At 41.9% G+C, this 71,523-nt stretch overlaps 4 protein-coding genes across 11 annotated transcripts in view; 1 reads left to right on the forward strand and 3 right to left on the reverse strand.

The window, feature by feature from the left end:
* Positions 1-3,460: 3,460 nt before the first annotated feature.
* On the reverse strand, positions 3,461-25,633 carry LOC120057155 (ras-related protein Rab-6A-like). 5 transcript variants are annotated; one of them, XM_039005623.1, is made up of 8 exons: positions 25,184-25,633; positions 11,803-11,861; positions 11,422-11,475; positions 10,448-10,553; positions 8,342-8,453; positions 6,999-7,092; positions 5,475-5,541; positions 3,461-5,264 (listed from the first exon to the last, which is right to left on the reverse strand). In XM_039005623.1, exons 1-8 carry the CDS (start codon positions 25,251-25,253, stop codon positions 5,200-5,202), a joined length of 627 nt encoding a protein of 208 aa, XP_038861551.1. In that variant the 5' UTR covers positions 25,254-25,633; the 3' UTR covers positions 3,461-5,199. The 5 variants fall into 5 exon arrangements, 4 of the variants coding, with proteins under 4 accessions (XP_038861551.1, XP_038861550.1, XP_038861549.1 ...); XM_039005622.1 differs by lacking the exon at positions 10,448-10,553 and adding an exon at positions 10,180-10,285 and having other exon boundaries at positions 25,184-25,630; XM_039005621.1 differs by lacking the exon at positions 6,999-7,092 and adding an exon at positions 6,433-6,526 and having other exon boundaries at positions 25,184-25,627.
* Positions 25,634-26,480: 847 nt separating this feature from the next.
* On the forward strand, positions 26,481-28,689 carry LOC120056552 (39S ribosomal protein L48, mitochondrial-like). The gene is made up of 8 exons (XM_039004734.1): positions 26,481-26,821; positions 26,965-27,017; positions 27,154-27,185; positions 27,351-27,439; positions 27,548-27,717; positions 27,908-28,010; positions 28,120-28,209; positions 28,344-28,689. Exons 1-8 carry the CDS (start codon positions 26,801-26,803, stop codon positions 28,416-28,418), a joined length of 633 nt encoding a protein of 210 aa, XP_038860662.1. The 5' UTR covers positions 26,481-26,800; the 3' UTR covers positions 28,419-28,689.
* Positions 28,690-53,592: 24,903 nt separating this feature from the next.
* LOC120057156 (mitochondrial uncoupling protein 2) lies at positions 53,593-58,017 on the reverse strand. 2 transcript variants are annotated; one of them, XM_039005625.1, is made up of 8 exons: positions 57,908-58,017; positions 57,495-57,648; positions 56,480-56,678; positions 55,671-55,884; positions 55,367-55,564; positions 55,174-55,275; positions 54,886-55,066; positions 53,593-53,897 (listed from the first exon to the last, which is right to left on the reverse strand). In XM_039005625.1, exons 3-8 carry the CDS (start codon positions 56,603-56,605, stop codon positions 53,804-53,806), a joined length of 915 nt encoding a protein of 304 aa, XP_038861553.1. In that variant the 5' UTR covers positions 56,606-56,678; positions 57,495-57,648; positions 57,908-58,017; the 3' UTR covers positions 53,593-53,803. The 2 variants fall into 2 exon arrangements, with proteins under 2 accessions (XP_038861553.1, XP_038861552.1); XM_039005624.1 differs by having other exon boundaries at positions 57,827-57,959.
* A 12,319-nt stretch (positions 58,018-70,336) lies between these two features.
* Positions 70,337-71,523, reverse strand: part of LOC120056553 (mitochondrial uncoupling protein 2-like) — a 1,785-nt gene continuing 598 nt past the window's right edge. Inside the window, exons 3-6 of one of the 3 annotated variants that reach the window (XM_039004736.1) lie at positions 71,320-71,517; positions 71,115-71,216; positions 70,836-71,016; positions 70,337-70,651 (exon numbers count right to left, since the gene is read on the reverse strand). In XM_039004736.1, the coding sequence (XP_038860664.1) occupies positions 70,537-70,651; positions 70,836-71,016; positions 71,115-71,216; positions 71,320-71,517 (596 nt within the window). In that variant the 3' untranslated portion in view covers positions 70,337-70,536. The remainder of the gene's footprint in view (positions 70,652-70,835; positions 71,017-71,114; positions 71,217-71,319; positions 71,518-71,523) is intronic. The other 2 variants (XM_039004738.1, XM_039004737.1) reach the window with 2 other exon arrangements.

The raw sequence follows: 71,523 nt of genomic DNA on the forward strand, positions 1-71,523 counted from the left end.
GCTGTGACATAGAAAGCTGAACTCATTAGATTAATATAATGGCGGTGTGATACTGTACATAGGCTACCCCCACCTGCCCCCACACACACACTTGCTCTGCCACATTGGTACAGTAGCCACTGTGAGTCACACGCCAACAGTAACAGCATCAAGGGGAAGAATATCCAATGTTTCTTGTCTGAACAAGGATAATACACATCTAGCTGTTTTTTCTATGCATCGGCAGGACAGAACGACAGTGTAAGGTAAGCTCAAGGGGGTTGTTTGTGTCACTTTGTTAACAACAGCTGGTGTGCAATCTCTAATATTAAGGAAGTCTCGAGGTTCTGCTTGCCTGAGTTAGTATACCTCATGATAAGCTGCAGACCATACTATTCACCAAGAGTGTTATCATCTGTATTTTTTGTAGCTGTCTATTTACTGCACTCAACGAGCTGTATAGTGCCATAAGTAAACAAGAAAATGCTCATCCAGAGGCTGCGCTCCTACTGGCCGGTGATTTTAATGCAGGACAACTGAAATCCCTCTTACCTAATTTCTACCAGCATTTTACCTGTACAACTAGATGTCCTTTACTCATACAGAGATCAAAAGAAACACCTAAGTCAGAATACTGTTCAATGTCTACAGCTCAGCGTTCAACACCTGCGCCCTCCATGCTCATCACTAAGCTAAGGACCCAGGGACTGAACACCTCCCTCTGCAACTGGATCACACCCCCAGGATGGTTAGTGTAGGAAACAACACATCCGCCACTCTGACTCTCAACACAGGGGCCCCTCAGGGGTGCGTGCTCAGCCCCATCCTGTACTCGCGGTTCACCCACAACTGCATGGCAGCGCACAACTCCAACACCGTCATTAAGTTTGCCGACGACACGATGGGAATAGGCATGATCACCAAGACGATGAGACAGCATATAGGGAGGAGGTCCAAGACCTGGCAGTGTGGTGCCAGGACAACAACCTGTCCCTCAATGTCAGCAAGACAAAGGAGCTGATAGTGTACTACAGGAAACGGAGGAACGAACATGCATCCATTAACATCGACGGGGCTGTAGATGAGCGGGTTGAGAGCTTCAAGTTCCTCGGTGTCCACATCACTAAGGAACTACCATGGTCCACACACACCAACACAGTCGAGAAGAGGGCAGGACAATGTCTCTTCCCCCTCAGGAGGTTGATAAGATTTGGTATGGGCCCTCAGATCCTCAAAAAGTTATATAGCTGCACCATTGAAAGCATCTTGACTGGCTGCATCACCACTTGGTATGGTAACTGCTTGGCATCTGATCTCAAGGCACTACAGAAGTTAGTGCGTATGGCCCAGTACATCACTGGGGCCGAGCTCCCTGCCATTCAGGACCTCTATACCATGCGGTGTCAGAGGAAGGTGCAAAAAATTGTCAAAGACTCCAGCCACCCAAGTCATACTGTTCTCTCTTCTACCGCATGGCAAACGGTACCAATGCATCAAGTCTGGAACCAACAGGACCCCGAACAGCGTCTACCCCCAAGCCATAAGACTGCTAAATAGTTAGTTAAATAGTTTACGAAGCATGTGATCAATAAAATGTTATTTGAAGAAAGGACAGACCGAGAGATAGAGTTTTAGAGCATTAGGAGAAATAGAGGGAGGTAAGAGGCAGGGAGAGTGGGGGGGGGGGGTGGGCTTCAGGTTGCATGCAGGCTTGAGAGGTGAGTAGGAAACGTGCCCCTGTGATGCCATGGTAACAGTGCATGCAGTGATATTGCATACCCTCATACAAAACCAGCCACGGATTCAGCAGGCGATCAGGCTAGAGGGAGCAAGTTCACAACCACAGACCTTACACAGCAACCACTGCAGTGAATCAATGTATCTAGCTCTGTGTGTGTGTGTGAGAGAGATAGAGAGAGCAGATAGGGACGGAGAGGGAACATTGTGTGTGTTCAGCATCTTGGGCGAGGGGGCTTAGGGTCTCATCCTCATCAAGGACACATGGTGTATCAGTCCTGAGGCAGTGGAATGTGTTTGGGCCTGGGTTAGTGACATAGAGATGCTGTGGAGAGCTGTCGTCAGCTGGCTGGGGCTGAATGAATTCAGACCTCTATGGAACAAGAGAGTGAGACACAGGTGTGTCATCAGTGACCTAGAACAGCTAGCTCAGACACACACAAGCAAACACACATGCTTTTTTTTAACACCACAATGAAATAAAAACACACGTGCACGCACACAAAAAATATTACTCTTACATCAATGACCTTGGATGGAGGGAAACACCAAATTGCATTAATGAATTAACAGGAAATATTAATCTTAGATTAATGGATATTCCAAAAAGATAAATTTGACAATTTTCTTGTCACAAAGATGCTGATCATTAATAACAGATGTTGCTATTCCCTTGTCATAATCCTGTATTGATACTCCATATTTAGGGCTTCATGCTTGAAGCTTCAGTATGAATCAAATGGGGTGAACAGACATCTGACATATTGTAATCCAAATAGTGTAAAGTCAGGGGAAATGATCCAGCTAGCGCTGTAGTAGACTAGAGAACACTGTTCACTACCTCATAGTAAGCTGTTTAGAATCTGTCACGAATAGAATAGTATAGGGGTCACTTAACCAAAAGATGAATGATAGTGTATGGTATGATAGCTGACACAATAACTATGTAGATAAGGTAGTGGGTGATAGAACGTTAGATGATGCATATCTACGTAGGTCAACATGTCTATGAAGGGAGGGGGGAAGCAGCGATTGGTGTATGTGTGTGTGTAGAGCTCAGGTGTGTGTGTTGGTAATGTTCATCAGGGAGCCAACAGTAACTGTTCAGAGGATCTCATGTGGAATTTTCTCTGCTCATGGTCCCTGGGCCAGTCGTTGGAGAGGCTGCCACCCAGTGGCCGTACCAGCTCTCAGCAGGCCAGTAAAGGGATGGGCTCCAGTCAGAGGCATAGTTGATTTATGCATCAGATCAGTACCAACTGTTACCGGTTCCACTTAGGTGACCCAAAACAAACCCACTGAAAAAATGTCCAGTAATGCACTGTGGCAGCTGGGAGGCTGTAATCACTAACTGATATGTTCGCTGACAATTGGTCTTGTAGCTTACTGGTAAGCTGTTTCAGAGAGGTTGTCAGAAAGTAGATGAAGTGCTGCTGGTGAGTGCAGACAGGCATGATTACAGAGTACACATTCTTTGACCTTTCCCAAGACCTTCCCCTTGAAACAGGATGGAGCCTGCCCTGACATCAGGCCAATACGTTGTCCTTCACCTTGTCTTCACTTTCAGTACAATACCAGAAAACATTCAGTCTGAGGACAATAGCAGGTTTTGGCCATGTGTCATATACAGCCAAAACGTTGCCCACTATGACCCAATTATGTTTTGGGGAAATTATTTAGACTTGAAATATTTTCAACACTGACATGAAGTTGACAGGAAATAAGACTAGTCACGCTTTTCAGCTTACCTTATCTAGCTTATCTATTTATTCAACCATGAAAAACGGACATTTCAGTTAAACGCAGACCTTTCTTGGGGATGATGATAAGACACTGATGAATTCTAGCAGTGCAAATGATGAGCTTGTGGCAGCACAGACAGCCTCCAACCTTTAAAACCATTCCAAAGATAAAAGGTTACGGACCAAGACGCTCCTGGTCTTTCCTCCAGAAACATAGTGCAATGGTTTTTTCTTCTTCAGTTTGATCAAATCAGTATTTTGGGGTGGAGTGGGGGTAGTGACATCACCAGAAGAGCTGGAGGACATGTTTGAAAAAAAAAATCAGGTGGTTGACAAAATACTCTCGTCATTTAGGGATAATCCCAACAATGATCGTATTAACAGTAATAAACAAAGAAACATGATCCAGTAGAAATAAATATCACAAGTCCTTGTGGATTGAATGAACATGTAAGATAATTCTCAATAACAAAAGATCAAAAAAATAACTAAAGTGTCGATATAACATTAAACCAAACAAAGCTAGGAAATCCCAAAACCATGGAAGCCCTCTACAATTAACACTTAAAAAGGCATGTCTGCATATCTAACGAAGTTGGGTTTGCGTTGAATATGATACTTCTCAATATACAAAAATCATTTCGCAAACACTACCGTTCTCCAAAGCAATATTGTTTCATCTATGATAATAATTTTACTTTTAGAAAAAAGTATAGATCTAACCAAGAGATATAATAGAAAATGGCAGCCAAGGTGAAGATACCTTTTAATTTGTGAGGACAACGTGACATTAAGGACGGTCGTGTTGTGGTAGTGAAACTGCCCTTGTGTTTTATTGTTACTTTGCGTCACGTTGTGGTGGGAATTGTGTCATCATGCTGTGTGTGTGTTCTTGTGGTTCCCCTACATTGTGTTGTCATACCATGCTTCTGTGGAGTGACACTGTGTAGCTGCTATGTGGTGGGACCGGCATAACAAAGGTAAGGTTGGTGTGCTCAACGTTCACCGAGTGAGTGATATTCTTGGGGGCTGCTAAGCCCACTTACGGCAGAAAAATTCCACTCGGTATCCATTACTCTGAAGTCTCAGTTTCTCACATGCTGCAATCATTTTTGACTACTGTGCAACCAACCATTTCCACAGAGTATACCCATGCAAGTGACGCAGGAAGTAGGCTTGTCGTTTTTGCACTTTTCTAGGCTTTTTAAATAGTCTTCAATCGTCAAAAATGCCATAAAAGGCATCTGGCAGAAGTAGTTCCATCCACAAAGCGTAATATATAACTGGGTTTCAATTAATTTGATGATATCTGTTGGCCCATGTAAAAGACCAGGGACATGAACACGGAAGTAGGACGTAAGAACGAGTCACTTGCATGGCGTATTACAGAAAAACAGGATGCAGTGCTTGAAAAATGTAACAATAAATGATTTCCTTTTTCATTGCCAAAGTAGAGTTAAAGTTCAACGGAAATAAAACAGCATTCACATCCACATTTTGCTTGTTAAGCTTAAGGTAATCTCAGTGAGACAGTGGGTTTCCACGACGACAAGGATGACAGACAGGTAGTGTTCTCTTTCAGGCTGTGGTGAAGGAGTCAGGAATCAAGGGGTTCAGAGGGAGAGCAGTGAAGCAGAGAGGATAGGTACAGTATAGAGGCCCATAAGCCAGGGTGAGAAAGAACAAGAACAAAGCGCAGGAGAGAGAAACAGTGATGGAGAGTGATAAACGGAGGCTGGAGTTAGCAGGAGCAGCCTCCTTCGCTGACGGGCTGTTCTGGGGTCTTCTCCAACTTTATGTCAATCACTGGAGAAGGAGGGGTTAAGGACCAACTCGGAGGTCAGACAGGAACACATGAAGTCCTTTCAAGCACTTCCCATCTTCTCAATAGGTTTACAAGCTAGCCAATAGGTGTCTAAATGTTTGAGTACAATCTGTAAGCATTTATATCTACTATTGCCACTGAAAAACATTTGTAGTTATACACACAAGTGTGTCTGCGTAGAGTAAGGATACTGTCTTCTCTGCTCTTGTCCTGTGTGCTCTCCATGCCAGGGAGGGCAGCAGCCACGCGTCGGAACAGCTGCAGGAAAGAGAGAACAGACGTCATCTGTCAGTCAGACCAGTCCAGCCATCCTACCCTGACATCCACAGAGGCGCCAGGGCAGCTCTTTGGGATTCCGGTCTTCTTAAAACATCGTCATTGGAAGCATTAAAACAGGCAAACTGTAAGGTTCACCTGTCCAGAGGCTGACGCCATAAGAAATGAGACCCCATAGAATCTGTACACCTTGAATTTGAGTGTGTTTGATAGGTCAATCATCTGATTCTAATCAGCAAATCAGAGCTCATTCTTTTAACTTACAGTTGGTTTGAACAGGGGAAACGGCTCGCTTTATTCATGTTTACTTGCCTGAGGGTTTGAATAAAGGCCTCTTTCATAAATTATCTGTGCCTTCCACACAAACCTACTGTAGAGCTCACAAAGCTCAATGCTCACGATACAATCCAGACTGATTGAAGCTTTGTTCATTCATTGGTTTAAGGTCAGACAGCGGTAATCATATACAGTTCCTCCTAAAAGGAGGTCAAATACCATCCAATAACTGACCCTGCTGGATAGATCATGCAGATAATGCATTAAATAGAATAATTTGATAGTGGTCAGAGAAACCACCTCAAATAAAACCTGGGGTGTGGATCACAAGTCTAAACTCTGTCCCACCCACCAGACCAACTCTGAGCCCACACCTCTACAGGGCAGTGGATGTCTGTCCCAGGGTGCAAAGAACCCTCTGGTCTTTGGTTATTATGACTGACATGAGATTGGTGGGAAAGAGTTCTGAGACAAATCCAATGACCCCATTTAGTGTAAATTCAAGCCAGCGTTCAACACACAGTGATATGCACACACACGTGTGAGAGAAGCTGTCAGAAGAAAGCGTGAGCACGTCACACACATGCTGCGCTCTACCTGTTTGACATTGTAGCCAGTCTTTGCACTTGTTTCAATAAAAAGAACATTCAGCTCTTTGGCTCTCTGTTCCCCTTCCTCTGTGGTTATCTGTCTGTGATGACACACGACAATGGACAAACACGCACCACACGTACACAAACACATGAACGAGAAAGAGATGAACATCATGAAGTGAAGGATGAACATGCCGTGTCTCCTGCTCCTCCTCCTGCAACCTCTGCTCTGTCGAGTGCCCACACAGCTCCTACTTCATCTCAACACCTCAGAGTACCACCTCAGCTCCTGGTTCAATACACCATATAGGATTCAAATGAAAAGCACTTAAATCTAAAATGGTCAATCAATGGGTATTATAGAATGGTGTGCCTGTGCAAGTCACTTCAGAAATTCTAAATGACCTTACATATAAGGATTGGGCTAAACTAAACCTACCCATGCAGCATTACTGTAGCATTTGACCCTTAACCCCTGAACTTTGAACATGATGTGTGACCTTTCGAGGATGAGCCGAGGCAGCAGCAGTAGAAGCATGGACGGAGAGCACGACTCAGTCACAAACTCACCTGCTTGACGTTGTAACCTGCTTTAGCACTAGTCTCAATAAACATTACATTTAGCTCTTTGGCCTTCCTCTCACCCTCTTCAATAGCAACTTGCCTGTGGTAGGTAGATAAGAGGGTTAAACATGAACAGCATACAGTCAGCTCATTTAGAATCTAAAACCAATAATACAAAACAGCAGGACAGCAGTCAATACAGTAAACATGGGAATAGAAATTCAAAGCAGTTGTTTTAAGGCAAAAGCATTGGGGGTTATAGTGGCAAACCATGTGTTAAAATAAAAAGGAGCGGTTTGCCTGTCACAATTGTTTGAACACACAAATGGATAAGACTTGCTATGATCGGTTGAATCTATGAATAATTCTCATACATCTAGGTCATGCTAAACTGGAAAGAGTCTCTGTGTGGTCTATTCAACTCCAGACAGATCCGTCTCTAGATGGCCTGTATCAAGGGAAGAGGTTTGACCCCTTGTTGTGGCCAACAAGTCCCTGGTCAGCTGTACCTAGAGGACAGTGTTTCCCACTCAACACAGCAGGGCCTAAAGGTCTGTCTTAAAAATAAAAAAACGCTCTACAGTTAGTCAGTGGATACAGTAGTATGCTCTAATGTAGAGAGCCCTCCAGGACCTGGGGCCTCATCTAGAAAATGTTGCACATGTACAAAATATGCCCTAAAATACACATGCGCCAGATCTCACGCAAAAGATGGCATTTATAAAAACTGAACGTGAGAATGTGCTTATCCTCCTGCAAACTTTACACCATGAGTACACAGTTTCTACTGGTTGAAGTAATGCATTGCAAGAAGGAGCAGGAATATATGATATATAATATATGATGACACATTAATAACAAAACAGGTGGCTGAATATACTGTAATAAGAAGAGCCTAAATCCATTTATTTTAGCTTTGCATTCTAAAATAATTACAGGTCCACAACTTGCAATTGCTTTCGTCTTTCAGAAACGGTCAGACTATAGCAAATGTCACGACAAAATAAAACATTCTATCAACATCTCCAAAGACACTTGAACAAGTTGGCCATTGCTATTTCCTTTAGAGGCCATCTTGGCCTAATTCCTATACTTCCACAGTGTACAGCAAATAAGGGCGTTATCGTCACCATAGAAGGTGAATGAAGTGCGTTTTTTGTCTGATTTATAATGGGAAACATGCGCATGCATGTACAGCACGCGTCTAGTTTAGAAATCTCTACATTTTCGTGCGCAAAGATATTTAGTGTAAAATTGACTCAACTGTTATGAGGCCCCTGGTCTGAAGAGCTCTACAGGCTTACTGACACTACACTGACTTTAGCCTTCAGTTATTATGTCACTCACACCTTTTGTCTGCAAGGTCCGTCTTGTTTCCCACCAGCATGATGATGACATCACTTCCTCTCTCCGTTCTGACATCATCAATCCATTTTGTGGTTTGCTGGAAAGAGTTGACATCTGATACAGGAGGGAGAGAGGGAGGAGAGAATAAATGTTAATCTCCATTCAGGTTGTGACAAGTACGGACTTGTGGTGATGAGCAGAACGACAGACAGTAACAAATATACAGAGAATGTGACAAGCTCATTACACAAAGTAAATCCAGCTCCCATTTCCTATCCAGATGTAAGAGCCAAATAGGTTAAATTGTACATCTTTGTTTCAAATTCATAATGAATCTGTTGTGTGTTTGCTATTAATCCCGTCAAGTGTGTGTAGCCCCCTCTACAGGCTGATGGAGAATACAGTTAAAAGCTACAGACTCCAAGGCCTACTGGTAGAGACTGGAATGGCAGCTCAGTGTTTTGACAATACCAGACAATCCTTACTGTGCCATTTGTTTTTTTTAGTTTGAATTATTAGAATTTGTGTTGTTAGTTCTCTTTATATTTTGTAACCAGAAGAAAAATGTATTATTTTTCAACTTGAAATCAAACTCTGGACATTGGATTTGCATGAGTCAATACTAACATTTCACCACTCAATTGTGGCGAAAGGATTAGGATGATAATTGTTTTGGGACAATTAAATTGGATAATTGAGCCACTACACCCTCCATCCATCTAGGCTACTATGTTATTTATCCATATCCTTGTATTCTGCCTGTGTTTATCCCATAGACCAGGGGTACTCAACTCATTCCCTACGGCGGTCCTGAGCCTGCTGTTTTTCTGTTCTACCTGATAATTAATTGCACCCACCTGGTGTCCCAGGGCTAAATCAGTCCCTGATTACAGGGGAACAATTAAAACAAGCAGTGGAGCTGGCTTCAAAGTCCAGAGTTGAGTTTGAGGGCCATAGACTGTATATATGTATTTAACTGTCTATCCTCTATCCAGCTGGAAGTGGTGTCTGTTTTTCTATAGTGACAGTCAGACTTCCTCCCCGGAGAACCAGTTAAATAGATGTCTATTGATTTTCCTCTAGCCCTGCTGCAGCTCCATGTCTGCTTTTATCTCCCCCTAATGGCCAATCATCTAACAGACACATTGTAGGAGAGAGACGTTAAAATTGAGTGAAAACTGAACATTGTTATTTCATGTCGGGCAAAATAGGCCACTGAAGCAACCTCAACGCTGCCGATACCAATTATTTCTAACAAAACGAATAAGACACTTCATTGTTTTGTATATGGGTGACAAACATAAGTCATGGTTGCCATGGCCAAAAAAAAGAAGAGTCCAGAAAAATAAAGATAGGGAAGGATTGAAAAGAAATGTGATTGCTCTGTTGGAAAAAAACAAGAAATCACCAAGGAAACTACTAAACTATTGACAAATTTAACTGCTTTTTACTATAAACAGATTTCACCAACTAATTTTTACTACTGGAAGCTATTTTGTCTGTAGCCTAATATTTTAATTGGGTTGTATGTATGCTACCGAATGCTTTGTCATTCTGGTATCAATGAACAAACTAATACTTGTCGATTTAATACTGAAACATTCACAGACTACAATCACGCAAAAAGCAGACCAAATAAAGAAGAAGTGGACACATACAAAAAAAGAGGGGGAGGAAAACATCACAAACATGAAGGGGACAAAAGGCATCAGGTACAGGGAAAAAAGGAGAATGGAAAAAACAGAAAAGGGACTTGAGCCAGCAGCAAAAAATGAGGTCATCTTTTTTGTTTTGATTGGTATCCTTCCATCACTTTTCCATCAGAAGGGACCGCACTCACTTGTGATGTCATAGACTACCACGGCCACGGTGGAGTCTCGTATGTAGCTAGGGATCAGACTCCGGAAGCGCTCCTGGCCGGCTGTGTCCCAAAGCTGCAGCCTCACCTGAGCAGCACGTTAGCACCAGCACACAGGGAGAGAAGGAGAAGGAGAGAGGGGCAAGAGGAAGAGGTGGTGGTAAGAGAGGGGAGAACTGGATGAGGGTTGAGGGGGGGGGCGGGGCACGCACGCACGTCGAGTGGGCGGGGCGCGGAGGGGAGTACCTACTTGTGATGTCGTATACTACGACAGCGGCGGCGGAGTCTCGGATATAACTGGGGATGAGGCTACGGAAACGCTCCTGCCCAGCCGTATCCCACAGCTGCAACCTGATCTGTGGCGGATGGGAGGAAAAATAAAATAAAATGGAAAAGGAAAGGATGAAAAGTAGATGAGAAAAGGAAAACATGAGGTAAAAGAAACCAAAAATAAAGAAATAAAACAAATCAACTTCTGAAGGAGAGAAAAGGAGAGAGAGTAAGAGAGAACGAGAGAGAGAGAAAGAGGGCTGCATGCATGGAGTGTGTGACCATAGGAGGAGTGGTGAGGGCCAAGGGAATCATGGGTACTAGGCCTCATTTCTGAAAGGTTCTTCTCTCGTTCACGCTAGATATTGAATTTCAGCACGAGAATGAACCGAATATGAACAGATGGGAAAAAGGGAAGAAAATAATGATAGAGTTTGTCTGGAGGAGAGAAAGCTAGCAGGAAGGAAGAGGCAGGATCCAATCCCAGCCCAGGACAGGGCGGCTCTCCGGCTTCTTTAAGGCGCTAGTGTGTGTGCTGTGTGTGTGTGTGTGTGTGTGTGTGTGTGTGTGTGTGTGTGTGTGTGTGTGTGTGTGTGTGTGTATGAACCTGGGCCAGGACAAAACACAGTTAGAGCAGGCAGTCAGGTCACAGGATACCCAGCATCCCCAAAGTCCCAGAAACCACTATTGGCAAAAATGCAGTAAAGACTCAGACCTGTGTGATTGAGTGGGGGTGCGTACATACCAGTGAATGGGTAAATCTTTACATTTCAAAAAGAGACATTTTCTAAATCACTATAACATTACTCAGCAAAAGTAACACCAGAGTCATGACTAACACACTCACTTAAATATTCTCTCATTCAGCATAACATCCCAATCAGCACATTACCACTTTATGGACTATGACAATTTCAACAGAGATTGATTTAAAAAGGAGAAAGTAAAACTTACTGTTCGGTCTTCGAGGTACATGGTTTTTGACAGGAAATCTATTCCTATTGTGGCCTGGAAACGAGAAAGAATGAAAAGAATGAGAACATTTCTGACAATGATGGTAGATTGATAAGGCTTCAGTACTGTAGTTAGACTAAACTGAAATGAAGGAACAAACAGATTGTCTAGTCGAGACCAGCACTAACAGACCTAATTCAATTGGCTAATCATAAAGACAGACTAGCTGAATCAAGTGTGTTAGTGTTGGTCTGGAGCAAAAGTCTGCCCACCCTGTTGTAGGACCAGGACTAGGGTTAGGCATTGAGATCAACAGCGTAGTAAACCTAGCCCTGACTACCATAATCCAGACTCAATGGTGTCTGTGTGGTCTAGCCTCACCTGGTAGGTGTTGTCGAAGCTGTCGTACATGAACCTGGTAATCAATGAGGTCTTCCCCACTGAAAAACACAAGACACGTGTTAGGACCAACATGGCTACATAAGGACACAGAAGTCCGGATCGCTGTAATTTTCCCCAATTTGATGTATTTTTAGAACTGTCGGTTTCTCAACTTACTGTTGAGTTAGAATACACAAGGTACAATTTTGAAAATTGGTTGTGCATCTGCAGTTTTCCTCTTGATATAAGTCACTTAATGACTAAAATAACATGTGCACGGTATTTGGGATAGTGCCTCATCTCTCACTTCAGGTCTTATTCGGGATAAGCCGTTTACATGCACCTTTGATATCCCGCCTCATGAGTATCCCTGACCATGAATTAACAGAATATTCCTCCTTTAAGTATATTGGTTAAAGGAATAGTAACTGAAATATAAACACTGATGGTAGGCCTATAACTACTCACATGTAGAGTAATACAATATAAACTCACAGAATTATGCATTTCTTGCAGTGAAATTATACAACGAATATTAGCAGAGAACAAACAGGAGTGGAGAAATATAATTTCTTTCAGCATCTCTTGAGAAAACACATTACACACTCGCGTGATCTTTGACACTTATGCAAGCAGACTGTATTTTAACCACAAAATATGCACCCAGGACTAACTGAAGTCTTAACAGAAATAGGTTGTGTCATTTTCTCAACTTTTCATTTCCTTAAAACCAGTCAAACTGATGGCATTTGGACATTTTGCACAGGACCAATCTTTCCAATGTTATTGTGTTTTTTCCCAGGGCCCTAAATGAAACAGACAACTTTACCGGTGTTAACAAGATTAATAATGCATTCATTCTGTTTTACATAAATATTCTGCTGATCACTACTGTATTTAGTCTTCTGGGCAACAAGTTATGACAGAAGAGAAACTACATGCATCAAACTATAGTTGACAAACAAATGTCAGAAATTATAATATGGCCTACCAAATGTCAGAAATTATAAGCAGAAACTTGTGTAAATTAGGGTGAAAGCAGCAAGTAGTAAATTACAGTAGTCTAAATTATGGAATTATTATGGTGGAGCGAAATGGGCAGGTAGCCTACTTTATGAAGTGATTTGTTTGACAAGCAGATGAAAACATCACAACACCCATGAAATGCTTCACTGAGCCTGCGTAGACCGCAACAGTAAAGGGGATAAGATGTTAACATGCCACAGTATCCCGTCTTAGATCAGCCTTTCTCATAACCGGGATACAAGCTTCTTCAGGGTTATTGTAAACGGGATATGATGTTTATGTGCATCAACTCAAAAACAGAGTACTTAAGTATCCCGAATAATAACAGGATATTGGTGTGCATGTAAATGTGGTCACTGACAGTCACTCAATTAGTCTAGCCAGCCATAGTAACTTTTAGTATTCATGGCCGAATAACCGACCAGGCACATGAAGGGGCCCTGACCTCCAGTGGGCCTCATTTATTTTGTTAATCACTTTTCTCAGATATCATATTAACATGGCATATGTTAAAGGGAAAATGTGGAGAATTGCAGGAAATTAGCTGCACCACTGCACCAAAAAAAAAGCTCTGTAAAGCAAACATATTTGTTTACCTTTTGTTTATAAAATACTTTTTCTGCTAACAGATCCCTCTAGGTATGAAATGATAGTGCTGAGTTAATGCGAGTTAACGTGTAGCAGCTAATTGTTTCGCTAATAGGCTATGGGTCTGAATTAAGCGACAACAGCAAAGATAAGGGCTGGGGCCATTTTTACTTGTTTCTGCTGTTCTCTGAATAGCATTTGAGAGTTTTTAAAATTGTATAGAAATGCAGTAAATGACCCACTCAGGACAAAACTAAAACTCAGTCCCTGGCTATGGCCCTGATTAGTCTTGAAGAGTAAGTAACACCAGTAGTGCTGGCAGAACAGACACAGTACTACACACCTCACCAGATCAGCGTTTAGTGAGTCATTTCACATAGCTAACATAAGACATGTTCTAGCCTGATTTGGTCCTGCAATTCTCCAAACTCAGCAACTCCTCAGACAACTTGCTGAGGTACACCATCTGTTTTCTGGCCAAAGCCCACAGCTCACCACTACCTTATGACTTGACTCCACCAACCAAGAGGCCTGGAGTAAGAGTCCATGAGGAGCCGTCTGCCGAGTCTACACTTTAAGGGAGAGATCAGTAAAAAATGCCATACAAAATCCTGAAGGGTTTTTGAATTGACTTAAGAAAAAGAACTCCAAGGAATGCTGGGAGATTCTCAGTGCCGACCCAGACAACGTCCTGGCATTTAAAACATACTTGATTTTCAAAATGTTGCATACTATTAAACATTCTATTTTTGCATACTGAGAATGCATTGTGTGGGAATGCATTGTTTCCCGCCATTTGTTGATTTTGGTAGCGCATCCCCATATCTAACTGATCAGCTGTTGTCAAAGCCGAAATGAGTATGACATCCGGGCATTTAAAAGTATAAAAAAATATTTTTGCATACTCAAAAACAGCCAAGTACAGTGTGTACAAAAAAATAATAATTAGGAACACCTGCCCTTTCCATGACAGTTTTCACCTGGTCAGTCTATTGATGTCAATTAACCTGGATCTCTGCCACCAACACTCCCTCTCACTGTTTCTCCCTCGCCCTGCACTGGCATGTGACAACACCTCAAGGGAAATTAGGGCGGGATTAAAACGGAGAAAAAAAATAAAAAAGTAATTTTGTTTCATTGCTCCAGTCTACCACATGCACAAGTATTAATTTCCAATACAACCTTCCCCTCCCTGTACGTCTCACCCAACCCCTCTATCATACTACCACTGTTGCTCATGGCTGGTCAGGCCTCAACTCATGGATCCTGAGCAGAGCTCTCCATAACACAGCAGTGTTCAGAAAGACAGTGCACACAGGTCTCTAAGCAATCTGTACCATCGATCAATAGAGGTATCTACACACACACGAATGTGTGCCAGATTTGGGGTCAGAGGGAGCGATCTAGAGGCCTTATGCCATCTTCTCTCACTCCATTCTCTTCATCTCAATGTAATTGGCATGACATTGTCTTACATTACTTCTCTTTGTGACGAGCCAAATACCAAACTCTTTTCAATAATCCATTCCTCAGTCAATATGCCTAATCTCGTTCTGCCTGATTCTCTTCCTGATAGCAAACAGCCAATCAAAATGGGCATCAATGGAAGTTAAATACAGACAGACTTGAAGAGGTGACCTCTTAAAATATGACAATGAGTGGTCCCATGGCTGCTTTTTTCTGTGGGCAGAGCAATGAAACTGAAAACTACTCCTTGAATGCAAGAGAATGGAGCGGCTCTCACGCCATTGAGTGTACATAGATGAAAAGCAGGACATGTGACACCAATCCCCAGCATTGGTTAAGTATGTAAGGGAAGATAAGAGTGACATTCTTGTGACAGGAATGCCAGATGGCAAAGGTTCCCAATTACAGTAAATCATTCTGTGGAGCCACTAACGCTGACCAGTGTATGAAAATGCCATGATTTGACAGAATACCTTGCAGCTGCCAAAGGGAGAAATGGAGGGAGAGAGGCAGAGAAAACAAAATGGCTGGATTCCTAATCTAGCTTTGTTTTTTTTTTTGTTTTTTTTTACAGCTTTCCCCATAGCCCATATTAAAACAAATTGGTCGCATACACATATTTAGATGTTTCACAGGTGTAGCGAAATGTTTGTTCCTAGCTAGTAATACATGTCAATAAAAACACGCAAATCTCCCCCTCAAAGGAAGGAATTAATAAATGTTAGAACGAGCAATGTCAGAGTCCGGGATATAAATATATATGTAGGTGTGTATAAACATTATGGGCAGTATATGAATAGTAAAGGTGTGTACAGCAGTAGTTCTATAGAATAGGCCTTGACTAGAATACAGTAGATACACAGAGTAGAAAACATTAAGAACACCTGCTCTTTTCATGACCGACTGAGGTGAAAGCTATGATCCCTTATTGGTGTCACCTGTTAAATTCACTTCAAATCAGGGTAGAAGGATTTTTAAGCCTTGAGACATGATTGTATGTGTGCCATTCAGAGGGTGAATGGGCAAGACAATATTTAAGTGCCTTTGATCGGGGTATGGTAGTATGTGCCAGGCGCACCAGTTTCTGTCAAGAACTGCTGAGTTTCACACTCAACAGTTTCCTGTTTGTATCAAGAATGGTCCACCACCCAAAGGACATCCAGCCAACTTGACAACTGCGGGAAGTATTAGAGTCCACGTTGGCCAGCATCCCTGTGGAACGCTATCGACACCTTGTAGAGTCCATGCCCCGACGAATTGAGGCTGTTCTGAGGGCAAAAGCAACTCAATAATGGGAAGGTGTTCTTAATGTTTGGTACATAGTGTACGATGCACGTATGGGCATTCAGCTAAGCCGGTTGACTAAAGTTCAGGGCAGGGAACTGGCCAGAGGCCGGCTAGCAGTGACTGTAACAGTCTGATGGCCTGGAGTTGCTGTACCAGGCGATGATACAGCTCAACGGGATGCTCTCAATGGTGTATTTGTAGAAGTCCATGAAGGTTTTAGGGACCAAGCCGAATTTCTTCAGCCTCCTTGTGCCTTCCTCACCATCTGTGGTACTCCCTAAAATTAGAAGGTAGGACTTGACCCATTCCATGCCCCACATCTACCATTCCTGAGAGAAAAACCATAACCTAGTTTGAGTTCAGGACTGCCCCCTTCCCCATTTTTCTGGGCGGAGGGGTCAGTGCTGCTTGGGAGGAGGGTATGCACTACGCAGGGCAGATCAGCTGGTATTGAGAGAGAGCCCACCCAAAGACTGAGAGGACTAGACAGCTGACAGAAGCAGGAAAACATGTCTACTTTAGGAGTCAATATGAATACGATCTACATGTTAGAAGATACTGCTGCAGACAATGACAAGTGACGACATCCACTGTACGCATGCGTGTGCCCTGACTGCCCTGAGGACTTGTTCTACTCAAGCTCAAAGTGTGGTCAGACAAAGCGTGCTTTGGCCAATGTGTATTGTAGTCACGCAAGTCAGTAATGTACATATTTATGTCAATTGAAATTTTGGCCTGATATCTCCACTTCAGGTCTCTTCAATGAGAATAGACTAAGGCGTTATGCAGTTGGGAAAGTTAAAAAGAATGTTCAATTTAGAGGCCCATCACTTCCTAAGAAAAATAGTATTTGGTCTTTCCTTTAATAAATAGAGGCATGCTTGCATGTCTGCTAGCAAGAGAGCTGTTTGTTTTTAGCATTCTTTTTACTTACCAGGTAAGTTGTCTAAGAGGTGAGAACACTATCAACAACCTAGGAAAGAGTTTCCAGGGAGATGAGTAGTTCAACAAGCCAATTGGATGCTGGGGATGATTAGGTGGCCAGGGTAATACAATGGCCAGGTTGGAAATTGGGAACCAGTCAATAATCTCATAATTATAGGGAAGGTTAGGCCTAACTTGGGAGGATCTGGGTTTAGGACCAGGCCATCCTTTCAAACATGCAAGAAGTAATTACACTGATGAGATCTAATGGCGAAAACACCTGAGAAGTAGTCACTTAAATCTAGACCCATTTTCATACGAGTCTGTGGACACAGTAGTACATGTCAGTCAAAAACATATGAGTGTGAAGTCTGTCGTTTGTGTTCTTCCCAGCAGTGAGGGACTTATACTGACTAGACCTAATGTGTGCACACTCTGATCCAGTGTTCACCTCTCACACCAGTGCAGAAATCCCTGCTTACATAAATAGCTGCGAGGGGTCAGAGGTCAAGCTTCATTCCTCTGGGGCAGAATGCAAAATAAATCACAGCAGTATATTATCCACATTACTCCTCCCTTCCCCCAGTCTCAACAGAAACACATCACACGTTTGTCAGCAGCACAAACAAACACATAAACCTCATTGAAATGTAGCATGGGTTCTGGTTAGAGGGGGATGTTTGTTGCTGACAGTGGTATATAGGATATACTATTTTATAGCCTTGACTACATTGAAAGGAACTGATTGACTTCCAGCCCACCTCCATACCATCCCACCCCCTCAGCAGTGCTGAGATCAGGCCGGTCACCCAGGCATCATTCCAGTCCTTGGCTGTTTCTCAATGCAGTAATGTTATATGATATATCCATCATACCACTGTATTTGCATCCTAAACCCCACTCTTTCCAGTTCAATTGGATCTTTCTCTTTGTGTCTCAACGAAGAACTGTGATTGAAACAGTGATCCCATCCAATAACTAGAGGTCAGAGAAATCAACTAAAGTTGGACAGAGAAGGAAAAACCACAGGCCTCAAATCAGGGTGGTTCTGTCTGCAATCTATGTTGTAGGACAGTTGGGTTACAGGTATCGCTGATCCATCCAGCACAATAGCTCAACTGGTTGTCAGAATCAGAGAGACAGATGGTTTCATAAGAACTTCTTGTTTTTTTAAGAGAAACAGAATTGCAGGAACATAAATCTGTTGAACTGTACAATATGAAGTCCCCACGAGAGAAGACAGTGCTGGCTGGCACGCATGAGTTTATAAATCAACCTTATAACGTTAGCAAAAAGACATTAATAAAGATTGGCAAAGCTTCCACGCATTGATACTGATGCTATGGTTTGACGTACAATGCAACATATTTCTTGACACAGAGGCTATCTTTGGCCAGAGTAACATTAGCACCGAAAACTTGACAACTGCTCTGAACTACACCAAAGACAAATCTGAAATCTCTGACTGTTCAATCAACACCGACCCTAGTTGATCGTGAATCAGATACATCAAACCATAGTATGCCATAGTTATACCAACCTACCATTACGGGTAATATTCCCAGTATACATCTTTTTCTTTGCATATCTTTTTTATATTTTTTCCTAAACGTTAACTTCAAAATACTCTCCTGCAACCCGCCTCACCCAATGTGGTGTGGATCTGCTTTTTTTCTAAAGTATTTTTCTTTACTTCTGAACCGGAATCCCCCAACAGAAGCTAGCCAGCTAACTAGCTACTAGTCAGCTATCCACTGCCAGCAGTAATCAGCTAAACTATAGCTCGGAAAACTAGCCAGAGCATACCGGACCTATTTTCTCTCCTCATCCCCGGATTCCTATCGCAAGCTCTGAACCTTTTCACCCGGATCATCGCAGCGAGCTAGCTGCAATCCGAGTGGCTACTCCTGGCTAACATCTAGCCCATGCTAGGCCCTCTCCCGGGTAGCTGAAGAGGTCCATCAGCCGCTCCGGGGCTACAATACCTATTTTCCCCGGATTCCTTTTACTGCCGGTAGGGAGCTCCTTCACGACTGGACTACCGACGTAATCTGCCCTAGGGGGTTATTCAACTGGCTCCTACCTCGCGACGTCCCCTGAATGCCCATCTGCTAGCCTGCTAGCTGTCTCGAGCATATTGGACTGTTAGCTGATGAGATCCATCTGCCAATTTTTTGGGCCACTATACCCATTTTGCCAATTGGACTGGACCTCTTTGATACACGGAACCCTACTAATCCATCACGACTGGTCTACCGCGTAACCGCACGAGGAGGCTATAACAGACTTCCTCCGTCGCGACATCCCTAAAAGACCCTTCTGCTAACTTGCTAGCCCCGGCCTGCTAGCTGTCTGAATCGCCGTATGTCCAGCCAGCCTAACTACTCACTGGACCCCTATGATCACTCGGCTACGCATGCCCCTCCCTAATGTCAATATGCCTTGTCCATTGCTGTTCTGGTTAGTGATTGTGTTATTGCACTGTAGAGCCTCTAGCCCTGTTCAATATGCCTTAGCCAACCCTTTAGTTCCATCTGCCACACATGCGGTGACATCAGCTTGTTTAAATGTTTCTAGAGACAATATCTCTCTCATCAGCACTCAATGCCTAGGTTTACCTCCAATGTATTCACATCCTACCATACCATTTTCCTACAAGATAGAACTGCAATCTACTGCAGAGATAGCCTGCAGAGTTCTGTCTTACTATCCAGGTCTGTACTAGAGGTTGACCGATTAATCGGAATGGCCGATTAATTAGGGCCGATTTCAAGTTTTCATAACAATCGGTAATCGGCATTTTTGGACACCGATCATGGCCGATTACATTGCACTCCACGAGGAGACTGCATGGCAGGCTGACTACCTGTTATGCGAGTGCAGCAAGGAGCTAAGGTAAGGTGCTAGTTAGCATTAAACGTATCTTATAAAAAACAATCAATCTTAACATAATCACTAGTTAACTACACATGGTTGATGATATTACTAGTTTATCTAGCTTGTCCTGCGTTGCATATAATCGATGCACTGCCTGTTAATTTATCATTGAATCATAGCCTACTTCACCAAACGGGTGATTTAACAAGTGCATTCGCAAAAAAGCACTGTCGTTGCACCAATGTGTACCTAACCATAAACATCAACGCCTTTCTTAAAATCAATACACAAGTATATATTTTTAAACCTGCATATTTAGTTAATATTGCCTGCTAACATGAATTTCTTTTAACTAGGGAAATTGTGTCACTTCTCCTGAGTTCTACGCAACAGAGTCAGGGTATATGCAGCAGTTTGGGCCGCCTGGCTCGAAGCGAAATGTGAAGACTATTTCATTCCTAACAAAGACAGCCAACTTCGCCGAACGAAGGATGATTTAACAAAAGCGCACTTGCGAAAAAAGCATAATCGTTGCACGAATGTACCTAACCATAATAATCAATGCCTTTCTTAAAATCAATACACAGAAGTATATTTTTTTTAACCCTGCATATTTGGTAAAAAAATAAATAATTGTTAGCAGGCAATATTAAACTAGGGAAATTGTGTCACTTCTCTTGCGTTCATTGCACGCAGACTCAGGGTGTAAGCAACAGTTTGGGCCGCCTGGCTTGCTGCGAACTAATTTGCCAGAATTTTACGTAATTATGACATAACATTGAAGGTTGTGCAATGTAACAGCAATATCTAGACTTATCGATGCCACCCGTGAGATAAAATACGGAACGTTTCCGTATTTCACTGAAAGAATAAACGTTTTAATTTTTGAAATTATAGTTTCCGGATTTGACCATATTAATGACCTAAGGCTCGTATTTCTGTGTGTTATTATGTTATAATTAAGTCTATGATTTGATAGAGCAGTCTGACTGAGCGGTGGTAGGCAGCAGCAGGCTCGTAAGCATTCATTCAAACACTTTCGTGCGTTTGCCAGCAGCTCTTCGCAATGCGTCAAGCATTTCGCTGTTTATGACTTCAAGCCTATCAACTCCTGAGATTAGGCTGGTGTAACCGATGTGAAATGGCTAGCTAGTTAGCGGGGTGCACGCTAATAGCGTTTCAAACGTCACTCGCTCTGAGCCTTGAAGTAGTTGTTCCCCTTGCTCTGCAAAGGCCGCGGCTTTTGTGGAGCGATGGGTAACGATGCTTCGAGGGTGGCTGTTGTGGATGTGTTCCTGGTTCGAGCCCAGTTGGGGCGAGGAGAGGGACGGAAGCTATACTGTTACACTGGCAATACTAAAGTGCCTATAAGAACAACCAATAGTCAAAGTTATATGAAATACAAATGGTATAGAGAAATAGTCCTATAATTCCTATAATAACTACAACCTAAAACTTCTTACCTGGGAATATTGAAGACTCATGTTAAAAGGAACCACCAGCTTTCATATGTTCTCATGTTCTGAGCAAGGAACTTAAACGTTAGCATTCTTACATGGCACATATTGCACTTTTACTTTCTTCTCCAACACTTTGTTTTTGCATTATTTAAACCAATTTGAACATGTTTCATAATTTTTTTGAGGCTAAATTGATTTGATTGATGTATTATATTAAGTTAAAATAAGTGTTCATTCAGTATTGTTGTAATTGTCATTATTACAAATAAATATTTTATTTATTTATTATTTATTTTTAAAAATCGGGCCGATTAATCGGTATCGGCGTTGAAAAATCACACTCTGTCGACCTCTAGTCTGTACCCAAAAAATTCGAGCTTCCACTTTTAAAAATCCACCTTTCCAGAAACAAGTCTCTCACCATTGCCGCTTGCTATAGACCACACTCTGCCCCCAGCTGTGCCCTGGACACCATATGTGAATTGATTGCCCCCCATCTATCTTCAGAGCTCATGCTGCTAGGTGACCTAAACTGGGACATGCTTAACACCCCAGCAATCTAAGCTTGATGCCCTCAATCTCACACAAATGATCAATGAACCTACCAGGTACAACCCCAAATCTGTAAACACGGGCACCCTCATAGATATCATCCTAACCAACTTGCCCTCCAAATACAGCTCTGCTGTTTTCAACCAAGATCTCAGCGATCACTGCCGATCACCCATTGCCGTAATGTGTCTGCGGTCAAACGACCACCCCTCATTACTGTCAAACGCTCCCTAAAACACTTCAGCGAGCAGGCCTTTCTAATCGACCTGGCCCGGGTATCCTGGAAGGATATTGACCTCATCCCGTCAGTAGAGGATGCCTGGTTATGCTTTAAAAGTGCCTTCCTCACCATCTTAAATAAGCATGCCCCATTCAAAAAAAATGTAGAACCAGGAACAGATATAGCCCTTGGTTCACTCCAGACCTGACTGCCCTTGACCAACACAAAAACATCCTGTGGCGTACTGCATTAGCATCAAATAGCCCCCGTGATATGCAACTTTCGGGGAAGTTAGGAAAGAACAGGCAGTTAGGAAAGCTAAAACTAGCTTTTCAAACAGAAATTTGCATCCTGTAGCACAAACTCCTAAAAGTTCTGGGACACTGTAAAGTCCATGGAGAATAAGAGCACCTCCTCCCAGCTGCCCACTGCATTGTGGCTACGAAACCCTGTCACCACCGATAAATCCACTATAATTGATCATTTCAATAAGCATTTCTCTACGACTCGCCATGCTTTCCACCTGGCTACCCCAACCCCAGTCAACTACCCTGCACCCCCCACAGCAACTCACCCAAGCCTCCCCCATTTCTCCTTCACCCAAATCCAGATAACTGATGTTCTGAAAGAGCTGCAAAATCTGGACCCCCACAAATCAGCCGGGCTAGACAATCTGGACCCTCTCTTTCTAAAATTATCTCCCGAAATTGTTGCAACCCCTATTACTAGCCTGTTCAACCTCTTTCGTATCGTCTGAGATTCCCAAAGATTGGAAAGCTGCCGCGATCATCCCCCTCTTCAAAGGGGGAGACACTCTAGACCCAAACTGCTACAGACCTATATCTATCCTACCCTGCCTTTCTAAGGTCTTCGAAATCCAAGTTAACAAACAGATTACCGACTATTTCGAATCCCACCGTACCGTCTCTGCTATGTAATCTGGTTTCAGAGCTGGTCATGGGTGCACCTCAGCCACGCTCAAGGTCCTAAACGATATCATAACCGCCATCGATAAGAGACATTACTGTGCAGCCGTATTCATCGACCTGGCCAAGGCTTTCGACTCTGTCAATCACCACATTCTTATCGGCAGACTCAACAGCCTTGGTTTCTCAAATGACTGCCTCGCCTGCTTCACCAACTACTTCTCTGATAGAGTTCAGTGTGTCTCAGATCGGAGGGCCTGTTGTCCAGACCTCTGGAAGTCTATGGGGGTGCCACAGGGTTCAATTCTCGGGCCGACTCTCTTCTCTGTATACATCAATGATGTTGCTTTTGCTGCTGGTGATTCTCTGATCCACCTCTACGCAGACGACACCATTCTGTCTACTTCTTGCCCTTCTTTGGACACTGTGTTAACTAACCTCCAGACGAGCTTCAATACCATACAACTCTCCTTCCGTGGCCTCCAACTGCTCTTAAATACAAGTAAAACTAAATGCATGCTCTTCAACCGATCGCTGCCCGCACCTGCCTGCCCGTCCGTCCAGCATCACTACTCTGGACGGTTCTGACTTAGAATATGTGGACAACTACAAATACCTAGGTGTCTGGCTAGACTGTAAACTCTCCTTCCAGACTCACATTAAGCATCTCCAATCCAAAATTAAATCTGGAATCGGCTTCCTATTTCACTCATGCTGCCAAACATACCTTCGTAAAACTGACCATCCTACCGATCCTCGACGATGTTATCTACAAATAAGCCTCCAACACTCTACTCAACAAATTGGATGCAGTCTATCACAGTGCCATCCGTTTTGTCACCAAAGCCCCATATACTACCCACCACTGCGACCTGTACGCTCTCGTTGGCTGGCCCTCGCTTCATATTCGTCGCCAAACCCACTGGCTCCAGGTCATCTACAAGTATTTGCTAGGTAAAGCCCCACCTTATCTCAGCTCACTGATCACCATAGCAGCACCCACCCGTAGCGCGCGCTCCAGCAGGTATATCGCACTGGTCACCCCCAAAGCCAATTCCTCCTTTGGCTGCCTTTCCTTCCAGTTCACTGCTGCCAATGACTGGAACGAACTGCAAAAATCACTGAAGCTGGAGACTCATATCTCCCTCAGTAGCTTTAAGCACCAGCTGTCAGAGCAGCTCACAGATCACTGCACCTAGCCCATCTGTAAATAGCCCATCCAACTACCTCATCCCCATACTGTATTTATTTATCTTGCTCATTTGCACCCGAGTATCTCTACTTGCACATTCATCTTCTGCACATCTATCACCCCAGTGTTTAATTGGTATATTGTAATTACTTCGCCACCATGGCCTATTTATCGCCTTACCTCCCATATCTTACCTCATTTGCCCACACTGTACATATACTTTTTCTACTGTACTATTGACTGTATGTTTGTTTATTACATGTGTAACTCTGTGTTGTTGTATGTGTGGAACTGCTTTGCTTTATCTTGGTCAGGTCGCAGTTTAAAATGAGAACTTGTTCTCAACTAGCCTACCTGGTTAAATAAAGGTGAAATAAAAACATATACAGTAGTATGTAGCAGCTGGCTAACTAGTTTTAACGTTAATGATTTTAGTTAACGTCGTTACAACCCGACTACTGACCTGACTGGTTGGGTGAACTAGAAACAACGCGTCTCCCAACAGCTTGCTAGCTTGCTAACTAGCTAGGCTAGTAAGTTTATAGGTCTAAAAAAAATGATATGATAGTTAGCCAGGTAAAGCTGCTAACCATTAACTAACGTTTGCCAGCTAACGGTAGCTAGCAACAAAGTAGCTAACGTTAAACACTTGATATCACTGATCGTAGCTATTTAGATCATTTAAATCGCCATGGTCTCAATATCATGGCAATCGGTGGATATCGATAAAATTAAGGGACTCGCCCATGATGATTGATGAGGGATGGCATTAGCTAGCTAGCCAGTTAATAGCTAAATTAGCAAACTGATGACCACATAACACGCGTTAGTCGTTACCCCACACATTTCAGTGTTCACTTACCGCTCTGTTCGCCAAGAAAGACCAATTTAAATTTCCTTAGAGGGTTTCCGAAGTCTCCTGCCGCGGACATGACTGTAATATTGTTAGGCAGGCAAAGGCAAGTTGTAGACTGTGGCCCACAGTGTGTGGATTTTAAAAAAAACACACTACCCCTTACTTTAGTGAGCTAGCTAAATCCCTACTAGCTAGCCAGCCCAGTTGATAAGTTGAGGGGGGTTGTGCCGTAAGAACTAACTAGCTAACATTAGCAGCAATGCGTCTAAACTGCAATTTCTTGGCTTGACTGGCAGTCGGTGAGTTTATAGCTAAATAACTAACGTTAGCTAGTAGATACTGGCTTCTTGAACACTCCGCTGACTTGTTTGTGACTCGCTGACTAACTACCTCAGCACTCCCACTCCATCGCTGCTAGCTAGTTGTTTCAGAGGATGTTTGTCACGACCTAATATGTTCGACGACTGGCACAAGGCTCCACCAATCCAAAGCGATTGTGGCATTCCGATGCAGTGGTGTAAATTACGGGTGTGTTCGCAAATTCACTCTGGAGTGCCAGAGTGCGCTCTTGGCTTTCGTAAATTCAATGTCAGATTGTGCTTTCATAAATTCAGAGCGTTTCGCTCTCGGGGCCATCAAACGCTCTGGCCGAGGAGTAGGGTTAATTCGAGTGTTTTGACCAACCAACACTATAAAGCACCCAAACTATTGGCTAAAGTTGGCTAGCTTGCTAGCTACTTCCAGACACAAATGAGAGAACACCTCACACTGACCATTTTACTCGCCCTACTAGCAGAGCTAGTTAGGCTGTTGTCATGTGTTTTATAGCGTTGTTGACTGTAACTGTGCTGCTGCCAACAATGTAATTACGTTTACAGACACCGGTCATATTCAACGGGTGTTATGCGTTCGTAAATTCCTCAGTTATTCTGCGCTCAGACGACAGTGCTCTGAAATTGGAGTAGATAGCCAGAGTGAATTTACGAACGCACCCATTTCGTGACCCGGCCACATAAACTTTCCAATATATATCCGTCAATAATATAGTAGCTATTTCATAATGGGGATCAGTGTCTAAATGTTTTGCTTTTGTTCTCACGTCCTGATGTGAACGATTGGTGGAATTTGCATATTTCATGAAATTCAATGTAAATTGTTATGGGAACGAAGTTTTTTGCATGGTAATGCAATGTAACTACACATCCGAGCATAATATGTCAGATGAAAGGGGAGTTGATGCAGGTTGCTTGACGAGGACGCCACGTTTCCAGTGCCAGCATCGGACTTTGAACGCAATGCCGTCTTTCTTTGTAATACAATGACATTGTGCTGCGAGCAATACTTACATATTATACACTTGTTTGGCTGTATCCAATACCCTCATACTCGGCTAGGTTTCTCTTTGATGCATATATTAAATACAATTTAAAGCAAACACATTTGAAAGCGGAAATAAGATATAGTCATTGTTCCATACCACATTTTAGTCAGATGGACCAACCGGAAGCATTTTTTTCAGAACCTTTTGTGTACATGTGCAACAACTAGCTTCTGCAAAATTGTGAATCTAATATAATTTCGAGATTTGTTGTGAAGTGCTTACTTCATCTTAAATTTGAAGCAATGAATACTGTCATTCGCAAGGTAGTGTGTCTTCTACTCATAAATGGCGTTTGTCACATTTTTTTGTTGATGTAGCTAGCTGGCTAGCAAGAAGGAAGGTCAAACATGTCAGCATATCAAAACACTTGTATATGATAGATTGTTTGTCTTCTATCCCATTACAGGCTTCCTTCGCACTTCATTCACGTGTGTTGGACCAAGCAGGATTGTTATTCCGGTAAATTAGTTAAAAGCATATAGGCAGGCAATTGCTGGTTGTTACAGGACACAATAATGACCACATCAGTTTCATTCGATGGGGTGTTAGCTAGCGACATTTCAAAGTGTCTAATGTTTCTGATGTTTATTTTAAGGGCATCAGTATCAGTGCAACATCCGATTCAGGGTAAGTCCTCCCACCAATAACAATAGTTAGTTACTGTTGTGTATCAATTTAGACTTTCTAGTTAAGTCTTAGGAAGTGACTATATCCTGAAAGTTATATTGCCACTTATATAATTACCTAAGTGTATGTAAGCCATCTGTTTGGCTGGATAACTGTTTTCGACAGGGAGTCTGGCTTTGTCCAATGAGCGACAATACAGGACCATGCCTACTCATGGGATTGGCAAATATAAGCACCTGTTACCCAAAGAAGCGGTAAGACTGTCCTTAGTAGATCACTTAATTATACTTTCTAATACTGAAGCCACCAGCTTACACTGTTAGCATATCTACTTGCTTATAGAACATTTATTGTGCCTTCAGCCAAAGAAAAAGAAAGACAGACAGCAGATGAAGCAGATCAAAACTGCGACAGATGCAGAGTACGGGACTCTGAACGTGAAAGTGTCTGGGTATGACATGATCCTAGTGGAGCACTACTCCCAGTACATCCACAATCTCTGCAACCGCCTAGGTGTCAAAGTGGCTGAGAGGTGAGAGGTAGACTTTAAGACACCGTGTTACTGGCCAAATATGCATGTCTGTCGCAAAGTTCATAATGCTTCAATAGGAGGCACACATTTGGTCCTCTTGCGTAGCATGGGATTACATCATCCAATATCTCTGAATCATTGGTTAACTAACTAACCTTAAAGGGATGAACTAACACTATTCTCCTCTCAGCTATGCATTGCCCACTAAGAGCACGGAAGTCATGGTCATGCCAGAGCAAGGGACCAAGATGTATGTAGATGCCATCCTCAAGACACATGAGCGAATTGTTCAGGTAATGGAGCGTTTTTAGTGATAATAATTTGTTCTCTGAACTTTTGGCAGTTGCACTGACAAACAGCTTTTCACTCTAGAGAGAGCATTGATAAGTGTTTTGTTTACAGCTCAGCCAACTAAACGCCACATTATGCCCCACCTTTATGGAGGTCCTGTTAAAGAATCAGCCAGAGGGGATTCAACTCTCTGTAAAGCCGGTGAGCATATGACATCTATGTTGTTGACCTCTGCACAAGGACAAGGATCATATCATATTTACAGTATGTACACTTTTTTTGTCATTTGTTAGTAATTGTTCAGTGACATAACACTTGCTTGTCTGTTTCCCCAGCACACAGAGGCAGATTACCAAGCCCGTTTCAAGGCGCGTCCAGAGCTAGAGGGACTGATGGCACAGATGACCTAGTGAGAGGAAAAACACTGTCCACCCCACCCTTTTACCTCAACTGTCATCATACTTTTTCTGACCTCTACTTTGTCACATTTGAAGCAGTGGATGCCTATGCGTCTTTTTTTCCTCACAATAGTGTTGTTTTTTGTAATCATGATGTGTACATATTGTGAATGAATTGTGGGTGAATGTAGGACATTGTACAAAAGCTGAAGAGCATACGCACATCCAGGTGCTTTTTGCAGGTGCTGGAGTTGTAGGTTAATAAAAACACTGCTGCTCATGCTCCCAGGTGATTTTATTATAACAACGTTAGGCATCCATATCCCAGGTGGGGCTGGAAGGTTCTATACACTACCAGTCAAAAGTTGACACACCTACTCATTCCAGGGTTTTTCTTTCTTTTTACTACATTGTAGAATAATAGTGAAGACATCAAAACTATGAAATAACACATGGAATCAAGTAGTAACCAAAAAAGTGTTAAACAAATCAAAATATATTTGAGATTCTTCAAAGTAGCCACCCTTTATCTTGACAGCTTTGCACATTCTTGCCATTCTCTCAACCACCTTCACCTGGAATGCTTTTCCAACAGTCTTGAAAGAGTTCCCACATATGTTGAGCACTTGTTGGCTGCTTTTCCTTTACTCTGCGGTCCAACTCATCCCAAATCATATATATTTTTTAAATGTCTTTAACTTGATTTATTTCTAATCCTACCACCCCTCCCCTAATTTGAGTAAACTAGTGAACAACCAAGCTTAGGCCTCTAATTCCAGCTTATACATACTATATACATTTCATGGACACAGTCTATTTGACAATAGTTCCATTTTGTTTGTTTTTACTACTGTTCTTTTCTCTACCCTCAACCTCTCCCATCTATTTCTGATGTCCAACCGGGTTTGATTTCTATTGGCCATATCTTTCAAACTGCTCTTTCACAAAAGTTGTTAACCTATATATGTTTTAGGGACACAGTATGTTTTACAGTAGTTATCTTGTTATTAGTCCCAACCTTCAGCTCCATTCAACCCCTCCCATCTCTCTCTTAACACCATCCATATTGTATTTCTATTTGCCATATATTTTTCAACTGTGCTGAGATGTTTCACAAAAGTTCTGAACCTTTCTATTCTCATTGTTTGTACAGATTGTAAATTGAAAATATTTTTGGGCTAAAAGTATTATATTATTGATTGTTTGACTATGACTTTTCAGATTACCCAGTAGTGCTATCTGCAGGGTTAGCTCCAGGTAAAAATTGCAATTCTTCAGCCATTCCTGGACCTGTGAACAAAAACAAGCTACATATGGACAGTACCGAAACAAATTATCTAATGATTCTGTCTCTTTGCAGCAAAATCTGCAGAGCTGGGAAGGTTGTATCCCCCACATAAATAACATTCCATTGGTTGCAAGAATTTTGTATAATAATTTAAATTGAAAAATTCAAAGTTTTGAATCCAGCGTCGTTTTGCGTATCAGTTCATAAACCTTGTGCCATGGAATCGGTATGTCTTCCTAACTATTTTACAATCTATATGGCACAGCTGTCAATTTGTTGGTCCTTAAATAGAACTGATATACATTTTTATTTATCACAATTTTCTTTAACCAATTGTGATCTTTAATGCAGGGCCGACAGACACGTTCCTTGCGGTAATGCTACACTTAGTTGGTTGTAATTTTGGGTAGAGCAGACATTTCTATATGTTTTTGTTAGCTGCATGTGTGACAACTCCACCAATCCTATTTATGATATAATTTACCAAGATTATACCTTTTTTTAATATAAAATATTTGTATTATTTGTTCTCTCTTTTCTGGTGGATTAAATTGAAATTGCAACCAACTTTATGGCTTGTTTTAAAAATAGCGATATTTGGGAGATGATTTCCTTTTCAAATAACTGAAAATGTGAGGTTGTAATCTGAATAAAGGGTGAGGTTGTAATCTGAATAAAGGGAAAAAGTCCTTTCTTGAACACATGGTGAGACATTTTCACTAATTTGCTAGAAAACCAGTTCGGATTTAAGCCTTTAATATTTAATAATTTCTGCCCGCTGAATTCATATTCATTATATAAATAGGCCTGTTTAATTTTGTCTGGCTTGCCGTTCCAAATAAAATGGAATCTTTTTTTCTCATGTAATTAAAAAAACGTTTCTAGGTGTAAGCAAGACCATAAGCAAATAGGTAAACTAAGATATGACTAAAGAGTTAATCAGGGTGATTTTACCACAAATATAGAGGTATTTACCTTTCCACGGTAGCAAGATCTTATCTACTTTTGCTAACTTTATATAAAAATGTATTGGAGTGAGATAATTTAGTTATTTCAGGATATGTATACTGAGTATATCCACATCACCTTCAGACCACTTTATTGGTAAACTACACAATAATGTAAAAGTTGTATTTTTTTGTGATCCAATACATAATATAGTAAGTACACTTATCATAATTTGGTTGTAATCCAGAGAGGTTAGAGAAATTATCTAGATCCTTTATTAGGCTGTGGAGGGATCCATCATCAGCGTACAATGACAACTTTGTTTTTAAGCCCTGGATTTCTAATCCCTTAATTGGATCTGATTTTAATAGCTAACATTTTGATGGCCATAATAAATAGACATGCCGATAGTGGGCATGCTTGTTTTACTCCTCTCGACAGTTTAAAACTTTTTGAGAAGTAGACATTACTTACTATTTTACACCAAGGTTTACAGTACTATACATGATTTTAACCCATTTTATAAGAGATTCTCCAAAATTGAAATGTTCCAGGTGTAACAGTATAACTTTAGACTGTCCCCTCGCCCCGACCTCGGGCGCGAACCAGGGACCCTCTGCACACATCAACAACAGTTACCCACGAAGCGTCGTTACCCATCGCTCCACAAAAGCCGCGGCCCTTGCAGAGCAAGGGGAACCACTACTTCTAGGTTTCAGAGCAAGTGACGTAACTGATTGAAACGCTATTAGCGCGTACCCGCTAACTAGCTAGCCATTTCACATCCGTTACACAGGCATTTATACAGTTGAAGTTGGAAGTTTACATATACCTTAGCCAAATACATTTAAACTCAGTTTTTCACAATTCCTGACATTTAATCCTAGTAAAAATTCCCTGTCTTAGGTCAGTTAGGATCACCAATTTATTTTAAGAATGTGAAATGTCAGAATAATAGTAGAGTGAATGATTTATTTCAGCTTTTATTTCTTTCATCACATTCCCAGTGGGTCAGAAGTTTACATACACTCAATTCGTATTTGGTAGCATTGCCTTTAAATTGTTTAACTTGGGTCAAACGTTTTGGGTAGCCTTCCACAAGCTTCCCACAATAAATTGGGTGAATTTTGGCCCATTCTCTATGGTACCGTTTTTATTGCTTTCCATCTGTTCTGTTAGACCTTTTATTTCCTTTGTTAGTATGGACTCTTTTGACCTAAATGGCTTTTGTTTTAGAGATGAGTATTGAATTGCTTGGCCTCTAAAGGCACATTTAAAAGTGTCCCATACAATAAAGGGATTTGTTGTAACTATGTTATGTCGGAAAAATTCAGTTATAAATTCCTTGGTCCTAGTTAAAACAAGTTATCATCCAATAGGCTTTGATTAAATTTCCAATATCCTGCCCACGTGAAAATTCAGTAAGAGTAATGTATATGCCAATTATCTGATGGTCCGACCGCATTCTATACCATCAACACTTTTTAACTTTTGGTGCCAACAGGAATTACATAAGAAATAAGTCAAGACGACTAGCTTGATTGAGCCTCCGCCATGTACATCTCACTAGGCCTATTTTACATTCAGCAATTAACAAGAGCAAACCGGCTTCTCTCCAGGAAAAGCCTATTAGGCCTGGTATAAAAAATAAATCTCCTTTAGATTTTGTAGCCTTTAGCTTTTCCTGGGATTTCACGAGAAGAGGAATAGCAAAGACACTTGCGTCATATAGCCTATTGCACACGGGAATAGATGGAAGAGAGAGAAAAGAGTTGTGTAGCCAAAGTAGCTAAATATTAGGGTTATAAATATTTACCTGTCAAAGCTCCACTATTGATTAGGCCTACGTTTTTAGTCAATAACATTCTACCTAGGCTACAACAACACATTGCAATGAGGAAAGTAGTATTGTTATCAAGTGAGTACACAATTATTGTCTAGGGCTGTAAACTTTAGTGATTTCAGCCAATTAGAATTTTTGTATTTTTATTTGTTGTATTTTATTAGGATCGCCATTAGCTGTGGCGATTGCAGCAGCTACTCATCCTGGGGTCCACACAAAACATAAAACATGACATAATACAGAACATTAATAGACAAGAACAGCTCAAGGACAGAACTGCATACATTTAAAACGTCACACATAGCTGGTGGGGTAAGTGTGTGTGTGTGTCAATGCTGTATGTCAAATTTATTTATAAAGCTCTTTTACATCAGCGGATGTCACAAAGTGCTCATACAGAAACCCAGCCTAAAACCCCAAACAGCAAGCAATGCAGATGTAGAAGCACGGTGGCTAGGAAAAACTCCCTAAGAAAGGCAGGAACCTAGTAAGAAACCTAGAGAGGAACCAGGCTCTGAGGGGTTGCCAGTTCTCTTCTGGCTGTGCCGGGTGGAGATTATCAGGGTACATGGCTATTGAGTCCAGATCGTTCTTCAAGATGTTCAAACGTTCATAGATAACCAGCAGGGTCAAATAATGATCACAGTGGTTGTAGAGGATGCAACAGGTCAGCACCTTAGAAGTAAATGTCAGTTGGCTTTACATAGCCGATCATTCAGAGGTCGAGACAGCAGGTGATGAGAGAGAAAGACCAGATACAGCAGGTCCGAGACAAGATAGCACATCCGGTGAACAGGTCAGGGTTCCATAGCTACAGATAGAACAGTTGAAACTGGAGTAGCAGCACAACCAGGTGGACTGGGGACAGCCAGTAGTCATCTGGCCAGGTATACCTGGAACATGGTCCTAGGCCTCAGGTCCTCCAGGAGAGAGGGAGAGAGGATACTTAGGTTCACATAGGACACCAGAAAAGACAGGAGAATTTCACCAGATAGGACAGACTGACCCTAGCCCCCCCCCCCCCCCCCCCCCCCGACACACAGACTGTTGCCGCATACTGGAAGCTGAGACAGGGGGGGGGGGGGCACTGTGACCCAGTCCAACAATACCCCCAGGCAGGGCCAACTAGGCAGGATATAACCACACCCACTTTGCAAAAGCACAGCCCCCACACCACTAGAGGGATATCAACAGACCACCAACTTACTACCCTGAGACAAGGCTGAGTATAGCCCACAAACATCTCCTCCACTGCACGAGCCCGAGGGGGCGCAAGACCGGACAGGAAGATCACATCAGTGACTCAACCCACTAAAGTCGAGTATAGCACCAAAAAGCCTGGCACAACCCGACGCAACTCTCATAGGGACGGCATGGAAGAGCACTAGTAAGCCAGCCCCCGTAATTGGGTCAGAGGCAAAGAATCCCATTGGAGTGAGGGGAGCCGGCCAGGCAGAGACAGCAAGGGCGGTTTGTCATTCCAGTGCCTTACCATTCACCTTCGCACCCCTGGGCCAGACTACACTCAATCGTAGGACGTCTTGAAGAGACGAGTCTTCAGTAAAGTACAGTACCAAGTCTGCGTCTCTCACGTGGATAGGCAGACCATTCCACAAAAATGTTGATCTATAGGAGAAAGCCCTGCCTCCAGCTGTTTGCTTAGAAATTCTAGGGACAATTAGGAGGCCTGCGTCTTGTGACCGTAGCGTACGTGTAGGTATGTACGGCAGGACCAAATCGGAAAGATAGGTAGGAGCAAGCCCATGTAATGCTTTGTAGGTTAACAGTAAAACCTTGAAATCAGCCCTTGCCTTAACAGGAAGCCAGTGTAGGGAGGCTAGCACTGGAGTAATATGATCAAATTTTTTGGTTCTAGTCAGGATTCTAGCAGCCGTATTTAGCACTAACTGAAGTTTATTTAGTGCTTTATCCGGGTAGCCGGAAAGTAGAGCATTGCAGTAGTCTAACCTAGAAGTAACAAAAGCATGGATTAATTTTTCTGCATCATTTTTGGACAGGAAATTTCTGATTTTTGCAATGTTACGTAGATGGAAAAAAGCTGTCCTTGAAACAGTCTTGATATGTGTCACGTTCCTGACCTTGTTTTCCTTTTGTATAGTTGTGTTTAGTGGGTCAGGACGTGAGCTGGGTGGGCAGTCTGTGTTTGTTCTATGTTAAGTGTCAGGTTTAATTGACCTTGTATGGCTCTCAATCAGAGGTAGGTGTTTTACGTTTTCCTCTGATTGAGAACCATATATAGGTAGGTTGTTTCACATTGTTTGTTGTGGGTGGTTGTCTTCCGTGTCTGTATGTCTACCACACGGGACTGTTTCGTTTGTCGTTCGTGTATGTAGTCTGTTCCTGTTCGTGCGTTCTTCGTAGTTTGTAAGTTCTCAAGTCAGGTCTGTCTACATCGTTTATTTGTTTTGTAGTCTGTTATAGTGTTTTCGGGTTTCGTTCTGTTAATAAATATTCATTATGTCATATAACAACGCTGCGCTTTGGTCCAATCCCTACTCCTCCTCTTCGGACGAAGAGGAGGAGAACGATCGTTACAATATGTTCGTCAAAAGAGAGATCAGGGTCCAGAGTAACGCAGAGGTCCTTCACAGTTTTATTTGAGACGACTTTACAACCATCAAGATTAATTGTCAGATTCAACAGAAGATCTCTTTGTTTCTTGGGACCTAGAACAAGCATCTCTGTTTTGTCCGAGTTTAAAAGTAGAACGTTTGCAGCCATCCACTTCCTTATGTCTGAAACACAGGCTTCTAGCGAGGGCAATTTTGGGGCTTCACCATGTTTCATTGAAATGTACAGCTGTGTGTTATCCGCATAGCAGTGAAAGTTAACATTATGTTTTCGAATGACATCCCCAAGAGGTAAAATATATAGTGAAAACAATAGTGGTCCTAAAACGGAACCTTGAGGAACACAAATGTACAGTTGATTTGTCAGAGGACAAACCATTCACAGAGACAAACTGATATCTTTCCGACAGAAGATCTAAACCAGGCCAGAACTTGTCCGTGTAGACCAATTTGGGTTTCCAATCTCTCCAAAAGAATGTGGTCAAAGGCAGCACTAAGGTCTAGTAGCACGAGGACAGATGCAGAGCCTCGGTCTGACGCCATTAAAAGGTAATTTACCACCTTCACAAGTGAAGTCTCAGTGCTATGATGGGGTCTAAAACCAGACTGAAGCATTTCGTATACATTGTTTGTTTTCAGGAAGGCAGTGAGTTACTGCGCAACAGCTTTTTCTAAAATGTTTGAGAGTAATGGAAGATTCGATATAGGCCGATAGTTTTTTTATATTTTCTGGGTCAAGGTTTGGCTTTTTCAAGAGGCTTTATTACTGCCACTTTTAGTGAGTTTGGTACACATCCGGTGGATAGAGAGACGTTTATTATGTTCAACATAGGAGGGCCAAGCACATGAAGCAGCTCTTTAAGTAGTTTAGTTGGAATAGTGTGCAGCTTGAAGGTTTAGAGGCCATGATTATTTTCATCATTGTGTCAAGAGATATAGTACTAAAACACTTAAGTGTCTCTCTTGATCCTAGTTCCTGGCAGAGTTGTGCAGACTCAGAACAGCTGAGCTTTGGAGGAATACGCAGATTTAAAGAGGAGTCTGTAATTTGCTTTCTAATGATCATGATCCTTTCCTCAAAGAAGTTCATGAATTTATTACTGCTGAAGTGAAAGCCATCCTCACTTGGGGAATGCTGCTTTTTAGTTAGCTTTGCCACAGTATCAAAAAGAAATGTTGGATTGTTCTTATTTTCCTCAATTAAGTTGGAAAAATAGGATGATCGAGCAGCAGTGAGGGCTCTTCGATACTGCACGGTACTGTCTTTCCAAGCTAATCGGAAGACTTCCAGTTTGGTGTGGCGCCATTTCCGTTCCAATTTTCTGGAAGCTTGCTTCAGAGCTCGGGTATTTTCTGTATACCAGGGAGCTAGTTTCTTATGACAAATGTTTTTAGTTTTTAGGGGTGCAACTGCATCTAGGGTATTGCGCAAGGTTAAATTGAGTTCCTCAGTTAGGTGGTTAACTGATTTTTGTCCTCTGACGTCCTTGGGTAGGCAGAAGGAGTCTGGAAGGGCATCAAGGAATCTTTGTGTTGTCTGAGAATTTATAGCACGACTTTTGATGCTCCTTGGTTGGGGTCTGAGCAGATTATTTGTTGCGATTGCAAACGTAATAAAATGGTGGTCCGATAGTCCAGGATTATGAGGAAAAACATTAAGATCCACAATATTTATTCCACGGGACAAAACTAGGTCCAGAGTATGACTGTGGCAGTGAGTAAGTCCAGAGACATGTTGGACAAAACCCACTGAGTCGATGATGGCTCCGAAAGCCTTTTGGAGTGGGTCTGTGGACTTTTCCATGTGAATATTAAAATCACCAAAAATGTGAATATTATCTGCTATGACTACAAGGTCCGATAGGAATTCAGGGAACTCAGTGAGGAACGCTGTATATGGTCCAGGAGGCCTGTAAACAGTAGCTATAAAAAGGGATTGAGTAGGCTGCATAGATTTCATGACTAGAAGCTCAAAAGACGAAAACGTCATTTTTTTTGTTGTAAATTGACATTTGCTATCGTAAATGTTAGCAACACCTCCGCCTTTGCGGGATGCACGGTGGATATGGTCACTAGTGTAACAAGGAGGTGAGGCCTCATTTAACACAGTAAATTCATCAGGCTTAAGCCATGTTTCAGTCAGGCCAATCACATCAAGATTATGATCAGTGATTAGTTCATTGACTATAACTGCCTTTGAAGTGAGGGATCTAACATTAAGTTGCCCTATTTTGAGATGTGAGGTATCACGATCTCTTTCAATAAATGGCAGGAATGGAGGAGGTCTTTATCCTAGTGAGATTGCTAAGGCGAACACCGCCATGTTTAGTTTTGCCCAACCTAGGTTGAGGCACAGACACAGTCTCAATGGAGATAGCTGAGCTGACTACACTGACTATGCTAGTGGCAGACTCCACTAAGCTGGCAGGCTGGCTAACAGCCTGCTGCCTGGCCTGCACCCTATTTCATTGTGGAGCTAGAGGAGTTAGAGCCCTGTCTATGTTGGTAGATAAGATGAGAGCACCCCTCCAGCTAGGATGGAGTCCGTCACTCCTCAGCAGGCCAGGCTTGGTCCTGTTTGTGGGTGAGTCCCAGAAAGAGGACCAATTATCTACAAATTCTATCTTTTGGGAGGGGCAGAAAACAGTTTTCAACCAGCGATTGAGTTGTGAGACTCTGCTGTAGAGCTCATCACTCCCCCTAACTGGGAGGGGGCCAGAGACAATTACTCGATGCCGACACATCTTTCTGGCTGATTTACACGCTGAAGCTATGTTGCGCTTGGTGACCTCTGACTGTTTCATCCTAACACGTGGTGCCGACGTGGATAACAATATCTCTATACTCGCCAGTTTTAGCTTTAGCCAGCACCATCTTCAGATTAGCCTTAACGTCGGTAGCCCTGCCCCCTGGTAAACAGTGTATGATCGCTGGATGATTCGTTTTAAGTCTAATATTGCGGGTAATGGAGTCGCCAATGCGTCTCAGACCCCGTAACGGGAGGAGTAGAGACAAGAGAAGGCTCGGCCTCAGACTCCGACTCGCTGCTTAATGGGGAAAACCGGTTGAAAGTTTCTGTCGGCTGAATGAGCGACACCGGTTGAGCATTCCTACAGCATTTCCCTCCAGAAGCCATGAGAAAGTTGTCCGGCTGCGGGGACTGTGCGAGGGGATTTATACTACTATCTGTACTTACTGGTGGCATAGACGCTGTTTCATCCTTTCCTACACTGAAATTACCCTTGCCTAACGATTGCGTCTGAAGCTCGGCTTGCAGCACAGCCATCCTCGCCGTAAGCCGATCGTTCTCCTGTATATTATGAGTACAGCGACTGCAATTAGAAGGCATCATGTTAATGTTACTACTTAGCTTCGGCTGTTGAAGGTGCTGACGAACCATGTCCAGATAAAGCGTCCGGAGTGAAAAAGTTGAATGAAAAAAAAAGTTGTGAGGGAAAAACTAAAACTATAAACGGTAATTAAAAAGTAAAAACCGTAAAGTTGTCAGGTAGCAAAGTAAGGTTGGCAACAAAAAAAACAATAGTGACATACCACTACCACGATGCATATCAATATTGAACCTTTGCATGCAGCACTTCTTTTATCCTGCAGAATTCTCACTCTTACTTGTAATAGGTTTTCATGCAGAGAATGTATAACATGTAACTACCACTAAATGACCACAGGGTGGCACTCTCTGAACACAGAAATAATGGTTAGAATGCACACTGAATTAGGAGCAGGGTTAGGGAGTAACGGATTACATGTAATCTGTTACATGTAAGTGATTACAAAAACGGTAACTGTAATCCGTGACATTACCAGCTAAAATATTATAATGAGATTACAGATAATTTTGAAAAACTAGATGATTTCTTCGAGGATAACTTTTAAATTCAGAAAGCATGTGTGCGAAAAAAATGACACATCAAATGTGTTTGATGGATCGCGGGAAAAGAGCAGGAATAGGGTTTTGTCGGCTACAGTCCAAGCTATGTCTTCCAATGGTGCGACTGCTGTCAGCATCCAAAGATTATCCAATTTGAATAAAGGTTTGGAGGTAAGGATGACAGCAGTGGTGTAGTCTACGGCGATACGGATAGCACTTATTATTGATATCTACATAGCGCATTGATGTGAATCACACTGCTGGTCTCTCATTTAGCTATTTGCGCCTTACGGATTCTGGTTGTTGTGGATGGCTTTTCACAAATCTAAATGTGTATTTGAACCCAATAATGGTTGAATTCAAGAAGTTTAAACTGCCTATCAATCATTGTTTTTTAAACCAGTGGACAGCCAGTGAAAAATGCGCCCTTGCAACAGCTGCATAGTGCGGATCCAAGACTATGGAATAAAAGTGGGGTTTTATTGCTCAATCTAATTCATGATGATAAAAAATAAATAAATCCATAGGCCTAATGGACACATGCTCAAACTTGCACACGTTTGATAGACTTAAAGGGGCAATCTGTAGTTGCTACATCCATTTTTGGATTTATACATTATATATATCCATTGATTCGTGAAGAATATAACTTGTAAATTCTTAGTTCAACTCTCACACTCCATGAGAACCCAAAATATAAGGTTGTTTTACTCCAATGTTTGTAAACATTGTAAATGTAAACAAACACTGTATAGCCTCATAACATGCTTAAAACAATATTTTTTGTATCATGGATTGTCAGTCCTTGCATCCATAGCTCTGTCTATTAATCTGAGAGTGGTTACATTTCTCCAGGCCCATCCTTCAGCTTTTTACCAAAACAGAGGCGGGGCGGTCGTTTTGTTATTGTTTCATCTGTGGATTTTCCCTTTAAACAGCTGCATATTATCAAGATATCAAAGTGTCACCAACTCAAAGGGTAACAATAGGCCTATAGCAAATGTAGCATATGGCATTCATTTTTCACATGTAAAGATCACTTTTCAGTAGTGCTCAAAGCATGCCATTATGAGCGCAGCATTTATTTTTCAACTCGAATCAATGAGTCCAATCAGTCCTACATGACAACAAAATCATAAACAACAGAGTAGGGCTGGCTAATAAATCCTTAGTTTTGGGGTCATGCTCAGGTAAAACAATTGGGCTAATCCATATTTCCAAGTCCTATTCTTGAAGATCAAGGGGTATAACATTTATTGGAATGACTGGAATTCTGATAGACTTCGGTTTTTAATGTAAAGATATAATTTAATCGTATTATTATATGTAGTAGAAAGAGATGGTTTAGAAGAAGCCACACAACCAACCCATAAAGTACATTTTAACATCCATATATGACCAGCTATGTAAAGTTTAACATAGATTTTGCCTGCAATAGATGTCGTTCAATATGTAACATACATTTTTGTCTTCTTCTAATGCCTCTCAGGGGGAAAGTAATTTAAAAGTAACAGAATGTAATAAGATTATATTATTGAGTTTGGGTAATCCAAAAATTACTTTACTGATTACAATTTTGGACTGGTAACTAGTAACTGTAACGGATTACATTTAGATAGTAACCAACCCAGCCCTGATTAGGAGGTACTGTAGTCAAATGCTGAGGGCCAGAGAAGAGATTGTAAAGTATTTTTTTGTAAGCAACAGCAATAGTAGGAAGACCACTTTATGCAGCTCACCCTGCACTATCAGCTCCAAAGTAAATAACATGAGTAAGTCTATCTCTGATAAGCTTCCCAGTAAATCATTAAAAACAATCAAGCAACCCAGAAAAGTGCTAAAAATAGCCCATATGAACATATGTAGCCTAAGAAACAAGGTCCATGAAGTCAATAACTTGCTTGTAACAGATTACATTCATATTCTGACTATCTCTGAAACTCACATATATAATACCTTTGATGTTACAGTGGTAGCAATACATGGTTAGAACATCTACCGAAAAGACAGAAATGCCAACAGAGGCGGTGTTGAGGTCTATATTCAGAACCACATTCCTGTAAAGCTTAGAGACAATCTAATGTTAAATACTGTTGAAGTAATATGGCTACAGGTTCATCTGCCTCACCTAAAGCCCATTCTTGTGGGAAGCTGCTATAGACCACCAAGTGCTAACAGTCAGTATCTGGATAATATGTGTGAAATGCTTGATAATGTATGTGATATCAACAGAGAAGTATATTTTCTGGGTGATTTAAATATTGACTGGCTTTCATCAAGCTGCCTACCCAGGAAAAAACTTCAAACTGTAACCAGTGCCTGCAACCTGGATCAGGTTGTCAGTCAACCTACCAGGGTAGTTACAAACAGCACAGGAATTAAATCATCAACATGTATTGATCACATCTTTACTAATGCGGCAGATATTTGCTTTAAAGCAGTATCCAAATCCTTAGGATGTAGTGATCACAATATAATAGCCATATCTAGGAAAACCAAAGTTCCAAAGGCTGGGCCTAATATGGTGTATAAGAGGTCATACAAGAAGTTTTGTAGTGATTCATATGTTTATGATGTAAAGAAAATTTGCTGGTGTGTAATGAGGAGCAACCAGATGCTGCACTTGACGCATTTATGAAACTACTTATTCCTGTTACTAATAAGCACGCACCCATTAGGAAAATGACTGTGAAAACTGTTATATCCCCTTGGATTGATGAGGAATTGAAAAATTGTATGGTTGAGAGGGATGAGGCAAAAGGTATGGCAATTTAGTCCGGCAGCCCAACTGATTGTCAAACATAGTGCAAATTAAGAAATCATGTGACTAAACTAAATAAAAGTAAACTACACTACACTATGAAACAAAGATAAAATATATAAAGAATGATAGTAAAAAGCTTTGAGGCACCTTAAAGGAAATTTTTGGGAAAAAAGCCAACTCGGCTCCTTCATCCATTGAATCAGATGGCTCATTCATCACAAAGCCCACTGATATTGCAAACTACTTTAATGACTTTTTCATTGGCAAGCAAACTTAGGAATGACATGCAAGCAATAAATGCTGACACTACACATCCAAGTATATCGGACCAAAATATGAAAGACAAGAATTGTACTTTTGAGTTCCGTAGTCAGTGTGGAATTATTGTTGTCTATCAACAATGACAAGCCCCCGGGGTCTGACAATCTGGAAGGAAAATTACTGAGGATAATAGCAGACGATATTGACACTCCTATTTGCCACATCTTCAATTTAAGCCTACTAGAGAGCATGTGCCCTCAGACCTGGAGGGAGGCTAAAGTCATTCCGCTACCCAAGAATAGTAAAGCCCCCTTTACTGGCTCAAATAGCCGACCAATCAGCCTGTTACCAACCCTTAGTAAACTTCTGGAAAAAAATAGTGTTTGACCAGATACAATGCTATTTCACAGTAAACAAATTGACAACAGACTTTCAGCACACTTATAGGGAAGGACATTCAACAAGCACAGCACTTACACAAATGACTGATGATTGGCTGACAGAAATTGATGATAAAATGATTGTGGGGACTGTCTTCTAAGATTTTATTGCAGCTTTTGACATTATCGATCATAGTCTGCTGCTGGAAAAATGTATGTGTTATGGCTTTACACCCCCTGATATAATGTGGATAAAGAGTTACTTGTCTAACAGAACACAGAGGGTGTTCTTTAATGGAAACCTCTCAAATATAATCCAGTTAGAATCAGCAATTCCCCAGGGTAGCTGTTTAGGCCCCTTGCTTTTTTTTCTTTTTACTAACGACATGCCACTAACCTTTAGTAAAGCCAGAGTGTCTATGTATGCGAATGACTCAACACTATACACGTCAGCTACTACAGCAACTAAAATAACTGCAACACTCAACAAAGAGCTGTAGTTAGTTTCAAAGTGGGTGGCAAGGAATAAAGTTAGCCCTATATTTGGAACAAAACACTCACCAAACCCTAAACCTCAACTAAATTTTTTAATAAATAATGTGAAAGTTGAGCAAGTTGAGATGAATGAACTGCTTGGAGTAACCCAAGATTGTAAACTGTCATGGTCAAAACATATTGATGCAATAGTAGCTAAGATGGGGAGAGGTCTGTCGATAGTAAAGCGATGCTCTGCCTTCTTAACAACACTATCATCAAGGCCCTAGTTTTGTCGCACCTTGACTACAGATCAGTCGTGTGGTCAGGTGCCACAAAAAAAGGACTTAGGAAAATTGCAATTGGCTCGGAACAGGGCAGCACGGCTGGCCCTTGGATGTACATAGAGAGCTAATATTAATAATATGCATGTCAATCTCTCCTGGCTGAAAGTGGAGGAGAGATTGACTTCATCGCTACTTTTATTTATGAGAGGTATTGACATATTGAATGCACCGAGCTGTCTGTCTAAACTACTGGCACACAGCTCGGACACCCATGCATACCCCACAAGACATGCCACAAGAGGTCTCTTCACAGTCCCCAAGTCCAGAAGAGACTATGGAACAGACCACCCAGTACTACATAGAGCCATGACTACATGGAACTCTATTCCACATCAAGTAACTCATGCCAGCCGTGAAATTAGATGTAAAAAACAGATAATAAATCACCTTATGGAACAGCGGGGACTGTGAAGCAACACAAACATTGGCACAGACACATGCATACACATACATGATAACATACGCACTATACATACACGTGGATTTAGTACTGTAGATATTTGGTAGTGGTGGAGTTAAAATTGTATAAACTGCCTTAATTTTGCTGGACCCCAGGAAGAGTAGCTGCTGCTTTGGCAGCAGCTAATGGGGATCCATAATAAATACAAATACAAAACAGCCACTCACTCACTCACTCACTCACTCACTCACTCACTCACTCACTCACTCACTCACTCACTCATAGAAACACATTTTCCTTATAGTACGAAGTTAATTTAAATTCCAGTCAGGAAGTACACTGAATTTCAAACTATTTTTAATGTTATGAATGAGGAACATTTGGAATCGCATTCAGAATCTGGTTTGCTTTCTGAATTGACACCTAGCGGGGTGTTGCGTCACATATTCCTGATATATTTATAGGCTTCCTACTCTGCAATAATGTCAGTTACCCAGAAGATAAATTCTCAGTGAAGTTGTTTACATGACCTACTGATAGCCATGATATTCTGGAATCCCAACTATATACTGTATCTCCCAGTTTTAACACTGAAATAACAGTAAGTGGGTTCAGTATACCAAGCTAACTGCTGCTAACCCTAAGAGCTGCACAGCATGACTCCTACACCTTCATCCTGAGTTGGGGCTGTCACAGGTAAATCACTGTCTATGTCCCAAATGGTATCCTATTTCTGATATAGTGCACTACCGTTGACCAGAGCCCTATATATGGGACCTGGTCAAAAGTAGTGCACTATAGATGGAATAGGGTGCTATTTTGGACACAACCACATGCAGTTTTCTCAAGGCTGCTGGTTTCAGTCCTACGGGTGTCGGTGTCAGAGGTATCTGAAGGCTGAAGAAAATGTCTATCTTGTTCTTTTTTTAATTTTTATTAAATTTATTTAACCTTCATTTAACCAGGTAAGCTAGTTGAGAACAAGTTCTCATTTACAACTGCGACCTGGCCAAGATAAAGCAAAGCAGTGCGACACAAACAACAACACAGAGTTACACATGGAATAAACAAGCGTACAGTCAATAACACAATAAGTTCTACTGACTGTGTCGTGTGTGTAGTGGGAATGAGCCGAGGAATAGTTGCTCATGGTCACGTGAAGGTGTAGCCCCACCTGCGACTTCAAAATCAGCATCTGCCCTCAGCCCAAGAGTTATTATCCATGCATAGTTACTTTAATAACTCTACCTACATGTACATATTACCTCAATTACCTCGACACCGGTACCCCCTGTATATAGCCTCCACATTGACTCTGTACCGGTACCACCTGTATATAGCCTCCACATTGACTCTGTACCGGTACCCCCTGTATATAACCCCGCTATTGTTATTTACTGCTGATCTTTAATTATTATTATTATATATATATATATTTTTTAGGTATTTTCTTAAAACTGCATTGTTGGTTAAGGGCTTGCAAGTAAGCATTTCACTGTAAGCTCTACCTACACCTGTTGTATTCGGTGCATGTGACAAATACAATTTGATTTGAAGAGGGAATTTCCTCTTGGTCTAATAGTAAATTAAGATGTTGTTTTTTCCCGCGGTAGAACCGGATTCATATCCCGTCTGTCGTGTGTGTGAATCCTACTGCTGGAGGGGCCAGAGAGTCAAATAGAGTTTGTTTGTGTTTGTGTGTGTGTGTGTGTGTGTGTGTGTGTGTGTGTGTGTGTGTGTGTGTGTGTGTGTGTGTGTGTGTGTGTGTGTGTGTGTGTGTGTGTGTGTGTGTGTGTGTGTGTGTGTGTGTGTGTGTGTGTGTGTGTGTGTGTGTGAGTTTACACACCGGGGCCATACTTGCAAACATAAGCAGGCATTTAATTGTCAATGGCTCCACCATGTTTACCCACAGGGTTTCCAGTAAAAGTCCAGCCCTGTTCAAACATCACATTTAACTTTTTTTACATTTATAAAAGTAACATAAAGAGACAGCAACACGGTCACAATCTTCTAACAACATCAAGAAGAGCAGACAGTAGCCTAATTTTGAGGTCTTAGAAACTGTTCTCAGAAACAATGGGAAACTCAGCAACAAGCCAAAAGATGCATCAGCAGCAGTCACACAGAATTCCTGCAACAATACTTTCCAGACATTCTTCAGCCCAAACGCCCTGGATAATCTGAACAAGCAGTACACTGAACAAAAACTGGAAGTAGGCAGCTACGCACCAATCTGGACTAAGGGCCTAGTGACAATCCTAGGGGGACTCATCCGTATACCAAAGACAGCAGGCTTCGGGGCATTATTCATATCTATACTGATAGCGATAGTCACGGCTTCCATCAAGAACCTGATCCCAGAAGAGAACAGCATTGTTTGGAAGTTAATAAATGACGAGACAGAGTCATTGATGTGAGTAACCAGTCTTTGCACATTGCAATGCATCCTGGTATATCAAACACACCGGTAAAAACAATGCATCTGTGTATGTCAAGCACACCGGTAAAAACATTGGTATTGCAGTAATTAACATTTACCACCAACAGATGGCATCAACGTGCCATCTTACGCCCATAACATCTTCCATTTTATAAAATAAGACAGGAACTGTCAATTCACTAACAAAACAAACCTACTAATAATATCCAACATGAACCGTTTAGTTTTTTTTTCAGGTATAAAATAAACAACACATTTTGATTCTCTTCACTTTCCCATTTATAAATCTCTGTCTGGGACAGCCGCCCGCAGCGTGAAAAGATGGGGCTTTTCTGTGAGGACTGCGGGATCACGCACAGACGTGTCACCTGACTGTCTGAGGGGAGTATTGATGGGCGATGGAGCAGCCGCCATGTGATCCCCTGGCTCTTCGCCCAGTATCTCAGGCCCCACGTGCCATGCTGGGGCTCTGTCCTTTTGTTATGTGACCCCTATGACAATCAGGGTTCTGAGTAGGAGCTGGCTCAGCAACACAAAGGTCAACCCTGTTATGGCGGTACAGTGATCCATTAATTTCGACGAAGTAGGAGTGTGGTGCAACTTTCTGCTTTCAACTTTCCGTCCGGTCCCCTGGTAGTGGCTTCATCCGCACCACTTCACCCACCCTGAGCTCAGGTAAATCCTTAATGTGTATAAGAAAAGGGATACAGTTGACTCTTCTTTGGATCCTGATTTTACTATACATGAGATGTGTTCAGTCTTAATAGGCTGTGGATATACAGCCCCAGGTCATGATCAGTTGTGCTTTGTAATGTTTAAGCATCTACCTGATGAGGGAATGTATGTTTTCCTGGGATTATTTAATAAGATTTGGAGTGAGGGGGTTATACCTTCTGGTTGGAAACGTGCAGTAATATTACCTTTTTGTAAAGCCTGGTAAGGACCCTTCATGTGCTGATAGTTATAAGACCAATAGCACTGACCTATAACTTGTGTAAACTGATGGAAAAGATGATCGTCAATGAAGCTGAAAAAACTCTGGTCATGAAAGAAGTAATGGCAACGGCCTTTTTTTCTTTTTTTAACATTGAAAAGGCTTATGACACTATGTGGAGAGAAGGCCTACTGATTAAGATGGAAAGACTTGGTATTGGTGGGAGATTTTATAACTGGGTTTTGGCCTTTTAATCTGTCTTTTCGAGTTAAAATAGGATCAATTTTATCTGATGCCCACAGAGTTGACAATGGTATTCCTCAGCCAGTACCATCAGTCCTATTTTGATCAACATTATGATTATCAAAGTGTTTTTGAATGTAGGTAGGGGTATTGGGGCTTCCCTATATGCTGATGGTGGAGCTATTTGGAAGAGGGGAAGGAATGTCTCTCATGGGATCAAATCTATTCAACAAGCTATAGTGGATGTTGAAAGATGGTCGATTGACTGGGGTTTTAAATTGTCAGTGGCCAAGTCTTGTTGTATGTTCTTCTCGAAGAAGAAAGTTGCTGATAATAACAGTTGTGTCTGTATGGACAGCCTATGGGGAGATTTTATAAGTACAAATATGTGGGTCTATGGTACAATGAGCGATATACAGTACTAGTCAAAAGTTTGGACACACCTACTCATTCAAGGGGTTTTCTTCATTTTGTTTTACTATTTTCTACATTGTAGAATAATAGCGAAGACATCAAAACTATGAAATAACACATTTGGAATCATGTATTAACCAAAAAGTGTTAAACAAATCAAAATGATTTTACATTCTTCAAGGTAACCACCCTTTGCATTGATGACAGCTTTGTACAGTCTTGGCATTCTCTCAACCAGCTTCATGAGCTAGTCACCTGGAATGCATTTCATTTAACAGGTGTGCCTTGTTAAAAGTTAATTTGTGGAATTTCTTTCCTTTTTAATGTGTTTGAGCCAATCAGTTGTGTTGTGACAAGGTAGAGGTGGTATACAGAAGATAGCCCTATTTGGTAAAAGACCAAGTCCATATTAAGGCAAGAACAGATTAAATAAGCAAAGAGAAACGACAGTCCATCATTACTTTAAGACATGAAGGTCAGTCAATCTAGAAAATGTCAAGAACTTTGAACGTTTCTTCAAGTGCAGTCACAAAAACCATCAAGCGCTATGATGAAACTGGCTCTCATGAGGACAGCCACGGGAAATGTAGACCCAGAGTTACCTCTACTGTAGAGGATAAGTTCATTTGAGTTACCAACCTCAAACTGCAGCCCAAATAAATGCTTCACATAGTTCAAGAAACAGACACATCTCAACACCAACTGTTCAGAGGAGATTGTGTGAATCGGGCCTTCATGGTCAAATTGCTGCAAAGAAACCACTAAAGGACACTAATAATAAGAAGAGACTTGCTTGGGCCAAGAAACATGAGCAATGGACATTCGACAAGTGGAAATCTGTCCTTTGGTCTGACGAGTACAAATTTGAGATTTTTGGTTCCAACCGCCGTGTCTTTGTGAGATGCAGAGTAGGTGAACGGATGATCTCCACATGTGTGGTTCCCACCGTGAAGCATGGAGGAGGAGGTGTGGGGGTGCTTTGCTGGTGACACTGATTTATTTAAAATTCAAGGCACACTTAACCAGCATGGCTACCACCGCATTCTGCAGTGATACGCCATCCCATCCGGTTTGTGCATAGTGGGACAATCATTTGTTTTTCAACAGGACAATGACCCAAAATACACCTACAGGCTGTGTAAGGGCTATTTGACCAAGAAGGAGAGTGATGGAGTGCTGCATCAGATGACCTGGCCTCCACAATCACCCAGCCTCAACCCAATTGAGATGGCTTGGGATGAGTTGGACCAGAGTGAAGGAAAAGCAGCCAACAAGTGCTCAGCATGTGGCAACTCTTTCAAGACTGTTGGAAAAGTATTCCAGGTGAAGCTGGTTGAGAGAATGCCAAGAGTGTGCAAAGCTCTCATCAAGGCAAAGGGTGGTTACTTTGAAGAATCAAAATTATAAAATATATTTGGATTTGTTTAACACCTTTTTTGGTTACTACAGGATTCCATATGAGTTCTCATAGTTTTGATGGCTTCACTATTATTCTACAATGTAGAAAATTGTAAAAATAAAGAAAACCCCTTGAATGAGTAGGTGTGTCCAAACTTTTGACTGGTACTGTACATGAAAAGATCATGTCGTAAATGTTGAAACAAAGTGTAAGAAGGTGATGAATCTTATGCTCTCGGTCTCTGGTTATGAATGGGGTGCTGACAGACAATCATTGATGGATATTTATAGAGCTCTGATCAGTACAACAATTGATTACGGGTGTATAGTTTATGAAACGGCGGGCAAGACTTGGCTTCAGAAGCTGGACAGAATCCTGTATATAACTTTAAGGATATGTATTGGGGCATTTAAATCAACATGAGATGTGAGATGCCTTTAGATGTACGGCATTAAAAAATTGTCATTAGCTTATTGAGTTAGGTTGAAAGGCTGTGAGGTTGATCATCCCACTGCTACTGTTCTAGATGACTGTTGGGAATATACTAGTAGGCAAGGCAGTGGTTTTGGTTGGACAGTTGGAAAGCTTGCTGATGAGAGTGGTTTGAGGGAGTTGGAGGTTGGCCTTTCTGTGGTGATAGGGGATGTTCCTCCATGGTTACTCTCAGATCCTGTTGTTGATCTAACTGTCATAGAGAAAAGTAAAGATTGGTCAGAAGTCAGTGATATAGGGAATCAGAGATGGATCAAAGGGCCCAGAGTGGGCACAGAGGAGCAGGTGTTTACGTTCCTGATTTTGATGTGCAGATGCAGTTGAAGTCAGAAGTTTACATACACCTTAGCCAAATACTGTACATTTAAACTCAGTTTTTCACAATTACTGACATTTAATCCTAGTAAAAATTCATAGTCTTAGGTCAGTTAGGATCACCACTTTATTTTAAGAATGTGAAATGTCAGAATAATAGTAGAGAGAATTCTTTTTTTTAGCTTTTTTTCTTTCATCACATTCCCACTGGGTCAGAAGTTTACATACACTCAATTAGTATTTTGTAGCATTGCCTTTAAAGTGTTTAACTTGGGTCAAACGTTTTGGATAGCCTTCCACATGCTTCCCACAATAAGTTGGGTGAATTTTGGCCAATTCCTCCTGACAGAGCTGGTGTAACTGAGTCAGGTTTGTAGGCCTCCTTGCACACACTTTTTCAGTTCTGCCCACAAATGTTCTATAGGATGGAGGTCAGGGCTTTGTGATGGCCACTCCAATACCTTGACTTTGTTGTCCTTAAGCCATTTTGCCACAACTTTGGAAGTATGCTTGTGGTCATTGTCCATTTGGAAGACCCATTTGCGACCAAGCTTTAAATTCCTGACTGATGTTGCGTCAATATAACCACCAATTTTCTTTCCTCATGATGCCATCTATTTTGTAACATCAGAATACAACTACCATGGAAATCCAGAAAAGATATTCAGGCAGTTTTTGGGAGGTGACAACCCATTTGCAGGTAGGAAGAAGGACATTCAGTATTCTCTTTTTTGTTTGATTTATTGGTAACTCTTTAAGTTCTTGTGATCACGCTCTCCGTAGTCAACATTAACAAGGCCGCAGGACCAGACGGATTAACAGGATGTGCACTCCGAGCATGCGCTGACCAAGTGTCTTCACTGATATTTTCAACCTCTCCCTGTCTCAGTCTGTAATACCAACATGTTTCAAGCAGACCACCATAGTCTCTGTGCCCAAGAACACTAAGGTAACCTGCCTAAATGACTACCGACCAGTAGCACTCATGTCTGTAGCCATGAAGTGCTTGGAAAGGCTGGTCATGGCTCACATCAACACCATTATCCCAGAAACCCTGGACCCACTCCAATTGGCATACTGCCCCAACAGATCCACAGATGATGCAATCTCTATTGCACTCCACACTGCCCTTTCCCACCTGGACAAAAGAAACACCTCACCTGCGTGAGAATGCTATTCATTGACTACAGCTCAGCGTTCAACACCATAGTACCCTCAAAACTCATCACTAAGCTAAGGACCCTGGGACTAAACACCTCCCTCTGCAACTGGATCCTGGACTTCCAGATGGGCCGCCCTCAGGTGGTAAGGGTAGGTAACAGCACATCCGCCACACTGATCCTCAACACAGGGACCCCTCAGGGGTGCGTGCTCAGTCCCCTCCTGTACTCCCTGTTCACTCATGACTGCATGGCCAGCCACGACTCCAACACCATCATTAAGTTTGCCGATAACACAACAGTGGTAGGCCTGATCATCGACAACGACGAGACAGCCTATAGAGAGGTCAGAGACCTGGCCGTGTGGTGCCAGGAAAACAACCTCTCCCTCATCGTGATCAAGACAAAGGAGATGATTGTGGACTACAGGAAAAGGAGGATCGAGCATGCCCCTATTCTCATCGACGGGGCTGTACTGAGGTGGAGCAGGTTGAGTTTCAAGTTCCTTGGTGTCCACATCACCAACAAACTAACATGGTCCAAACACACTAAGACAGTCATGAAAAGGGCACGAGAAAACCTATTCCCACACAGGAGACTGAAAAGATTTGGCATGAGTCCTCAGATCCTCAAAACGTTTTACAGCTGCACCATCAAGAGCATCCTGACTGGTTGCATCACTGCCTGGTATGGCAACTGCTCGGCCTCCTACCGCAAGGCACTACAAATTTTTAGGAAGGCCCTAAAAATTGTCAAAGACTCCAGCCACCCTTAGTCATAGACTGTTCTCGCTTTGATTTGATTCTGCTTCCCTCTTCAGACTTCAACATGAATTTTAATATATTTTTATTTAACTAGGCAAGTCAGTTAAGAACAAACTCTTATTTACAATGACAGCCTAACCAGGCCAAACACGGCTGATGCTGGGCCAATTTTGCGCCACCCCATAGGCCTCCCAATCACGGCCGAATGCGATCCAGCCTGGATTTGAACCAGGGACTGTAGTACCTTAAACCACTGTGCCACTCGGGAGCCATACATGAAAGATGGAAATGAAGTGGTCATTGGGTTTAGAGGCCTGCGAGGAAGAGGAGTAAAAACAAGACTCCCTTATTGAAAGGGACCTTCACTTTGCCCTTTAAGACCTATTCTATGGATGCACCAAAAATATAAATATCTTGTTGGGCAAGATGGGATCACAATGCCTGGTGAGTGTTAAGATGTCCCTGAATTAACATACCTATCGGCCTACTTAATGAGTAGTTAAAAATATATTGTTCAGTTCAAATTCTGTACTGCTTACTTCATGCAACCTATGGTGAGGAACATGAAACATGAGTACAGTATCTATATTTAGACTCAAGCAACACTGTATCAACTTCAGTGTAATTTTGCTCCACCTCTGAACCAGGTCAAGAACAAAGATGGACACATATTCAGTATCAAGGATAAAATACTATCACTGTAAAACCCAGGATGGAATGAAGGCGCTAGGATAACATTCCCGATCAGGTAAGAGAATCATCACCCACTCAGTGCTTGAATGACATCTTGTGCTTTTCATCAATGTGTTTTACAGACATCAGTTCCCTCAGGGGCTCAAACCTGCCACATCTAGTCATGCAGGGTGGGGGTGGGGGGGGGGTCCTGTTTCTTTGATCTGGCTGTTTCCCCCATGCACCCAACAGTATTCCTGCAGATAGTGTTCATTAGAGGGGTTGGGTTAAATGCGGAAGACACATTTCAGTTGACTAGGTATCCGCCTTTCCATTGTGCGGCAGAAGAGTCATCCCCGGTTTGCAAGGCAACACCATGACCTGGTCTATATGGCCCAGATGTCTCTGGAGAAGTTGAGACAGTACAAGTCTGACCCAGGAGGGCAAGTGCAGAGTGCATGTTCCACTAAAACGGATTTCTCCCATCAAATCTGCATCCAGTTCTTTCAACCCACAGAATTCATTCCTCCTCCTGCAGGCTTCGACTGGATTCACTGTTGATGTGGAGACACTAGATGGCAGGCTACTCAACATTCCTATCAATGACATTGTGCAGTGCTTTTTCTATTACTGTATGGGGGGGGGGATCCGTGTTCACTAGTCATTTGTTAAACAAATCTTAGATGATTTATGACATTGAAGGCATTCCTTACTAAATGGTAGTAAGGTTTCCCACAAAATGCCTCATTAGCAAAAGAAAGTGCCAGTAAAAGGTTAAGAACGCTGACAGTGCATGCCGTTCTGAGAAATGGAACATCCCGGTACGTCAGATTTTCAGTCACTTGTCATGAGACCAAGCTAAAAGTTTCCATTTCCCCACCCAGCTCAAAATACAACAAAGTGGTGTCTAGAGAAGCCATGCGTATCCCAGGATCCTTCCCAGAGAGGCGACATCCAGTTTGATACTTTCCTCTGAAGCGCGCCACTGACAAGAAACACCTGATCAACCAAGCCCTAGCTTTCTGAATCAACAGCCATAATATGAAGCCTGATTTTTAAACCCGATTGGAAAACTCCTTCCTTTGACCCCCACATTTAGAATTGTTCCTTGCCAGCAGGTATAGGTATGATTCCTATGAATAAGTTATTTGTAAAAAAAAGACAGAAGTCATAATTAAGTATACATTTTATTGTCGAAAGTTAGAGCTTAAAAAGACAATATCTTCAGTCTCAGGAATACACTTCAGTGAAATGTGAGTGAAAAGTGGTTTAAAATGGAAACGACAAGGGCCACAAAAGATAGTTAAATGGAATAAGAGCAACACCGCATCATCATCCACTGCAGCCAATAGCCAAGTCTACAGAGGAGTGCCACAGTTTTAGCGGGCTGCCATCATGGCACGTTTCAGCTGCTCATATGTAACGAACATCACCACGTTCCACGAGCCCAGTCGTAGAAAAGAGGGCATGAACCTGTAGGGAGCAAATTGAGAACTCAGACCAAGGCAAATGCTTAAATAAACCGGAGGGGGAAAGAAAATATACTGAACAAAAATAAACACAACATGCAACAATTAAGGATTTTACTGACTTACAGTTCATATAAGGAAATAGGTCAATTAAAATACATTAATTAGGCCCTAATCTATGGATTTCACATGACCGGGCAGGGATGTAGCCATGGGTGGCCCTTGGAGGGCATAGGTCAACCCACTGGTGAGCCCCCCCACCCCTCCCTCAGTTGAAGAAGCCAGATGGACTGGCATGGTTACACATCGTCTGCGATTGTGAGGCTGGTGGGACGTAATGCCAAATTCTCTAAAGCGAAGTAGGAGGCAGCTTATGGCAGAGAAATTTACATGAACTTCTGACAACAGCTCTCGGTGGACATTCCTTCCGTCAGCATGCCAATTGCGCACTCCCTCAACTTGACATCTGTGGCATTGTGTGACGAACTGCACATTTTAAAGTGGCCTTTTATTGTCCCCAGCACAAGGTGCACCTGTGTAATGATCATGCTGTTTAATCAGCTTCTTGATATACCACACAGGTGGATGGATTAAGTAAGCAAGCATTTCACTGTAATACTTGTTGCATTCGGTGCATGTGACAAATATAAGTTGACTTGATTATCTTGTCAAAGGAGAAATGCTCACTAACAGGGATGTCAGCAAATGTGTGCACAATGAGAGAAATTAGCTTTTTGTGCATATGGAATATTTCAGGGATTTTTTCCCCAGCTCATAAAACCAACACTTAACATGTTGTGTTTATATTTTTGTTCAGTGTAATTACCAGGTTGTTAGACAATACTTTGAATAAAACAAAGCAAGCAGCAACAGCTATATTTAAAGTACTGATCAATAAGGTGTATGAGCCTTGTAAAACCATCCATCTGGTACAACCCAGTCCAGGAGACTCCAGGCAACTAAAACACTTATTCATAAGACCTATGGCTTACCCTTTGTAGAAGGCAAGAGGTCCCTCCTTGGTCACCATGGCACGAGCACAGTTGAGGGCGCTGCTGTACTGGCCGAGGGCAGAGTTCATATATCTCGTCTTCACCACATCCACAGGAGAGGCAATCACAGTGGTGCAGAATCCTGCACCGAATGCAGATGTGAAGTGGCAGGGGAGGTTATCTGCAGGCCGAATGAAAAGGGTTAAGGAGAGGCATCACAATAACAGACAGAAGTATGAGAGTTTAAATGTGTAATTTTGCACAATATGTGGCAAGGCAATGGCTCACCAGTCAGGGGTGTGTTTTTAAGAAGCGCGTCCTTGATGAGGTCATATGTAACCAGCTCAGTGCAGTTCACGATAGCATTGCGGGCAATGTTTGGGCCAGTACCTGCAAGGTGGGGATGGAAACGTTAGCAATACTGCTGACCAAAACATTGGACAAAAGGCACAATGATCCGTGTGAACAAGCAAACACCCACCTCTCCACAGACCACGCATGCCCTCTTCCTTGGCGATGGTCTTGTAGGCCTGCATGGTACCATGGTAACGTCGGTTTGGCCCAGAGGAACTAGCCTGTGCCTGGAAGCGGACCTTCACCACATCTGTGGGTTGGGCTAATGCGACTGCCATGGCTCCAGTTGTACAGCCCGCCAGCAGGCGACTGCCAATCCCTACATCTGGAGAGAGAAAGGCAGTTAACAGTGGGAGTTCCACGGTCAAGAGAATGAGTATCACTTGAAAAAGGTCAATGTTCACACAGTGTGCGATGTGTAGCCTACTCACGGTCTGAGCCTTTGGTGTAGAATGACTTGACAGAGTCATAGAGGCCGATACGGATGGAGGCGAAGCTCATCTGCCTCTGGAGCCCTGCTACCAGCCCGCTGTAGAGGCTCCTGGCCCCCTCCGTACGCACCATGGTGGTGATGGTACCAAACACGCCCCGATACCTCACTGCTGTGCCATGACTAGCTGCTGCACCTTTCTCCTCTCCCTGGATCTGTGTGGAACATAAGGGACATGGAGAGACTAAACAGACACTGGGGAGGGAGCATAGGAATGACACTGGAGAATTGGGCAGGAGAGTCCAGGCAGTGTCCATGACGCTACATCCAGGGCCTGCAGATTCCAAGGGCTTTACCATCACCTCCTGGGCCGCTTAGTTGTGGAAGGAAGTTGGGAGGGACAAAATTGAAGGAAATAGAAGGTGCAAGTCAGTTTTAATGTTAAGAAGAAAAAAGGTCAATACAATTACCCAAAAATGAAAGGGGCCATTTTTTGGGTCAGTGACAAATTTGGTGTCATCTTGTAGACCAACCCAGTTTCAGAATTTAGACCCATGGACAGTAAAAATATTGATGCAGAGGTAATGTCAAGTATCCCTTTTAGTATGACAGCTCACCACATTTGACCAGTCAAATGAGCCCTTTCACATGTGATTTCATATGACAAACGATGACCAGTGCCAACCATCCTGGGTCCCCATCTGCTGAACAAAACCAGGTGGGAAATGCTTGGTTGATCCATTTCATGGCGCTACAATACAGGACCCCACCAGTTCATTTCAACAAAGAACACATGATCCATAGGCTTACCTGTAGCCGGACTTTGGCAGTGTCCAGGGGAAAGGTGAATAGGTCAGCAATGCAGGCCGCTGTTCCAGCACCGATAAACTTCACAGCAGCGGTTGGGGGCACGTCAGCAGGTCTGAATCCAACCATTTTATCCAGATAAATGGAATGTGAAAATTTAAGAAGACTGATGAGGTGAAGACAACGGGAACTCTACCCAATTCTGAAAAGGGAGGAGGGACAACACATGTGTATTAACAATTGTACAAATAAATGGCAATATTCATAATTTCACTGACATGTTTCCATGTCACAATTGATTGTTGGCACACCAACTCAGACTAGACTATGGTAGCCAGAGCCAGCTCTAGCCTTTTGGGGGCAATAAGTTAGTTTTAAAGTTATTGTCCTGCAGTTCTACACATCTTCCCATGGGGCAGAGATATTTTTGTAGTTTTAAATGATATTTCCTGCAATTCTACATATTTGTCATTTAGCAGATGCCCCAAGTGACCGCTTACGCCTGGAACATGTCAAATTCGTGCAGGCATGGTCGATAGCCTACTGTCCCCAAGGGGTCCAAGCAAGTGGAAAATGGAGGGGCTTAGTTCAAACTGTAGGCAAGCAGTTGTTTCAACAGACATCACTTACTGGTCTACTCAATTTGCAGAACTGCCATGAGACATCCCCATTGGCGGAGCTGCCTGTTGCCATGTCAGTATCGCTCTACTAAGCAAATGACTCGAGACAACAAAGGAAGCGCTGTACCTCGTTTACGCGACACAGAATCAGATAGTGAGTATTCAGGAAACACTGCGTGTAGCGATACAATGTAGTGATCGTGAAACCAAAAGCATAAACTCCACAAATTAAAAATAACAGACAAGCCTATATTGTTTAATTATAAGTATATTCATGTTGGACGACATTTCAACTTACTATTTACTTAATAAAATTAAGTTATGCATTATTACACCTAGATATCAGGCGAAAGCTTTATCCAACTTTATTTTTTTATAAACCATGTGGCCTACTTTACCTTTACTTAAGTGACCCAGGACGGTGACGGCAGATATCAGGATTCTCTAAAGGCGTCCCTCTGGTCAAAATTACTTTCAATTATGATTTGGTTGCCTTGTTCTTCCATAGAAAAACGTTCAAAAACGATGTATCCAAAAAACATACTACAAATTCTGAAAAACAAGACAAAACAGGTTTAGTTCAAATCTGTAGCCTACACCAACAAGGATACAATAAAATAAACACGCCATCAAAGCATAACCAGTAACATCAACTTAACTTTGTACTACATTCTCCATAATTAAAACAAAATATATAGACAGTAGGGCTGTGAACATATTAAAAGTTTACCGTGAATAAAATAACGAAAAGTTAGATCAGGAAAAAAAGATGTCAAATCCTTTGGGTTGATGCCTCTGTTATAACACTTACAGTGAAACCTCGAGACGAGTTAGCAGAAAGCGGTGAAAAAAACTGCAGCTTTTTATACCACCATTAAACCTGATACGTCATGAGAAGGCAACCGTGTCTGTTCTCAGCTGGTTGGCGGATTAGAGCTGAACTGGCCCTGCCCTGGGGTGTATTCACTAGGACTAAACGGAAGCACGAAACGGGGAGGGATCTACCTGAATTTGTCCAATAAAAAATCTTGTTTTTGTTGCAAAACGTTTTCCATTGCACAATTTGGACTAATGGGCAGGTTCGTTTAGCATTACCTGGTGCCCCGGGGATTGGAGATTTATCTTTAGGACCAATGGAATGGTCTAAAATGACCAAACTACACCTAGTCCGGGCACTGCGTGATGTAGAACCAACTCGCCCATTGATTACACCAGCTGTTCTCAAATTCACATAACTGCTTGTGATTGGCTCATACATTTTTTTTTTTATAATGTAGAATAGTCTGTACACAAATAGACAATGATAACATATGATAGGGGGTACAACAAATTACAGATTATACAAAGACCTTAAAAGAAACACACATATTGATGGTTTTAACAGCTTTCTTATTAGAAGAATGTAGAATGGTCTTAATGTACTGCTCGAATTCCTTATAGAAAACATGGAAGAGTGTTTTTTTATTAGTGAATTTACATTTATGAATATGAAATTTTGCCATTGGCACAATTAGATTTATGAGGTAACCTCATTCAATTGCCTTCCACACCTCTACCAACAATACATGCCATGGTGGGTTAATTGCATAATATTAAATTGATTAATATAAACCAGTAACAAACAGAGTGTGCTGTGCAGGTTCATATAGGCTGTGCAGGCATAAAGGCAGGGTCTGTAATCTCAAAACCATAGGCTATATCATCTATAATAACACAATTTCACATACCATTTTATTGGCAGGATTGTTAATTGTTTTATTCCCTAGATCAAGATTAAAAAAGCTCCTAATCACTATTCCAACCTTGTAACAACTGGATGATACCAGATGACTCACCGCTATAATTCTATTCCGACCTCCTGAATTAATCATATTCTTTGCTTCTTAGCTCAAGTCAGTCCTGTATCTACTTTTCAAGACATTTGACTCACATTGATATTAGATTTTGCCAAATGCTCTTACTTATGCTAAAGATATTGAGTACAGCACAAAGACTGCAACATAACCTCGTCCCCAGGCTCAATTGTCAGCGCAGAGAGGGAGCCAGCTGGTGGACAAGATTAGGATCCCGTTATTTTAGGGCCTTGCGACAGACAAGCATCCTGTCTAGGGGGTGTACTTGTACATCTGAGGCTGTCTTTTTTAACAACTAGCTGACCAGGTGAAATAAGTTAAGGTGTGGAAGTATGCCTATACTGTTTACATCTGGTGATGCTGAGTCATGATGAGGATATACCAGCAGATCCTACACCACTTCAGAATAATAAAATCCACATGTGAAACATCCAAGTAGAGATCTATGCTACGAGCTCCAAGGCTGTTGTGTAAGACCCTGCACGGCAAACTCCCCTGCAGATGGAAACCCTTTGCGCTCCCCTTCGTATGTGCCCCTTCTTAAAATCATGTGTCTGTTGTCTCAAAGGATTAGGCCCAACAGAGAGGTGTAATTATGTGTTATTATGATAAAAGATACAGGGGAAGCTGGCAAAAAAAAACTCTAAGAGCTCCCAAATGATTCCAGTAAGTGTGGGGTTTTTTCTTGACACAAGTGTTTAACGAGACACTCCAATGTTCCAGGACAGAGGAGGGTGAAAGTTCTTTTGTCTGGAGCAGTGTTGTAGTACTGGAGTCCGGTCTCCAGACCACATATTGAGTGTCTCGGTCTTGTCTCGGTGTCAGATATTGGACATTGAGACTCCTAATTTCTTCCTGAGACCAGCTGAGAGAAAAACTCATTCACTTCCATTCAGTCAGCGCATTAAACCGCTTCGCCAGGCAAATATATACACTCCTTTCTTGAAACAATAAGACTATATCTTAACAGCTTAACAGTCTGGCAGCGAAATAGTTCATTCAGCCTCATTTACTGCCTTTTAAAAAAAATATACAGTTGAAGTCGGAAGTTTACATACACTTAGGTTGGAGTCATTTAAACTAGTTTTTAAACCACTCCACAAATTTCTTGTTAACAAACTATAGTTTTGGCAAGTCGGTTAGGACATCTACTTTGTGCATGACACAAGTAATTTTTCCAACAACTGTTTACAGACAGATTATTTAACTTATAATTCACTTATAATTCACTGTATCACAATTCCAGTGGGTCAGAAGTTTACATACACTAAGTTGATTGTGCCTTTAAACAGCTTGGAAAATTCCAGAAAATTGATGTCAAATGATGTCATGGCTTTAGAAGCTTCTGATAGGCTAATTGACATCATTCGAGTCAATTGCAGGTGTACCTGTGGATGTATTTCAAGGTCTACCTTCATACCCAGTGCCTATTTGCTTGACATCATGGGAAAATCAAAAGAAATCAGCCAAGACCTCAGAATATTTTGTTGTTGTAGACCTCCACAAGTCTGGTTCATCCTTGGGAGCAATTTCCAAACGCCTGAAGGTACCACGTTCATCTGTACAAACAATAGTACGCAAGTATAAACACCATGGGACCATGGGATCATGCCGCTCAGGAAGGAGACGCGTTCTGTCTCCTAGAGATGAACGTACTTTGGTGCGAAAAGTGCAACTCAAATAACATTTTATTGGTCACATACACATGGTTAGTAGATGTTAATGTGAGTGTAGCGAAATGCTCGTGCTTCTAGTTCCGACAGTCTAACAAGTAATCTAACAATTTCACAACAACTACCTTTTACACACAAGTGTAAAGGGATGAAAAATAATATGTACATGTAAATATATGGATGAGTGATGGTGTGCGGCATTGGCAAAATGCAGTAGATGGTATAGAGTACAGTATATACATATGAGATGAGTAATGTAGGGTATGTAAACATTATGTTAAGTGGCATTGTTGAAAGTGACTAGTGATATATTTATTACATCCAAATATTAATTATTAAAGTGGCTAGAGATTTGAGTCTGTATGTTGGCAGCAGCCACTCAATGTTAGTGATGGCTGTTTAACAGTCTGATGGCCTTGAGATAGAAGCTGTTTTACAGTCTCTCGGTCCCAGCTTTGATGCACCTGTACTGACCTTGCCTTCTGGATGATAGCGGGGTGAACAGGAAGTGGCTCGGGTGGTTTTTGTCCTTGATGATCTTTTTGGCCTTCCTGTGACTTGCTGTAGGTGTCCTGGAGGGCAGGTAGTTTGCCCCCGGTGATGCGTTGTACAGACCACACTACCCTGTGGAGAGCCTTACGGTTGTGGGCGGAGCAGTTGCTGTACCAGGCGGTGATACAGCCCTACAGGATGCTCTCGATTGTGCATCTGTAAAAGTTTGAGTGTTTTCGGTGACAAGCCAGATTTCTTCAGCCTCCTGTGGTTGAAGAGGCGCTGTTGAGCCTTGTTCACCACGCTGTCTGTGTGGGTGGACCATTTCAGTTTGTCCGTGATGTGTACGCCGAGGAACTTAACTTTCCACCTTCTACACTACTGTCCTGTCGATGTGGATAGGGGGGTGCTCCCTCTGCTGTTTCCTGAAGTCCACGATCATTTCCTTTGTTTTGTTGATGTTGAGTGTGAGGTTATTTTCCTGACACCACACTCCGAGGGCCCTCACCTCGTCGTTGTTGGTAATCAAGCCTACCACTGTAGTGTCGTCTGCAAACTTGATGATTGAGTTGGAGGTGTGCATGGCCACGCAGTCATGGGTGAACAGGAAGTACAGGAGAGGACTCCCAGAACAACAGCAAAGGACCTTGTGAAGATGCTGGAGGAAACAGGTACAAAAGTATCTATATCCACAGTAAAACGAGTCCTATATCGACATAACCTGAAAGGCCGCTCAGCAAGGAAGAAGCCACTGCTCCAAAACTGCCATAAAAAGCCAGACTACGGTTTGCAACTGCACATGGGGACAAAGATTGTACTTTTTGGAGAAATGTCCTCTGATGAAACAAAAATAGAACTGTTTGGCCATAGTGACCATCGTTATGTTTGGAGGAAAAAGGGGGAGGCTTGCAAGCCGAGGAACACCATCCCAACCATGAAGCACGGGGGTGGCAGCATCATGTTGTGGGGGTGCTTTGCTGCAGGAGGGACTGGTGCACTTCACAAAATAGATGGCATCATGAGGCAGGAATATTATGTGGATATATTGAAGCAACATCTCAAGACATCAGTCAGGAAGTTAAAGCTTGGTCACAAATGGGTCTTCCAAATGGACAATGACCACAAGCATACTTCCAAATTTGTGGCAAAATGGCTTAAGGACAACAAAGTCAAGGTATTGGAGTGGCCTCACAAAGCCCTGACCTCAAGCCCATAGAAAATTTGTGGGCAGAACTGAAAACGCATGTGCGAGCAAGGCGGCCTACAAACCTGATTCAGTTACAACAGCCATGTCAGGAGGAACGGGCCGAAATTCACCCAACTTATTGTGGGAAGCTTGTGGAAGGCTACCTGAAACGTTTGACCCAAGTTAAACAATTTAAAGGCAATGCTACCAAATACTAACTGAGTGTATGTAAACTTCTGACCCACTGGAAATGTGATGAAAGAAATAAAAGCTGAAATAAATAATTCTCTCTACCATTATTCTGACATTTCACATTCTTAAAATAAAGTGATGATCCTAACTGACCTAAGACAGGGAATTTTTACTAGGATTAAATGTCAGGAATTGTGAAAAACTTAGTTTAAATGTATTTGGCTAAGGTGTATGTAAACTTCCGACTTCAACTGTAGCTGATATGGCTGACTTGCTTAAACAAATGTGGTTACTACTGACTCCTTATGGATTTGGGTAAGTCGATAAGAACCGCATTCTCCTTCAATAATAACAAACTCCAAAATTTGTTTTGACTTTTGAACCATATACAAACATTATTACATTTATTTTCACAAATTCATAATGTTTATTCTTATATTAGTAACACTTCGCTCTAAGTATAAGCACGTGCAAGCAAACGAGCTGCGACGAGGTAGGACTATTCCTTCAGCACTTTCAAAATGGACCCTGACAGAAATTCAGATAGATGTTAGTTCAGATATATTCAGCAAGATGTTGCGGCCTTAACTTTACTCTTCTTTAAGTCACCACAGAGAGAGAGAGAGAGAGAGCGAGACAGCGCGAGAGAGACGGTAAGTCTACCATTTTAAGTATTTTATTAGGCATATGTGGTCAAAAAGGGAAGGAAAATACAATCATGAAGATCCACTTTCATAGACAATATACTGACACACAACCTTCGCAATATGGAATTACTGGCAAACATGGTTACAGACCCAACAACATTATATAGTATCTTCTCAAGAAAAGCACATGAGCTAATTATAATACACAAAGTTAGCAAAACAATGAAATCATTCCAACATTGCCTAAAATTATGAATAAGATACCAATGAGCTAGACTTATATAAGCAATAGGCCTATAACAATTGAGATGTACAAACTATGGCATAAGGAATTGATGAGTGATAAAGAGGCAATCTGTAATTTCGATTAAGACATTAATGAGCGAGCTAAGATGGATGTAGTCAATATAACTATTTGTTCAGCACTTGAAATGTACAGGACAGAATTCAGAACATGGGCCATTCTTACAGTATTCTCCCTGTACACCAAGTCAGAACCATAGGATAAATAAAGGGGGCATTTAAGCAGACAATGAAAGCTCTAACAATATTCAGTGATAACATTTCTCTAAAACATGCTATAGGCTACATGTGCACCACCAAGTCAGAACAGTAGGATAAGTTCTGAGGGGGAAAGGGACAAAATTATTAGGGTGAGGCACATGGGCTACTAACAGCTTACTACACAACATACACTTAGTATTACTTTCTTAGCTATAGTATACATAACTCCCTGGCATATTACATAATTTATGCAGCAGCATACAAGACATTTTTGGACTCACCATTGTTGTGCTTTGCTCACTTGAACAGGAAGGTGGCACGGCAGTCTTTCTAATGGGCAAATGTCGTCATCAAACTTTGTCATCAAAATCTGGCATTCTCTGGATTTATGGTGCTTTCAAGACAACCGGGAATTCTGAAAAAGTTTAAATCATGACGTAAGTGATCTTCAGGTCAGAGCTCTAGAAAGAGGCCCGAGTTTCCTACTTGGAATTCCGAGTTGGGTGACCGTTCAAAATGTATTTTCCCAATCGGAGCTCATTTCTTTCAGAGTTCCCAGTTGTCTTGAACTCACTGAAGTCTGAAATTTCCCAGTTCCAAGTTTCCAATTGTTTTGAACAGGGAAGAAGTCATGCTGGATTGACAGCATGACCAATGTATTCAACTTTTTCTGCGCCATGGTGTTGCGTGTGTATGTTTATCATTTTAAGATTGGAAAAGAGACCCTGTCAGAAAGATATTTTAAATCCTTAAACCCAGACTTGGACCACACACCCTCTCCACAGAATGGCAGGCAGGGAAGCAAAATAGTGATTGCTTTGCAACACTTTCAGTTAGCCACTGATTCCTTCCAAACCACTCATTGTTGAATTTGTGATTTCTGAATTGTTGTGTAATGTTTATGTCCAATGGCCGATGAGCACCGATACGTTTTATCTATAATTTATCTTAATATGACTAGGTTGAAAAAGATTTGCCAGTAGATCGTCGACATGATTCATGATGATGACTGCTAGCTTGCTAGCTAAGATTTTGAAAGTATGATGTTGACATGATCAGTCCAATCAAAGCTATGGTAGATATAACGTGCTTTGACATCATTTTATCTGTGGCCAATGACCTTGCGCCTTCTTGGATGGGCACTTCTAATGTAAATCTATGGTAGCACCCAAGGGGGATTGAACTGTCTAGCTCTCCCTGTAGATACTGCGGTGACGTAGTGTCCCCATGAGTGAACACTGACAGAACACTGAGCCAATCATGGCGCAACTAGAGAAGATTACCAACGCCTGCGCTCTGTATTTCCCGCTGGATGCCCCTCCACCACAGAAAGCCCTGAGCTAGACTGAAACACCTGCATTTTGGAGCTGCCTTACTCAAGAAAGCAAGAAAGAAACCCTGTTTGTGTGCAGCTTTATTCACTCAATAAATTTGTTTTTACATTGTTTGCAAACTGATATGTGACACGAATGAATGCCAAAATAACATGCAAAACAGGCAACGCATGAATCAATTAATTTGTATTTTTTAGCTAGCCACACCTGCCCTGAATGATGGATTGCCACTGTAAACCGTATACCCACTTTTCTTTCAGTGAGCATTGCATATACTCACTTCTTAATCCTTACTAATGCATATCAAAGTAGTGTAGTAGAGGTATACGATTTATCAATTATGTAGTACAATAGAGAAATCATGAACAGTAGTCTACACATTCGCAAACGTAAAATATATTTGCATGCCTGCTGCACACATCCTAATTTAGCGGAATATCATCAGCAGGCAGCAAGAGTGTGCAGCTCTCAGCTGGTTTTGGCATGGAGCAGCTCACAGAAGAATGACATTGGTAGCCGGTAGGGTAGGAAAGACGTTTCAACTTATGATATCTCCCGGGTGGCGCAGTGGTCTAGGGCACTGCATCGCAGTGCTAGCTGCGCCACCAGAGTCTCTGGGTTCGCGCCCAGGCTGGGCTGGGTTCGCGCCCAGGCTCTGTCGCAGCCGGCCGCAACCGGGAGGTCCGTGGGGCGACGCACAATTGGCATAGCGTCGTCCGGGTTAGGGAGGGTTTGGCCGGTAGGGATATCCTTGTCTCAGTATGTAAAAAAAATGTAATAAAATGTATGCACTCTACTGTAAGTCGCTCTGGATAAGAGCGTCTGCTAAATGACTAAAATGTAAAATGTAAAATGTAATATCTACCAGTATATGCTAACTAAGGCAACAATGGGTATGCAAACCAAGTATTGAAAAAGTTTAGTCCGAAGTGTTAGTAGGCTATTTGTGAACCGCAATCAGGGGCACAGACATGGATGAGCCTGGGTGGTCAGAGGCCCACCCACTGGGGAGCCAGGCCCTGACAGGCCCACCCAATCAGATTGATGTGATTTAAGCATTGTTGTGGACTTAGACCATCACATTTTTTTATATAAAAAAAGGTGTGGTTTTGAGAGTGAAAATCTGAAAAATCTATCAGAAACTCATAGGATTTTTCCCACAGGGTGCTTTCCTTCGCTGGGCGGGCTGTTTGGGAACTTTTTGGCAAAATTAGAGTATACCCACTTCTCCAGGCACCACTGCACCACTGCAAAGGGCTGATGGAAAGACAGCAGCCACACACAGTATGATGTTAAAGGATAAGCAGTCCATAAACTTGGACATAATAGGCCAGTAGGTCCCAATCATAAGAATACAAAAACACAACCATTAAAACCTCTTAAGGATCGGCCCTTTTTTATTTTTTATTTTTTTTCACCTAAAATGACATACCCCAATCTAACTGCCTGTAGCTCAGGCCCTGAAGGCCCTGCATTTGTTTATTAATAACTTTTCAAAACTGGGCACTCTCCTCAAACGATAGCATGGTATTCTTTCATTGAAATAGCTAATGTAAATTGGACAGTGCAGTTAGATTAACAAGAATTTAAGCTTTCTGCCAATATCAGATATGTCTATCTCCTGGGAAATGTTCTTGTTACTTACAACCTCATGCTAATCGCATTAGCCTACGTTAGCTCAATCGTCCCACAGAGGACCCACCAATCTTGAAGAAGTTTTAACTACTTTGCGGATATGAAACAAACAGACAATCATAATATCAGTAAAAAATATTAAATTCCCAGTTTATGCTACAAAACCAACTTAATAGGAGTTTTTAAAAATAGGTTCTATTTGACTCAACGTTCCTGGGAATGTCAATATAATCAAACTAGCAAGGGCAACGATCACAAGTCAGTCATAACGTGGAAAATAGGCTAAAATATCTATTTATGTAGTAAGCTAAAAACACGGAGCCTAACGTTAGCTAGCTAGGAGGATGTCATATTATGCCATTGGAGGAGTGGGTGAGTGACTGACTTTTTCCCCCTCATATCGTTAGAAATGCAGGTGTGATTCCTACTCCGATTTCAGAGCACTCTCATCTGAGTGTGCCAAAGTGCAGAACAGCTGATGAATTTACGAACGTGCAACACCTGCTGAATATGACCGGTGTCAATAAACATAAACAAAAATACTCTAGAGAACACTCTAGATAACATGTAAACAGCCTAACCAGCTCTGCTACAGCTGGTAAAATGGTCAGAATGAGTTCTCTCATTTGTGTCTGGAAGTAGCAAGCTAGCCAACTTTAGCCAGTTAGCTTGGGTGCTTGGTTGGGACAAGCATGCATTGGCAGGCAAGTTGCAGAAGGACAAGGAGGCTACAATTCCCCATCGTTTATCAGTGCAATTTTGACGACAAGTAGATGAAAAAGCATTAGTTGTTGATCTTGTTGTTGTTGATGTGCATAACTGAGAGAGAGAGAGCCTACCTTTTCATGGTTGTTTGATCAATAGAACTGTAAAGTTTCCAAATGTAAGAGGACTCCAGTGGCGTTTAATTATTTGCAGAAATCCATTCAGGTTTATTTTGTGGCTTTTGGCGAATGTGTTCTAGTGATCTAAAGTCCCGCTGTTGCAATTGCCTGTAAACAATCAGTAGAGTTCAAAGTGAATGATGGCAGGCCCGTGTGGCAAATTGCTTGTTTATATAAAGGCCTACTGTAGCTCTGATTGGCTATAGAGCACCAGTCTGTGTAGACTCCGATCCTGGACAAGATAAATGTTTTTAGTCTGTTTTATTTACTGCAGTGTCTATTAATTGTCCAAATGCACGGCCGCTTTTCCAATTTATTTTGCTATAGAATTTTCCGAAATGCTTTAGTATACATAATTCCCAAACATTCTCAGAATTTATGAAAATGTGAAAATATCTTAGGTGGTCGCTTGTCAGAAAATGTTTTTAAAAAGTGTCATATTCTTCCTGGGGGTGTAAATGAACAAGTTCAAAAAAATATTTAATGTTGCTAAAATGCTGTCAGTTCCACTTTAAATGCAACAATGTTTCACACAGATAAGTTATCTTCAAAGAGATGGCTAACAACAGCAAGCACGCTGCAATAAAAAACACAATTCTACTCATCAGATGATGATCATTTGAAACCTAACTTCTTGTTGAAATTTATTCTAGAAATGGGAGAAGCTAACAAATTAGCAACAACATCCTCTTTGATAACACCTGCTGCAGCCGCTGCAAAGTAGCCAGTAACAAAAGATAGGTAGCTAGACCATGGGGAAACTACTGGTCGCTATTATGCAGTGACCTGTTGGCCTTCAAGAAGGCAGAAGTTTCCATAGGTTTTTGTAAAATGTTCCCACCCATTAAGTCAAAATGTGATTTGGTTGATTCCTCTGCCCAGTTGAATGGTAGATGCCTTTATCTAGCTTTGGATGGCCTAGCCAATGGCTGATTTAGCTAGCTGGATTTATCTCCCCAGAGACCAGCAAAGAAAAATATGGATTGGATCTTTTTTCTCTTCAATGTTAACCCTTTCCTTTCCAAAAAAAACTGAAGAGATTAAATCAGAACATAATTGAAAATAATAGTATAATCATCATGATTATTATATTATTATAATAATTATTTTATAACTCCTTAGCCCCTCTCTGAAGGTGTAGAAGGCCCATTGTTCCCCACTGTGTTTGGGTTAGTAATAATTTGTAGAGTGGCTCTATTTTTCCTCAGCAGCATTTTGTACACTATTCTGAATGTCTAAAGAATCCATATGTTGTTCTGAAATATGAACACAGAAATACTGGACATTTTGAACTCTTGTGGTGGTGATTTGACAACATCACAATCATGGTCTTGTATTGGACTCACATTTTTCTGGCCTCAGTCTTGACTCTGTCTCGGACCCCTTGTCCCCCTCCCAGTGTTGGTCTTGACTTGGTCTCAACCCCCCCCCCCCCCCCCCCCCCCTCCCGGTTTTGGTCTTGACTCTGACTTTATTTGCTCCGGACTTGGTCTTGAATCGGTCTAGCTTCAGGTGGTCTCGAACACAACACTGGTCTGGAGACGTATGCTATTGTAACATGTCTTGGTTGTTTTGAAGTTGGACAAGATGGGTGTGTTAGGAAAATAATTCAATTTATAAATCTGATCAAGCTGAAGCAAATATATATGGATTTACTACCTTTGGACTTAGCCTTAAGTCTAGTCACAGGATTGGAGCCCTGACTACCACCACCTCCACATATGGTTCATCATTGAGCCTCTGGCTTTATCAGCAATCACAGGCTGAGAAGGACCGTCACTGGGAAACAGTCAGCTTCATCAACGGACACAAGCTGCCTTGTTGTTAATAAGGACACATAACAATGCATGGCTGAAATGACGAAGCTCCTTGAGAGGATAAGTAAGTTTAATACTTTGAAACATGAAATTATATTAAAAGCAACTGAGTGCATTATGCATGTATCAGTTGGTGCTAATAGAACTTTAAGCATTTCCCTCTGTTTCTTGCTTATCTTGCCTCTGTAGTTACGTGTCTCTCAAATATTATGGAAGAAGTTATTTGGTTCACTAAAGTCAATGGTTTGGGTCTGCAGTTTTAAATCTCACTTAGCACACTATTGTATGTGTATGCCACTCTAAAGTAAGGATAAAGATAGTATAAAGATGCTCCATTTTGTAAAAGAAAGCAGGTGTGTATCGAGTAAAGTCTCTGCCCCACTTACACGCCCATTTTTTTTTTCAGTGGTCAACATGGAATTTTACAGAGAGAAGATTGATCCCATTAGATAAAGAGCTGTAAGTGAGGTTATTTATATACTTCTCTACCATTTAGAATGTCGTTTTAAGTCTAAAAAGGCAACCCAATTGGGGGAAAAGTGCAGCTTTATTTATGTTTTAGGTCAACCGAATGTATTGCATTTGCATTGGAATATACATAATTCATGACCTGATTATGAGTTATCGACCAGCGATAAAGCTGGTCACATCTTAATGAGAAAACGCCACATGTAAACAAATAATACATAGAAATATAAACAACTTCATCATAAGCGCAAAACTGTAAACATTTCTTTACACAGTCAAAGGAAAAGAATGAGGGAGAATAAGAGGAACGGTCTATGGCTCCGCTCTACTATCTAAAAGTGGCCATTGTTTCACAGGCCATTTGCTACCAGACCATTTTACATGGGCCCCGTTTGGGCCTTACACCTTAACATGTATAGTGGTGGATAATCCTACCACAGGAGGCTGCTGATGGGAGGACGGAGCATAATAATGTCTGGAATGGAGCAAATGGAATGGAATCAAAACCATGGAAACCATGTGTTAGATGTATTTGATACCATTCCGCTCCAGCCATTACCAGGAGCCTGTCCTCCCCAATTAAGGTGCCACATACCTCCTGTGAATGAATATATGTCACCACTGTTAGAAGCCCACTCCAGAAATCCATTTCATGGAACAATGGGGGAGAACAGGCGTGATATCCACTGTGCTGTGGTGAAGCCTTCATGCCTGCAAGGCTCAGTCCAGAGAAACATTAGAAAAATAACAAAAAATCAGAATGGTGACTCCCAGGAGGTCTTTGTTCTCATCATAGCCCTCTTGATCTGCTCATAAGACACAAACATCACAATGTTCCAGGACGCCAGTCGCAGGAAGGAGGGCACAAACCTGTGAGAGAGTGGAAAGGAGATGCTATTATAGCTGCGTAGCAGACAGGTGTTTTCAAATCAAAGTTTATTAGTCACGTACACAGTTTAGCGGATGTTATAGCGGGTGCAGCAGTTTTCCATTCTAATATAGGATAATGCCATTCAAAATGTTTTCTAGCAAGCCTTAATGATCAAATTCTTACCCCTTGTAGAAGGCTGTTGGCCCCTCCTTAGTCAGCATAGTGTAGGCACAGTTCATTGCGCTGCTGTACTGGCCTGACGTTGAATTCATGAATCTGGTCTTAACCACATCTACTGGTGATGCGACAATGGTGGTACAGAACCCTGCACCGAGCGCAGCCGTGAAGTGGCATGGAAGGTTATCTGGGGGAGAAATATCAAACATACATTACATTGACATTACATAGCTACATTAATGTTATGTAATACAGTTCTAGGTCAAAACTAGAGAGTAACCTTACCTGTCATTAGGTCATACTTCAATATAAGTTCCTTGATGATGTCGTAGGTGACCAGCTCGCAACAATTCACAATGGCATTGCGCGTTATATTCGGCATGCAGCCTGGAACAGAGGAACATAGATTTAAGTAAGTTTTTTGTTCTCAATTGTTCTAATATTTTCAGGACAGGCATTTTTCCTTCCTGACTGTGAGATTGCTACCAACCTTTCCAAAGGCCCCGCACCCCTTCATCTCGGGCGATGGTCCGATAAGCGTCCATAGTACCGTTGTATCTCTTCACCCCGTCAGCCAGACGTACTTGAGCCTGGAAACGCACCTTGACCACGTCTGTGGGCTGAGCAAACATCACAGCCATTGCTCCGGTGGTGCAGCCTGCCATGAGCCGAGTAACGATGCTAGCACCTGAAG

This window comes from Salvelinus namaycush, chromosome 12 (assembly GCF_016432855.1).
Source record: "Salvelinus namaycush isolate Seneca chromosome 12, SaNama_1.0, whole genome shotgun sequence".
Taxonomy (NCBI): Eukaryota; Metazoa; Chordata; class Actinopteri; order Salmoniformes; family Salmonidae; genus Salvelinus; species Salvelinus namaycush.

Excerpts from the sequence above, each read along its gene's own strand:
- LOC120057155 (XM_039005623.1), bottom strand. The coding sequence starts at position 25,253 with ATGTCCGCGGCAGGAGACTTCGGAAACCCTCTAAGGAAATTTAAATTG. Across the intron at positions 5,542-6,998 it reads CAGGTTACAACGTCAAGCAG|CTGTTCCGACGCGTGGCTGC; the intron begins GTGAGTTTGTGA and ends TCTTTCCTGCAG. Across the intron at positions 5,265-5,474 it reads GGACAAGAGCAGAGAAGACA|TGATTGACATAAAGTTGGAG; the intron begins GTATCCTTACTC and ends CTCCTTCTCCAG.
- LOC120056552 (XM_039004734.1), top strand. The coding sequence starts at position 26,801 with ATGAATACTGTCATTCGCAAG. Across the intron at positions 27,718-27,907 it reads GGTGTCAAAGTGGCTGAGAG|CTATGCATTGCCCACTAAGA; the intron begins GTGAGAGGTAGA and ends TTCTCCTCTCAG. Across the intron at positions 28,011-28,119 it reads CACATGAGCGAATTGTTCAG|CTCAGCCAACTAAACGCCAC; the intron begins GTAATGGAGCGT and ends TTTTGTTTACAG.
- LOC120057156 (XM_039005625.1), bottom strand. The coding sequence starts at position 56,605 with ATGGTTGGATTCAGACCTGCTGACGTGCCCCCAACCGCTGCTGTGAAG. Across the intron at positions 55,885-56,479 it reads CTGCCAAAGTCCGGCTACAG|ATCCAGGGAGAGGAGAAAGG; the intron begins GTAAGCCTATGG and ends TGTTCCACACAG. Across the intron at positions 55,565-55,670 it reads CTACACCAAAGGCTCAGACC|ATGTAGGGATTGGCAGTCGC; the intron begins GTGAGTAGGCTA and ends TTCTCTCTCCAG.